The sequence below is a fragment of the Cladosporium halotolerans genome (genome assembly GCF_011745625.1).
Source record: "Cladosporium halotolerans strain TM138-S3 chromosome Unknown Sca32, whole genome shotgun sequence".
NCBI classification, from domain to species: domain Eukaryota; kingdom Fungi; phylum Ascomycota; class Dothideomycetes; order Cladosporiales; family Cladosporiaceae; genus Cladosporium; species Cladosporium halotolerans.
The window spans coordinates 1-62,634 of NW_027191483.1; the positions used below are offsets into that span (position 1 = coordinate 1).

The window sequence follows — 62,634 nt, forward strand, 5'->3', positions numbered from 1 at the left end:
CCCTCCCCCTCCCACTACCCTACATCTACCCCCCCGACGACCCCTTCAACCCCTTCGCGCCCGCCCTCCCGCCCGCTCAAGACCTCAAACCTCCCTCCTCGCCCCTCACGGCCTTCCAAGACGACGACTTCCCCTGGAATGAGGAGATGTAAGTCCGCCCCTCGGCCCTCTGCCGGACATCGCCTGCCCCGCCCCCCAAAATCCAAGCAGGGCACGTTCACTGACGGCAGCGAAATAGCGATGGACCGGCGTACGCCTCCAGCACCGCTTCCAGCGACTCAGACGACGAAGAAGGCGGCGGCGGCAGGAGGAGGGCGACGGCGTGTCTGGACCGGTTCAACGAGGACCCGTGGCATGCGCTTGTTGTGCTGGGGCTGAGGGTTTATTCGAAGGGGGAGGTGGGCGTTGTGGTCAGGAGGGATGATGGGGACGGGGTGGGATCTGAGGTGGAAGGAGAGGGGGAGGGGGAGGAGGTGTGAAGGGATGGCGCGGGAGCCGGATGGCGGGACGCTGGACGCGTAACGGGGGTGGATTGTGGACTTGGAGGCGATTGATGAGTTGCGTGATGATTCTGGGAGAGGATCTCGGCTCAGTTCGTTTTGGGAGACACAGCGATGAAGGGATACGGCATCTACACTCAAAGACTGACTGACGAGAGGGGAAAAAATTCTATACTTTCATTTTGGAGCGGTCTGTAATGCCGATACATAACACAGCGCGACAAAGGTAACCTATCAAACATATGAACACAAAGTAAATGCATGCCGCTCAAAAGCGTTTGACCAAGATAACAAAACACACACAAAAAAAAAAAAAAGACGCAAATGACCCCACCGACGCCGTACATGATGATGATGGTTACGATGACGCTTTCCAACGAATAAACAGATAGCACGTCGATCGAGTTAAGACAAGAAAGACATATGTTCACATTCTCCCCCGTTCTCGTATCGCTGCCGTCGCTGTGCAATGCTAAACGCTATCTTACTTCGCCTGGCCGTAGCCGTAGACGTCGGGCAGCCTGGGCTGCCTGTCCGACGACTGGTCCCTGTAGCCCATGTCGGCGGCGCTGTGGACGAGAGCATCTGCGCTGTGGTCGCGGTAGTGCTCCGTCGGGCGGCTGAGGCTGCGGCCGTAGTAGCTGTCTCCGCCAGGGGATTCCGGCCGGGGCGGCACGGGGTCGTAGTGGCCCTTCTGGTCGCGGGTGGCGCCGAAGGGCGAGTCGGAGACGATGGGGGCTTTGTAGGCGGTGCCCTTCTGGGACATGGGCTCCATGAGGAGGGAGTTGCGGGCGTCGAGCGGGGTGAGGTTGTCGAAGTCGCGGGCGAGCTCCTTCTCTTTCTCGGCTTCCTTGCGGCGTTGGCGGTGGGGGTTCTTCTTGATGCAGAAGATGAGGGCGTTGACTGCGATGAGGATGGCGAGGACGCCGGTCAGGACGCTTTGGACGACGATGAGGACGACGCCGGTGACGGTCTTGGTGGTGGAGCTGATGCCGAGCTCTTCGACGAAAACCAAGATGCAAATGACGGAAAGCACGCGGACGGTCTGGATAACGCAGTTGATGATGTTGCTGCTCTTCAAGCTGAATGGGCGAGTCCACAAGAGCAGGCAGAGCATGAGTGCCTCGACAATGAGCTGGCCAGCGGTCTGGACGAGGCCATTGCTCTGCGCGCCAGCGATAACACAAGCGCGGACGAACATGTAGACGATGACGGGAATGAAGATCCACCAGTAAGACTTCTTGTAGTTGTCGTAGAAGAGGGAGTAGCGGACCCAGACTTCCTTGTCTTCATAGAGATTGCTGGCGTCGCCGAGTTGCTTCTTGGCCTCCCGAGCTTTCGACCAGATTTGGAAAGTGAACCATCCCAGGATTGCGGTGAAGAGACCGAGAGTGACACCAGCCAGAGTTTTGGCAGCCCAAGAGTCGCCGTTCGTAAATTGATAGATACAGTAAAGGACCCAGATACCGTAGAGAAGCATGATCAAGTTAGTGATAGCCTTAGCGAGACGCCACCAATAGCGCTTGCGCCATGATTCCATCGAGTGAGGGAGCGGCTTCATCATCGACCAGGCTTCAAGAATGAGCTTGAAGAGGAGAATGAGGACGATGATGGCGGCGACGACGATGGCGAAACTCAAGAGCAATGTCATAAAGGTGTTCGGTGCGGGAATCCTCAGCTGCTCAACATAGCCCTGAATGTCCTTGACAAATTTCTGGTTCTTAGATTCAGGCTCAGCAGTGTCGTCGCTGGAGCTGCCATCGCCGCCAACAGTTGACGTTTCACCGTCAACGCTGACCTCAGTACCGTCTCTGAGGAACAGGAATGCGCCTTCGATGGCACGCCTCTTTAGGCTGCCAGCTTCCGAGCTGTTGGCGCCGCTAGCGAAGACCAGTGTTGCGTTCTTGAGGTAGTCGTAGTTGTTTTCTGTCAGGTTGCCTCCAGTAGCTCCGCGGAAGTTGTCGATCGTTTTCTGCATGCTATCCCACGAGACCAGACCAGTACTGAAACCGAAATTGCTGCTGAAACTTTGGTAGACCGTGGGGTATTTGACGCTCATCATTCCGCTCAGCGCCATGCTTTGGAACCAGCCAAAGACTTCGCCGAACGTAGGGGATGGAGCAGCCGCACCGGGCGTGCCGGCAGCCGACAGCGCGGACAGACCAGTCAGGGCGAGAGATCCTGCGGCGATGCCGGCGGCGACATATTTAACGGCAGGCATTTCCAAAGATTTTCCGTTTCCAACAGTCGACTCCACACAAGCCAGCTGTGTATTGTCGGCGTCACGTGTGAGGTACATTTTGACCAGGCCATCCAAGTCGGGAACAGAGAACGCGATCGCGGGAATCTGTTTGGCGAATTCTTCGGGGACTGTTTGTTCACCTGAAGACGAGAACTTTGCGGCAGGGACTATTCGGATGTGAGCTTCCGTGCAATCATACATTTCAATGACATGTTCCACCTACCTGGACACATTTCTGTCATGCCCTGTTCGCAAGGGCTGAACTCCTTCTCATATACTTGTTTGCCGTAGGCAGTCACGACCAACCTGGCGGTCACATTTTGCTCGCTCTTACTCTCGCCGGCGACGTCGAAGATCAGTTTCCTGGTGTTCTTGTTGTAGGAGACGTCCAGTTTGTTGACTTCGATCGCGCTGTTGTCCAGACATGTCGTGAAGCTGTTGGTGCTCAAGACGTCTGCACCGAAGACGCCGGTGGGTATCGTGAAGAAGCAGGCCGCAGCGGCCAGAGCCCGCATGCCCGCGGATGGGCGCATCGTTGTGTGTGCTCGCAGGCTTGACGCCTTCCACGCGGTGACGGTTCGAAGATTTCCGAGCTCTCAGACAAGCACGTCCGTGTTGAAGTGTGTTACAGAGGGTGTCGGGCGGTGAAGTGGGCTGCAAAGAGGAGAGGCGACGAGCTCCACAAGTTGCGTTTCAGGTGTGCGCCAGAATATGCGTAGCGAGCGAAGGGGTAGGATGGAAAGACTGGTCCAGGGAGAAAACGACAGGCCAAAAGGGGGAAAAGACAGGCGAGATGAGGGACGAAAGATGGATAAGGGAACAAGTACAGATGTGTATGCAACAGAGTATGCAGAAATGGTAGGGAAAACGAGCGTAAGTCGTGCTGCGGACAGCACATGCAATAGCAGGCCAGGGTGCAGGGCTGGAATACGAGATGAAGGTGGTTTGATGACTAGGAGCACTTGACCGGGGTTGAGTGGCTGCGCCGTGTGGGCGGCGTGCGATAGGGTGCTTGCGCAGCCGCACCGTTGCGGCCCCTTGCCCTAACAGGTATGGCAGAAGCGGCTATTTTGAGCGTGCTTCCGATGGACCTCGCGGGCGAGGTCTCGCCCGTGGGGAGCGAGGAGCAAGAGCGTGAGGGAGCCGCGCGCGAGGGGTCTCGCTCAGCGCGCTGCCAGTCGAGATCTTGTCTTCTCATCTCTCCCGGGCCGGGGGAACAGCTCTCTTCCTGAGTCGATGGACCTACGCCGCCGGGTGCACAAGGCGCGATCGTCAGGCACGCATCGCCCGCCACCGAAGCCTGCCAGCAGCGTCCTCACGCGAGCGACAGGCGCCAGCAAGGCCGGTGGGTGCCACGCGTGCTCTCGCGGTGGCGTCCTATCGCGCGCACTCCGTGCAGCTGATGGCGTTTTGGAGGCGTGTGGGCGTGATGCCAGTGGATGGCTAAGCGGCGAAGGAAGAGCGGTACGTGCCGAGACGTTGTGTCGGGCGTCTCGTCCGGCAGGGTTGCGCGTCTGCAGGCGCTGGGGAAGCCCAAGCAAGTCGAAGCAAAAGGATGCCGCGGAAGCTGGAAGGCAGACCCTCTGGCGGTGCTGCCGTCCACCCAAGCAGCCAAGCTTCCAGTCTCTCCTCTCCTGTGGCGTCGTGTGTTTCATCCATGAACTGCCTGTCCTGATTGTGTGTCGGACACCGCTCTGCGCGGGCGACGTCGGCAGCAGTAAACGCCGACGGCCGGGCACAGCAGTGATGTGCGCGCACGCTAACAGCGAGCGCGAAACCAACGCTCCCAAGCCCCAACACACCTCCCGTCTGCCTGTGCTGACCTACATGACGTCCGCCGCTGAGACTGCTCGTGGAAAGTTCTGACCCGCCACGCGTCTGACAGTGTCATTGTGAACATACGCGCCGTGTTCCCGACTGCCCAATACTTGGTTACCTTGCTGCTGCTATGCTGTGCTAGCCCGAGTTCTTACCAAATCCGACCTTCTGCCACTCAATCTATCTCAATCCCGCGCTGCCCGCCGCCCTAAACGCCCCTCGTGAAGCTTGCCGGCTCACCCCATCCGACAACCGAGCCATGTCTCTCTGGGCCATTGCCGACATTCACATTTCCTACAAGAGTAACCGCGAGGCTATCCAGAATCTAAAGCCGCGGCCCGAGGACGGCCTCATCCTGGCTGGCGACAGTAAGCTTGCAGCTTGCCAAACAGCCTCATGGCGACTCCCTAACCGTTGTACATAGTTGGTGAAACCATCGAACAGCTCAATGAAGTCTTCGACATTGCGACAAGATATTTCAAGCAGGTCTACTGGGTGCCCGGTAACCATGAGCTCTATTCGTCCAGCCACGCCAAGGAGCATGAGATGCACTTGAGGGGCGAGAGCAAATACATGGCATGCATCCTAGCTGCCAAAAAGTGGGGCGTACTCACTCCGGAGGATGAGTTCACCACGTGGGAGTACACCGATGCAGATGGTGTACCGCAATGCGCCCTCGTGTGCCCCATCTTCACCCTCTACGACTATTCCTTCCGGCCAAAGGATGTCTCGCGTGAGAAGTGCATCGACTGGGCACTCGAACACGGCATCAACGCCACCGACGAACACCTGCTGCACCCGGATCCGTATGGCTCAAGAGACGAATGGTGCCACCGCCACATCCAACAGGCCGAAATCAAACTTGGAGCTGCCGCCGCCACTGGACTTCCCCTCATCATCATCAACCACTGGCCATTGCGCGAGGACCTTGTCTATATCCCTCTGGTTCCACGTTTCAGTCCGTGGTGTGGAACCAAGATGACCGAAGACTGGCACCTCCGATTCAACGCGAAAGTCGTCGTGACCGGCCACCTGCACGTGCGAAGGACCGACTGGATCGACAGCGTCAGGTTTGAGGAGTGCAGTCTGGGCTACCCCAAGCAATGGCAGGAGGCCAAGGACGCGGGTAACGACGTCAACACGATGATGAGAGAGATCCTGCCTGGACCTCCTACACCCGAGAAGGGCAAGGAGCCTCCCACTAACTGGAGACGATACGGGATACCCACCGCGACGCAAAACGGAGGTGCTTGCTGCACTTAGCACTGTTTCTCGCCAGCTGGGCTGGCGTCGATTTTCCATTGCAAATATCCAAATTATATACGAGATCTCATGCGACTCTACGGCCTGTCACTGCCTCCCGCGTATACACCCGCGCCGTTCTCAGACGTGTTCAGCGTCCACATAAACAGCAATTCTCATCAAATTGGTACATGACCAGCCGAAATGATACCTTAAACTGGGGCCCAAACGTGTGCTCACGGCAACTGAATCTGTTTCGCGGACTACTTTCACAGACATTCATTGGCTTGCTTCAATTATTTTGAGGCTCGCATGAGATATTGTGAAATCGCACCTACCATTTCGACTATTCACGAGCGACACGAAATCTTACCTGCACGCTTCTCGAAGAAAAGAAGGCCCACTTCGGGCACCGGAGTCAGTTGGAACACTAGGGCTTGCATAGATTCTACCTAGACAATCGCTGGTACAAAGCCCAAAGCCCGTTAAGCGCTGCCCTATGCTTCAAAGTTTGCGATTGTCTCTAAGAGTCTATTCACGATGCAACTGCACTACCCTCAACGACTATGACTCAGCCGGTCTACATCCAACATTCTATCCACCATTCCTCAATCACAACGTCGTACAAACGCTCGCTTCCACTCCCACCATATCCGGCCTCTGCAACCCCTGCTTCCCCCAGCTTTCCATCGCAAGCTCAAAAAACTCCGCCTGCTTCTCCTCCCCAGCCATCAAACCAACCTTCCCGCGCCGCCTCCGACTCTCCCCCGTCTCCACCAACCTCGCCTCACAATCCTCGTCCCCCATCAGATCTCCCTCAAAGACAAACTCCCTCACCTCACAATTCAACCACCCCGTCCCCGCCCCCTCCCACGCCCCCTCCCAGTCCCCCGTGAAATAATGCATCCACCCCCCATGCGCAACCAGCACAACCCGCGCCTCCCGATCCCCACCCCTAACCAACTCCCTCACCCTCTCCCTCACAAAAACCCTCGCGTCCCGCGCCCGCGCCCCCACAGCCTCGCTGCGCGCACTGTACCGCCCGCCCGGCGCTTTATCATTCCACCCCTCGCGCACGAGCGCCAGATCGACCGCCCACCCTTCCTCCTCAACAATCTCGCGCAGAACGCCAGGATCCGAGCCCACGTCGCACGGGTCGTCGGAGATTTCCTGCGCGTCGGGCAGCGCCAGGATGCGCGGGGCGCATTTCCCGCCGCGCGCTCTCAGCGCGGGTCCGAAGACGAGGGATGCGGTTTGCAGGGTGCGGCGGAGCGGGGAGGCGAGGACGAGGGAGATGCGGGATTGCGAGGGCGCGGGGAAGGAGGTTTGGCGGAGCAGGTGGCATTGCTGTTCGCCGTGGGGGGTTAGGGAGGGGTCGCGGAGCGTGTAGGTGCCGGTGCCGGGGGGGGAGGTTGTGGTGGCCTTGGGCGTGGCGGAGGAGGTGGATCGTTGGGGGCATGGCGATGTGGTTCGGGCGTTAGTGATGGGCTTGTGGAGGAAGTGGAATGGATGGATTGATTTGAGGTGCTTATTGGGGTTCGTGAAGATATGTTTTTGTTTTTGTGGAAGCAAAGCCGTGACGCTGTTGCTCGACGCGATTAATGAGAGTTGGAGAGCTTACAAAGCAGACTGAACCTATGATTCCAAACCGATAGTCCCCTTCTGCAAGAGGCAGCCAAGGCCCAATGCTTTGGTAATCTTCATCACTTCTTGCGACTATTGAGCTCGTGGTTGATGAACTGCGCTAAACCGCATTAGGAAGCCAAGACGCAAGCGCGGAGTTTCTTTCGTAAGTGAGGTTCTGGCGTGCGCGCATGCTGTGTAACCGGCGAGATTTCAACCCACACTTTGCACGGCTAGACCAACGCAGGGGCTTTTCGATACGTAGGTTGAGAGCTATCAAACAGTGGTCGGTCCCGCGGCCTGCGGGTCGGTTGGCGGACTCGTCGTCATGGGCCTGCTGGGTTATTAAGCAGGTTCTTTGCCGAGATGAGAGGAGACACCGTAAAGCCTTTATAAAACTCCTCTCTCTTCGACAGAAATCTTCTGAGTGCCAATTTGGAATCTCAATGCATTGTGTCGGATTGAAATTGTCCAGTCATGTCACCATCAGTACCAACCTCGCTCACATCAACTCCAGTCCCAGAAGACGATCCTAAAACAGAACCCAAAGTTTTGAAAGAATCACCGGTCGATGAGTCTCTACGAGCCCGCATCGAGCGACTGGGCCGCGAACGTCCAGCGGTCTTTAACAGCGCTTGGCGCGAGATCAGCTTCGTTTTCAGCATCTCCATGTCGCAGCTCCTTACGGACTTTTTCGTCTCGGGATTCACTGTCATCTTGCCAACCCTCATAACTGAGCTGGACATTCCACAGGCAGCGAGCGTATGGCCAGCGACCGCATTTTCGCTCGTCATCGCCAGCACTCTCCTAGTGTTCGGACGTATTGGTGATATGGTCGGAGGATATCCTGTCTTCATGGGAGGTCTGACTTGGCTGGTAATATGGAGCATCGTCGCAGGCTTCAGCATCAATCCGGTCATGTTGAACATCTGTCGAGCTCTGCAAGGGTTTGGGCCAGCCGCCTCCCTGCCTACTGGCGTTATGCTCATGGGCTCCATCTACCGACCTGGACCGCGGAAGAATCTTGTCTTCGCGATTTACGGCACTTCAGCCGTATTCGGATTCTTCGGCGGTATCGTTGTCGCAGGGATTGTCGGCCAATTTCTGCGCTGGGGATATTTCTTCTGGATCGGTGCCATCCTCACAGCCGTCACCCTCACAACCTCCTACTTTTCCATCCCACACGCTCGACCTGAAAAAGCCGCGAACAGCGCCATGAAAATGGACTACCCCGGCGCCGTCACCGTCATCGTCGGCCTAACCCTCACCGTCTTCGCCATAACCCAATCCGCCCACGCCCCCTCCGGCTGGCGCACGCCCTACATCCCCGTCTGCTTCTCCCTCGGCATCCTCTCCCTCCTCGCCGCGACCTACATCGAAACGAAGATCTCCCCGCAACCCCTCCTCCCCGCCTCCATCTTCTCCACCCCAGCCATGACGCCGCTCCTCCTCGCCCTCTTCCTCCTCTACGGCACCTGGGGCATCTTCTCCGTCTACGGCACGCAGTACTTCCAGCGCATCATGAGCGCGACGCCGCTGCAGGTCGTGGCGTGGTACGTGCCGCTGGGCGTCGCGGGCCTGCTGCTCAGCGTGCTCGAGGGCTTCATCCTGCACGTCGTGCCCGGCCGCGTCCTGCTGCTGGCGTCCGGGCTCGGGGCGCTGGGGTCGCAGCTGCTGCTGGCGCTGATTCCGCTGGAGGGTGGGAATTACTGGGCTTGGATCTTTCCGGCGACGGTTTTGAGTACGGTGGGCATTGACTTGTCGACGATTTATATGACGGTGTTTGTGACGACTGTGCTGCCGGTTTCGCAGCAGGGGTTGGCGGGCGGGTTGGTGAATTCGACGCTGCATCTTGGGGTGGGGATTGTGTTGGGGCTGACGGATATTGTTCAGGCGATGACGGTTGAGGAGCAGGGGTTGGGGATGAGCTATAAGAATACGTTTTGGTTTGGTGTAGCGGCTGGAGGCGTGAGTTTGGTATTGATGGTTATTTGGGGCAAGCTGCCTGCGGCGAAGAGCGATTTGACGGCGGATGAGAAAGAAGAGCTCGAGCGGGAGGCTGAAGGGCAAGAGAGAGGATGAGGTGCGAGCCAGGCTTCTGGTCGTGAGCATAAATGTGTTAAGCGTCATAGAGAAATTGTATAGAGGCTTCGCTGATCTCAAATGATAAGCCAATCAACGCCCCTGCCCCGTAGATCTCTGATCCAGTCGCTGCTTTCACTCCTGCCATTGATAGTGTCGTTGCCTCGCGCAGATGCCTCGCGGCTTGACCTCTCTGCCCATATGTTCTCCAGCACCCCAAGAGCGCCCCTAATCGTACCCCAAGGCTCCACTTTCCACAACTCGTGAAACCTCCGCACAACCCAGCGCTGTGCCGCCGGATCTGCCGTCTCTGCTCCTGCGATGAACGAGGGCCAGGTCGTTGCTGTGAACAAAGCGTCGTTTGGGCGAATGTAGGATGCGTGACGGATGACTTCTGCTCCGAGCGATTCCAATTCCTGAGAGTTGCCAGCGCTCTTGTCAAGAGAATTGCAAAGGCGAGAAAGATAAATGCAGACCGCGGCGCGGTGGGCGGAAGCAACGTGTGTGCGATGCTCGAGGTCTGATGCGGGCGAGCGTGGCTGAATTGCCGAAGCCCAGCCAAGTGGATCGAAGGATATGGCGGTCTGCAGGAGCTGGTGGGCTTGCTGAGCTTTCCCGGCGTGCGACGTGTTCTCAGTCGAGCAAGTGTTGTCAGATTGGTACAGTTGAGCACCACTTTGCATCAGCTGGAGCAATGTTACTGGAAATGAAGAGCAGTGATTGCCTTCGGCATCTTGCAACAATGACAGACCGCCCGGAGGAAGCGCATTGTTGGTACCGAGGCCAGGTGAGCTGGCTAACGATGATCCTAGGATGTCAAACCTGTTTTCGATCAGTGATGCACGTGCTGAGTGTAGCAAGTCATAGGCAGATCTTACACCAAGCAATTGGAAATGAGACATCGGCGAAGAGTGCTCGTACTCGTCTGCGTCCAGATCTCGGGCCCACAGAGTCTCTCGATAATGCGTCGCGCGCCGCTAATGTGGTGCGTCCAATTGCCTTGCCCAGATTCAACGAGCTCGAGTTCAATGAACAGGAGTACAACGGCCATGGTCACGTCGACATCTAGAGCAATGGTGCCAGTGAGCGCCAATTGCAATAAGTGCAGAGCCTGTCGTTTCGCTGCGAGTGCATCATATTGAGGCTTTGATTGAGCTATCATAGACGACTCTTGGTCCTCGAGGTGGACTGAACATTTCCCATCTGGATGGCCTGTGTTTGGTGTCGTGATGCTTGTTGATGCATTGTGAATCCACGAAGCTGAGTTGGCGACAATAATGTGAAGCAGTATAGGGTGCTTTTGCGTCAAAGGGATCAATTCACGAAATGGGTTGAGCTGGGTATTATCGTACGATACGAGGTTGCGACAGAAATCGTTGGCAACTATATGAAGATAACTTGGTGAGTGCCATGAGTGAGACGGATGCCAGAATAGCTTACAATGATGAAGGTAATTCCGCGTCGAAGCGTCCAGATCTTGTGTCAGAGGATCCGTCGGAAGTGAGTGCACGACGACTTGATGATTGCCCTGCCTCTCATAACGTTTGCCGACCTCATGATACGAAACACCTGCCAGTTTACCACGGCTTGCAACACCAGTTTCCCAGCGCATTAAGCGTTGATAGCCTAGACATTGTTGGCCATTCTTGATGCATTTCAGACATTGCGGTAGGGCTCTATCGCACTTCAGGCGACGCCGGCGACAGTTGTGGCAGGCTTTGCGGGACTCTTCTGACAGATCATTCGCCATACCATTGTCATATCAGCTCATGGTTTGCGACAGATTCGAGGTGGGTAACAGCTTCGCCAAATCTTCCCGAGGCCCTTGACTTGCGAATTTGAGGGCGCGAGAGAGTTGAGCAACGACATCACGTGCACGCTGACGTCATATGAATAGAACGACTGGACAGAACCTCATAATTGAACTCTTCGTTCTGAGCACAATTCGGATGACAGGCCGTGAGTCGTGAAGACTCGTGTATGACAGGAGGTACCTTCCTAAAGTGCGATGCCCGTGTCTTGCCTCTGAGCAACGGAAGCAGCACTTCTCAGAGGCGACATCGCAGCCAACGCCACGCCAAATTCGTCGCGGGAGCGATCTCGGAGCCGCTTTGATCGCCTTCGTCTAAGAATTTTCGACAGGCGTTAGTGTTTTGGGGCGTGAGCTTATTTCTGCAGCTAGAGTAGTATGTAGATCACGACGTAGGAGCTCTGCTTACCCTTCGACATCACCTTGTTGCGAAGACTGCACAATTGGAGGCCTCCGGCGTCATCGCGTTTTCTAAACGCTTCCTTCCATTCGCGATGGCCAGAAAATGGCAAGCATCGACCAACGTGACGCAACAGACCATGGCTCAACCACGCTTGCCGGGAATCCCGGGCCCGCCAAGTGCAGTTCTTTGGTCAACATGAGCCTTTCCCCATGAAAATTTATGTAACAGAACTGTTCTCTAGCGAACTAGTCTGCCAAGGCCACCTGGCCGTGGGTAGCCGTGCTCACCTTGACGATTCTTGAGTTATTACTCTGGCAGCTGCAGCATAGTCATATCTCTTCGAGCAGGAATCGCGCGACAGCAGGACCATGGGCCACGCAAAGAGCCTGAACGACCACGAGCCGGAGGAGGAAGTCTTCGTGGAGCCGGCTCTAGCGCATCACTCTCCCGAAGCTTCTCAGGCTGGCGAGGTGACCGATGCAGTTTTTGGTGAAGTGGGCGCGGATGGCCCGAACTACCGCAGCGTGAGTACGCCCTACGCGCCTGAGCTAGTCCTCACTACACGCCCATGGACGCTGACAACGACTGCAGGTCGGCTGGGTCGCCGCCATCGTTCTATTATTGAAGTCCCAAATAGGTCTTGGTGTACTTTCGGTTCCTTCGGCGTTTAACACCCTGGGCATGGCCCCGGGGATTATCATCCTCATCGTCGTCGCCGCTATCACGACATGGACGGGTTATGTTATTGGCACCTTCAAGCTTAACCACCCAGAGGTGTACGGTATCGACGATGCTGGTGGAATAATGTTCGGCCGCGCTGGCCGCGAGTTCCTCGCCATTGCCTTTTGCCTTTACTGGTTATTCGTCTCTGGCTCTGCTATGCTCGGCGTGTCGATTGGCCTGAACGCAGTCTCGGCACATGGTACTTGCACAGCTGTATTTGTTGCGGTAGCAGCAGCAATCGGCTTAATCTTTGCGAGTATCCGAACTCTCGGACGTGTCAGTTGGCTTGCATGGGTTGGGACAATCTGCGTGCTTGTCTCCAGTGAGTAAATGTGGCAAGGTATTCGACGACTTCTTAAGCTGACTCGCCCAACAGTCTTTACTCTCACCATTGCCACCGGTGTCCAGGATCGTCCAGCCGATGCTCCTCGCGAGGGCCCATGGGCTTCCGACTGGAAAGTGGTCGGTAACCCGACCTTTGCAGAGGCTATGTCAGCTGTTGCATCCCTTGTCCTCGCATATGGTGGTCTGCCAGCGTACTTCTCCATCGCCTCGGAGATGAAGGATCCTCGCTACTACACTCGGTCCGTGCTGTTCTGCCAGGGCACTGCCACCGTCGTATATATCATTATCGGCGTGGTAGTTTATTACTATTGCGGATCTTATGTCGCATCGCCCGCTCTGGGCTCTGCGGGCGTTCTTCTGAAGAAGATCTGCTATGGCTTGGTCCTGCCTGGCCTTCTGGTTACGGAGATTCTCTATATCCACGTGAGTAACATCGCTTGTCGGACTTCATCGAAGCGTCACGCTGACCAACGGAACAGTTGACCGCCAAGTATGTTTTTGTTCGAGCTCTCAGGAACTCGAAGCATCTCACCTCCAACTCCTGGGTTCACTGGACTTCTTGGCTGTGTTGCACTCTGGCGGTGACTATCATTTCCTACTGCATTGCAAGCGGCGTCCCCGTTTTCGGCGAGCTTGTCTCTCTGATCGGTGCCCTGTTCGGAACCTTGATGTGTTTTCACCCAATGGCTTGCATGTGGCTGTTCGACAACTGGAAGCCAAAGACCCGCACTCTAAAGTGGTACTTCCTTGTTAGCTGCAACCTTTTCATCCTCATCGGTGGATCCTACCTCCTTGTCTCTGGAACGTACGGCGCGGTCGTCGGCATCGAGAAAGCTTACACCGAATCCGGTGGATCCGCGGCGTGGTCTTGTGAGGATAATTCCAACTCTGTTTGAGCTTTTGGTCCGATGATTGAATAATCCTGATGGGCCATTCCGCATCACTCGTTGGTATCCTGGACTCGCGCATTTGGCCCTTTGCTCTACCTTGCTCCGCCGATAATAATCGCTGGATCAGCCGCTATGGTCATAGCAGTCAAGGCTGTTACGACCTCCAACAAAGACGAAGGAATAAGTGCTATTCGAATCGCCTCTGACGCGATCAGCCTGCACCGAACCCTTGTTTCCAGAAATGGTTCTTGATCGGAGGTAGTTGCGCTTCTGCGCGGGGTTCAGCGAAACCACCAATAAAAGTCTCGCTTCCATGACCTCGAAATGATTTGAGGTCTGGTGATCGCGTGGTGTGCCGTCTGATGAGATGATTCGAGAAAAGACCATCTTGAAGAATCCTCGGACGCTCCAGCAGTGGGTAGAGAATGAGTCTACGAATGGGAAAGTCTGGTTGAGATTGGGAGTGGTTTATGTATTCATCAACGACCTGAGCATTGAATCGCAATTTTATCTCCAACGTCTGTTACAATACGTGAATGAGTTGGTTGCCATGAGTTTCGTAACGTCCATGTCTCCCGGCTTCGGAGTGATGCCCTGTATGAGTTCGTCCAGGAATGCGCTAACCCAAAACGGACACAGCGGGTGAATCTCCAGCGAGCGCCCGCATACAACAATAAACACTCACTTAGCAACGCTCTCAATCCACTCCACCCTTCGTAGGAGATCGAACGCCGACCGAGCCCTTCGGCTCACACACTACCAGCGCCATGTCGCGGTACCAGCAGGCGTCAGCCTACGACATCATAACCGGCGGCGACCCATCACCACGCCCCGCCGCCCGCCAACGCCAACCCCTCGCAGAATCCACCGCGACATTCCGCCAATCGACGATGTCCTCGCGACCCGACCACGGGAACGAAGACTTGCGTGCGCAGTTGCGCACGCTCCAGTATGAGCTCGACAGCCTCAAACAGGAGCGCGAACTTTCGTCGCTCGAAACGCAACAGGAACTGCGCGACGCGCAGGCGCGCGCGGAAGAGGACTTCAAGCGCGCGCAGACGGCGGAGCGCGAGCGGGATACGGCTGTGAGAAAGCTCGAGAGCGCGGCGCGAGAGGCGGCCGAGGAGCGCGATCGAGCTGTCAATGAGAGGATGGCGCTGGAGAAGAAGAATCGCGGTTTGCAAGAGGATGCGAGGCAGTTAAGAGAGGAGGTTGAGGAGGCGAGGTCTGAGGGTGAGGAGAGGGCTCGAGGGGCTGAGAGGATGGTTGGGGAGCTTGAAGCGAGGTGTGAAAGCTTGAGGATTGCTAGTGACGAAATGAGAAGAGATTTGGAAGGCAGAGTTGAGGCGGTTGCTGCTTTGCAAAAGAGGGTTGTGGAGGGTGAAGAGAAGATCGGAGAGCTTGAGGGCGAAGTCGTACGATTGAAGGCCAAGGGTGGAAATGAAGAAACTCTTGCTGTTGTGAGGAAGGAATTGGGCCAGCAGGTGGAATACATTCGCAAGCTCGAGGGCACAAGTCGTGATCAGGGCAATGAGTTGAAGAACTTGAGGAAGACGGCAAGAAGCGTCGAAGTGGTTGAAGAGGAGAAAAGGGCTTTGGAGGCGAAGGTCGGCATGATGGAGGATTTGAGGCGGGAGCTGTCTGAAGCTCAGCTGCAACGGAGAATACTTGAAGACGAGAAGAAGAGCTGGACCAGCTACCTTGAGAACGAGGGGCCAGAAGGTGAAGCTGCATTCGAAACACCCGAACAGATGGCAAAGGCTTTCTTGCAGGAACGACTTGAGAGACTGAGTCTTGTGGACAAATTGGGTACCATCCAGCCGGAAATGACTGTTAAGGACGAAAACATCCGGGAGCTCGAAGACGAGAAATCTAAGCTTCAAGCTGAAATCGAAACACTACGGACGACTGCTGCAACGGTGCCAGCCATCGCTGCGCCTTCGGACGCCAAAGCGCGTGCGAGACTCGAGCGACAAAAGAACCTCGCCGTCAAAGAGGTCGAATACTTGCGTGCACAGATGAAGACATTTGAAGCAGAAGAGGCAGAATTCAACGCCGAGCAAATCGATGATGAACACAACAAGCGCGTGCAGGAACTGGAGGGCATGTTGGAGAAATACCGCTCGGAACTGCAGACTCTCCACGCCGACCTCACGAAACTCGAAGCTCAACCACCAGCGACGCCATCCCAGCCGATTCTTTCCTCTCCCAAGAAGCGTTCTCGTGAGGAAGAGGAAGAGTTCGATGAGCGGCTTGGTGCTCTACGTCGCAAGCTTCGCACAGCCCAAGATAGCCTTGCACAGTCGCAAAAGCAAACATCTATTCTTGAAGCAGAGCTCAAAGCAAACGCCAGCCAGCTTTCCTCACTGAAAGAGAATTCTCGCACACGCATTCTCGAACTGCGTTCAAATCCCACGGCCGACGCCGAAGCCATCAAGCTATCCACACTGAGGACATTGCGCGAGGAGAACGCCGCCCTCCTCGCCCAAGTGGAAGGCAACCCGAACGGCGGGGGCAAAGTCGTGCCCGTGTCGACACTTGCCGCTGCACGCCTGACGCTCGACGAGCTTAAGACGACGCTTCAGCAAACAGAGAAGAAATCGCTTCGACTTAAGCAGATTTTCACCACAAAGTCTCTTGAGTTCCGTGAAGCCGTCGCTTCTATCCTTGGTTGGAAGCTGGACTTCATGCCCAACGGGCGGGTGAAAGCAACTTCAATCTTGTACCCCAGCCATTTCAATAGCGAGGGCGAAGAGGAGGAGAACAGTATCACTTTCGACGGTGAAAATGGCACTATGAAAGTCAGTGGCGGTCCACGGAGTGTCTTTGCTGGCGAAATAAGACAGGCTGTCGAATTTTGGGTGGAAGGCAGGAAGGAGATTCCATGCTTTCTAGCGGCTTTGACGCTGGAATTTTACGAGAGGACGACGAGAGCTCAGGGATGATTGCTTTCTTGACCGGCTCGCATCCTCTCATCCAGGTCTTCAAACGTGACGCCGCCTCCCGTATATCCAGCTTCCAACAAGTTGGCGAGTCGAATTCTCCATCTCTCTTCGTACACCTCGTATTTCTTCAAGAATGCCTCATCGCTGAAGTCAAGAAGATCATTCTCCAGGGAGTCTAAAACGTGGTCGCCACTGTCCATCAAACTGTCCTTCATTTGTTCGAAGTCTTGGCAGTCCTCGCGCCAGCGGCCTGGCATCTTGGCGTCATCAAACGAGGCGTTGTTCATCGCACGTTTTCTTGTCAGAATGCTCTCCGCCATGTGGTTAAGGACGGGTTCGCCGGCCACCCATTGCCAGAAGTGCCTAGCATAGGTCTCACAGGGGTTCCACGGAGAAACGTGCCAATCTTCCGGGTGCGGTCCGACAGACAGAGTGAAAGTCGGGCCACCGTTCCACCAGACATTGGCATATGAGCGCAAGTATTCGCAAATGTTTTGTACCTCTCTCTCAGCGTACTTGACAAGGTCGGTGCCAAGGGATTGGACGGTAGATACCCAGCATTGCAGCCTTTCGTTAAAGAAACGAGCACAATTTTTCGGTGGTGCCCAAAACTGATATTTCGTAGCATATAGGGTCAACCAATATAGGCAAAGTGCACCTAATGGTGTACTCTTCGTGGATCTGCTTAACATATCTCCGTGGAAAGAGTTTTCGAAAATCACGATTTCTCGCCAAAATGAAGGCAGTTCGTTAGCTGTCTGGTGCAAGTTGAGTCCCGCTCGTACTGCCAAAGCGAAAGCGCTAGCGATGAGTTGCTCTGTCTCAGGAGCGATTTGATGTGCGTGGATCCATGATATGGCATGAAGCACCCACTTATATTCAGAAGGGCGGGATTCAATTTCCTGAAGGACCGCGTTGTCGCACAGAACCTGTGTGAAATAAGGGTAAAAGTTGCATGAGGACGTGAAGTCAGCTCCCGGAGTGTCGTCGAATATAAATTTGAACTTCAGGCGGGACCTCAAGAAGCCATCAAGTTGATCCAGTTTCTCTGTGGCAGATTGTAAACCCGTGTGCCTGAGTGCGATAAGGTGAGCATAGGTCATGCTATCCTTTTCCCACCGTTCTGAAAACCAATCCTCGTCATCATTCTCTGGTGGAGTAATGGAGCGAAACAACAGCTTTTCTGCCTCTATGGGACCGTCTGAAAACACTGTCAACCTCATAAGGGGGCTCCAGAGGTCTTCGTGCTGTAAACGTGTGAAGATGCCCTCTCTCCGTAGCAGAGTACAGATATCCAATCGTCGGCCCCGAATTGCCCAAGTTAATGCTGTGTCGCTTTTTTCATCGCGATCGTATATTGACGCTTGGCCATTCGAAAGGAGTTTCTTCACTTCATCAATGTTGCCTGCAAAACATGCGATAAAGAAGGGCGAGTCCCTTGGGACGATCCTGCAGACTCCTAGTGAATAGGTCCATCCAGAACTTGCGCAATGCAGCTGCAGGTCGTACTGCTGTTGAGAGAACCATTTGGGCAGTCGTACGGTGAACACCACTCTTTTTCGCTTCTTTGTCGCAATCTGTGTCTGCTCTGTCGTAGTAGTCTGCTCGATTGTGAAGCCCAGCGGCAGGAGGTGGAAGGAAAAGGTCGTGCGCTTTGTTGTACTAAATGCGAAGTATCTCGAGACATCGCTATGTCCCCCGAGGATGTTGCCGAAATGAGCGTTGAGCTGGTGGATGCTGCGATCGGCATCTGCCACCGCTGCAGCAATGCAAGAGTACTGCTGGTTGTGATTGTGGACATTTGAAGATATGTCTCTACACTGTTGACCCAGATCGGAGAGTGTGTTACAGATCTTTTCGCTACCAAGGTGTTAACCGCGTTGGTGCAACGGACCTACTCTGACACGGCGGGAGCCACATGCCTAGTTTCGCTTTGCAATGCCTTGATGCTGTGACTTTCATGAACCAATCTTGTTGTCGAATCGCTGAGGTCTTGAGAGAGTCTCGTAAAACCTTGTATTTGTTCTTTCTCGGTGGTTGCACTATCAGAATCAGCAACTTTGCATCAGCTTCAACAGGCATAGGTTTTTCGCACGTCGTTACTTCTATGCGAGCGCACTGTTGGGCAAGCTGGAGTTGTTGAGCTGAAAGAGTGCTTTGGCCCTGTGTGGACAGATTGTGGCGATGTGCTACCTGGCCCCTTCGAGAGTCAGCGTCCCCTATCCCCGTCTATACGTGAATGTAGTGATCACTTACGATTCGAAGATTTGCAGAGCAAGTAACAGAGAGGTCTTTCCTCGCTCCACCCCCAGAATCATCTCTTCGATCTCATTCTTCTTGAAGGGAGCCTTCAATGCTGAAAGCTTACTTTTCTCCAGGCCGAAGTTCACTTTCTGTAGAACTGCAACGGTCTGATACCTTGTCTTCTCGAGGTTAGTGAAAATACTCTTGAGGCATTTGTCGTCCACGTTGATTTGATCAGCCGATTGTATTCGTGCGCCAGCTTGCTCCAGAAGATCCCGCAGCATGTCCATCTCATCACTCAACTCTTTGACTTGGCCCGGAATATTCTTGACTGTAATGTATATCTCTCTCAGTTTGATCGCGCCCTCGGTCATCTGAGCTGTGAGAGAAATGAACCCAGCAGTCGCTGCGGCGATGCTAACAGGATCAGACATGACTGTTTCTCGTAGAAGTTGGCCTGAATGGTATCCGATAGCAACCTGGGAGCTTCCAGTAAAGCTTGTTACCACCAGGCGACAAGATGATGTTCGATGTAGCTTTGATGAGTCGAAACCATAATATGAATGCGTTATGCGTCTGATGGTAAAGGAGAGGGAGAGATGCTTCAGCTTGGACAGATACCGCTTTTCGACGGCGAGGCTGACATGGCTGGGCGAAGCTGGGCTGAGTCTGATGCATGCACTGCCAGCACCTCTTGAGCCGATCTCCCGTCCAATTAGATGTGCAGCTTTGAGGATCGTTCGTGTACCACACTGCCTCAATGAATTACTGCGCCTCATTACACGCGGAAAACAGTGTGTGCCATGTATTTTCCGTCCATTGCCTTTTCGAAGAGCCGAGAGACTGTCATGCAGTGGAACAGTAGCCGATCAACGTTCGTCAAAGTGATGGTCTGGACATGCTGCTCATACATGGTGGAGTTTTGGAAAATCATGTGACATTAAGACGAAATGCCCAAGTGAACGGAGACTCACAAAACGTACAAAGCGATCGATAAAGGATCGATTCAAGTAATATGAAACTTGCCATCGCCGTAGCCATGAGAAATTCATAGATCAGAAGAATCTCTATGTTCCAGGACGACTGGCAGAACAGGAAATGAAAATAATGCCCAGCCATAACTCTTCTTTATTTCGTCGAAGATCTCGTGATCTGTCCATCCGCAAGTGATATGTGAAGCTAATTCCATCATGGTTTGGTGTTTGATCCAGAAATAAACACAAAATCATGCCCGCATTTACGCCGCATGCTCAGGCAATGTCGGCACGCCAGTAGGACCGGCAACGCCAGTGGGAGCAGCATTTCCACCAACGGGGCCGCCAAACGGCGGGCCTCCAGAGCCGGTAGGGAACGGAGCGCCTGTGGCGAAAGGAGGCTGCTGCGGAGCGTCGACTGGCGGCGTGGGCTTCTCATGCTTGGGCTTGTATGCCTGCCACGGCTTCCTGGGGCCACGGCCACGAGGACCTTCGAAACGCTTGTCGTGTTCGAAATAATGCACGCTCTCGGCGGCGCGCCAAGCGAAGTCGGCGGGTCCACTGGAAGGAGCGGCAGTACCTGATGGAATAAGGCCGGTGGGGAAGGCTCCGGTGGGGATGGCGCCAGTTGGAATGAAAGGGCCGCCGTTCACGCCAGTTGAGTCAGCAGGGATGGTGTCGAAAGGTGGTTGTGGTGAGGGAGGTCCCTTGGGGCCACCGGGTTGGGAGTGAGGACCTTTCCATGGGCCATGGTTGCCTTTGGAAAACCAAGGCGGAGCAGCGACGCTCGATGCGACGAGGAGAGACAGGGTCGCAAGGGATGTAAAGCTGAGAGACGGCATGTCTGTAGTAGATATCGCTTGCGAATGGGATAAGGGAACAGAAAACCTAGTTGCGTGGTTCTGGCCTGATGGATATATAGTATCGCGGATTGCGCAACCTCGGACTTGGGGACTGATTGGACGGACTATGCTGTCAGGCCAAGAAGAGTGAGCAATATGAGTACGCAAGCGAGCTGAAGCTTTTAGGGGAGATTAACAGAGGTGACTTCTCCGAAATCTGCTGTGCCACCTAGATGAGGCGTAAAGGTACCTGCGAGGCAATCAACCAGCGACGCACAACGACCCACGAGAGCTTTTCCATGGCCGTATCGGCTCCCAGATGCATTGCGGCCTCGACGAGGCTTGGCCCTGCTACAATTGTGTTGAGAAGAGAGCGCCGTCGAAGACAAGCCCTTTTCACACCGGAAATTAAGCACCCCACCTAGCCTCGATAATTGCTCATGCTCGTCCCTGTACCACACCCTGGCACCTGAGCACCGGGACATTCTCCAGAACACACCAAAGCCCTTGGTCGAGAAGATCACGACAGAAGTCTCGCTCTCCAAGAGCGTCCAGCCCGAAGCATGTGTGTCTTCGTAGCCTTCTTGACAAACGCATTCAGCATGTGTTTGGTGAGCACCATCGGACCAAGCGTGACGCCCCGCGCCGTATTGATTTTCGTGGACATCCTGGCCCGTCTGAGGTGCCTGAATGTGAAAGGAGCAGAGTCCGGAGGGCTGCGCGTCGCGTCCGCAAACCAGGGCACGCCGTAGGACCATCACTGGCATCGGGAATAGATAGTCGGTACCATAAGAAGAGCCGCCGTGGCGTCAGGTGATGACACGCACACCATCAGCCAGATAAGACGACGCCGCGACTGCAGATGAGGTGTCGTCGAAGAGGACGTTGCGAGATCGTCAGGTTGAGCGCTAGCGCGAATTCAATCCGAAGCACGGAGAGCCAACCTGCATCCTTGTTGATGATGTTCTGAAACAATGTCCTTAAGTAGCGACCATCTAGGCAACGTCGCTGGTAGACGAGGTGGAGACTGCTGGAGGGCGCAATCTAGGTCACGCAAAGCTGATGCGTTCGATGATGCAGCCGTCGAGGCGTCTTCACGTGGCTCGTTACGCAAGAGCTATTTTCGCAAGCCGTGTTACCGATTACCAGGCATCACCGGAAATCGTCATGCAAGCCATCTGCACCGCAACCGTCTGGACATGTGAAGATGACCACGCAGCGGTGATGCTCATACGCAATTCCCCTGCAGCTTGCATGCTTGTGCTTGCCGCTCTATCACACGTGTGCTGAAGGCGCAGGACCTGGCCTTACTGCAAGACGCGAATTGGCTGTACCTGCAGACGCGGACTTCGTATCACCGCGCATATCTTGCCTTTTGCCACGTTTTTGGGCCTTTGAAAACGCTCAATCTGTTGCCGTCAAGTGTTCTCGCGTTCTCAGCAATCACGTCACTCGACTTCGGTCGAGCCAAGCTTCTTATCTTCGCTGACGCTTAACCCAGCACTCATTCAAGCCGCGGAATCGGAAACGCTTCAGTGTCTTTATATGATTGAGATTAGTCTTCATAAACGCCTACGAACGCCAAAAACCCCCAGCCCGAGCCTGCTAGAGAGCAATCTTGAAGGAGAGTGATGCATAGATCCGGAAGACCAAATCGCCGCCAGCGTGCCCGCACGCCACCAAACCAACGCTGCTAAGGAGCGTGAGGACTATTACAAAAGAGATGCCACCCCTGCGCCGGAACGCTTTCGTCGAGCTGCCAGCGCTCGGGATCGTTTCATGTCGTCAGTGGAACAAATGAGCGTGATTAATGAGTGTGATGAGTAGTTGAATAACTCCGTACGCCGTGGCACTCCCGTCAATGAGAGACTGTGGTGAGATTATGTTCATGTGAAATCCCGCTCCATGTATGATGAGAACCATGCTTAAAGGAATGTGTGTCATGCTGATATCTTAGATTGGGGTAGCCGATGCATTATCATCGATGCTGCGGGTGGAAGACTTGGCTTTCTTGCCTTTCTGACCCTTTGTCTTTGTTGAGGAGGGTGTTGAGGTAGTGGTGGGCGGAGCCAGAGCAGTCTCGATCGTGATCGTGATGGTTTGGCTGGGCGTGATAGTCTCCGTCGCGATCGTGGTGATGGTCAGTGTCGTGGTATCATCCGAGCCGGTTATAGGAGATGAGCGACTGTCATCTCCGCCCCTCCTGGGATTATCTTCCACACCAGTAGGCGAGGCAACGTTGGCAGTGATGGTAGACGAGGAAGACTTGCTGGCGTCGTCCTTGCCCTTGTCAGGCTGAGCATAACGTCGAGCGAGCCCAGTCCCGGAGGGCATGATTCCAATGGTGCCAGTGCCGAATACTGTGCCTGTGGCAAAGCCCGTGGCAAATCCTGCGTCTGTGGGATCTCCAGTAGGGTATGGAGCGCTGGTAGAGCAGTCTTTGTCTAATCGCCCAGGCTTGTGCGGCAGACGGGCCTTGTCGCCGTCGTGGCCATGTTTGGTCTTGTCGCCCACCTTATCTTTGGGCAAAGCTAGGGCAGAAGCGAGAGCGAAACAGGCCGTCGCTGCGGTGAGAATGCTCTTTCCAACCATGTTGGAAAGTGTGAGCGGAAGCGGGAGAAATAAGAGACAGTTGAGAAGCGAGCGTAGAGAAACAAACAAGCTGAAGCGAGCGTGGATGGGTGTGAGTGCTTGATGCTGTCGGGGAGTTTGCTGAGTTGCCGGAATCCTGAATGTCTTATATGCTGCTTTGAGCTCCCGTCGGACAGCATCACTCAGGTCCCGACTTCAGTGTCTTAGAGTTTGAGCCGCCCAAGTACCACGTGGTTCTCGAAACTTACCACCGTCCGCTCTGTTGGAAGTCTGAAGAACGCCACACCCACGGAGAGTCCCAGACGGTTCCGCACATGGCGAGAAATCTAGAATTCCCAAGAGGGTAACGGCTAGAATGGCGCTTAGGTCTTTGACGAATCGAGCATTCTAATCGAAAGTGGAGACGGCGACTCACCAACAAGGAAAGCTCACTCGGCGAACGATGGAGGATAGAGGACACATGAAGACGATTGAAGAGACTTTGAAACAGAGCCGATCGCACCTTTGAATGAAGGTGAGAACCTGATGACGCGAGTTCGGCGCGTCGATTTTGCGTACTGTTGCGTTACCCAGCCGTTGTTGACAGCCGACTGTCGTGAATCCTCTCTACGTCTCCCAATAGAGACCTTACTCACAGAACGTTCGAGGTAGAGGTTTTGGTATAGCGCCACTCAGATGGCTAGAACTTTGCGGTAGAAGCAATGTACGAGCGCAAGAAGCGAACATCGAACGCTTGTTACAGGCTTTTCGAACGCCACAAGCTTTGCGAGCACATGCCGCAGCGAAATCAACTCTGATGTCGAACGATGTCTCCGCAAACACGGTGGTCGAGACTTCGAGTCGCCCTGATGTGCAGTAAAGTTTAACACTAGGGTGGATCTAGTCGTGCGCGACGAGCCGGATCGCCTGAAGAGGCAATCAACTCTTCTGGCATTGGGAGGTATTCTCCGACGGCAATACTTGAACTGAGGCAATGTTCCGGATCCATCATCCCGGTGAATAATCCGTACCTCCGCCGTACCCATTCCCGTGTTTCAGAGCGGCACGATGCGATGGGGCCGTGGCGCAAGAAAAGGCTGGCCTCGAAGAACGTGGGCAAAACGTGGGGAAATCCCGACCCAGTGGATCGCCCTGAGACCGTTCTTTTGCGAACCACACTCCGCCTTCACACTCGCCTGGATAAACTCTCCGTGTCCATGTTTCTCGAGTGCCGACCCAGCACCTGGGATTTGAGATGCGATGCAATACATCGCAAGGCGACCCATGTCTCACCCCGCCACGCAGGGCCTCCAGATGCTTTACCGTAGCTGTACCCTGACTATACACGGCACGGTGACTCGACCGCAGGTGGCTCGCTTGAGGCCTTGTCCACACGTCATGAGCTGCAGTCCGCAGAGAGACTAGACACATGTGAGTAGTCCGAACATTCTGCTTGACCATTCGCCCAGAAGCGAAATCTGGAATCTCTGCGGGGACTAATGGCCAGGTCTTACAGCCACCTTAGCACCTTGGCGTCTCACGTCAAGCTCACCCAGGGACCCGTCTTAAGATCTTCCAGATGTGCGCCTCCAAGGCGGCGGGGAGGTTCCCGGCCGTCTGAAACATCTTCTGGGTTGACGATTCGCGCAGGCGCACGTGGTCGCCATGGATAGGGCGTCTGCCTTGTGCCATCGGCGTTCGCCAGCGGCATGATGCGAGAGGGGCCTCACGCATTGTGCACTTGTCCTGGAGATCCACGCGTTAAGCCTCTGAGGAGACTGCGGCGCAATCTTCTGGCGGTTGACTGCATCTGTGTCAAGCATTTGTCGGCATTTGGTGCTCCCGTTTTCCGGTCGCGAGCATTCTCTGCAATAATGACATGGGGCGTGACGGCTGCGTCTTGCAAGCCGTGAATACTGTTTGCGTCTGGCTGGAGGGCGGAGGGGTTGTCAGGAGTCCGATTTCTTGCACGGCACGCTGTCAAGAGTCAGACAACATGGCTGGTCTTTTAGAGCGTCTCGATGACCAGGCGCTGCTCCCAAACTTTCTATTGGTCTGATCTGCCGCTCTGCAATGGTTAAATCCGCAGTCGTGACTTAACCATGGCTCTGCATTAGCCACATCAGGCAGTGAAGATCGGTGATAGTGGTCCACGTTCTCCGTGTCTCAGCCGCGTACCATGCTCAGGTTTCTCAGGATGTGAGCAGGCTATGGCGCCATAAAGAAAGCCTCTTTAACCGCGAAGACCTGAGGCGCACGCCTCAAGACGTGTTAACACCCACAAACGCCGCTGCCAAGATGGCTGGACCATGTGCGCCTGATCTGCTTCATCCGTTAGTTATGGCTGGAAGGCGTACATTACGCGGCGATAAGCAAGAGCGAAATGACTGCCAGAAGTTCTGTGCGCATCTCATCGCTATGGCTGCTCCAGCATTACGCAGTGAACGCAGCCGGCAAGGTAATACTCTTGGGCCATCAAGGTATAAAAGTCACGTGACGAATAATCGGTGCCCTCAATGCTGCGGAGCGTGCAAAAATCTGTAGTTTCAGCATGATCAGCAATGGATCTCTGCCAGACTCATGGCAGTCATGGCTTGATCACGACGTATAGCCCTGTAGAGTGCGTCCACCTGTTCGGTGGGTCGGAAAGAAAAATAGAAGGCAAAGCAGGAGAAAGCAGCAAGATTGACCTGAGCCCCGAGGCCCGAAAGGCAGGACTCAGGTACAGCGGTATTCACAAACGCAGCCAGAAAGCTGGAGCGATATGGCTTCGAGAATAACGAGTCGTTGCCATGTGATGATTTCTGACACTTGTGAAAGGGAAGCGAGTGGCGGACGCTGGTGTGTGCCGCGAGACGAACTTGCACTGTGTTGCAAATCTCCCGAGAGCCGCTGTCCGCACACGCGAGTGGCCTCGCACGATCCGATCGTTATGTACTTTGAAACCAATAGACATCCTTCACCAACGTTTCACGCAGCCATCATTTCAGACAGGTCTAAGGCACAACAAGCCCGCTGAACATTGACCTTTAGCTCATGCCCGCACCTTGCGACCTGGGTGCGGCTAACAGCTGGGCGGAGGGACAGGCTTGGGGTTCAGGCAAAGGCGTAGGTATGATCGCTAACGCACTCCGACAAACGGTTGCAAGTTCAATTCGCAGTCGCCGAGAACCAAACGATAGGTCTTCCGGCGTGGCAGAGGCGCAGCCTTGCACCTATAAGACCGAGATAACAGTAAGGTCCTGTAGGTCTGCCTTAGCATCGTCAGCTGATCGTTCGATGAGGTCGAAGGCAACCTGCGAGATTTGTCTTTTGATTGAACTTTACTAATCCAATTAGGAAAGAGTCATCTGCTTCGTTACAAGCGACCAGATCCCACCACTAGACTGTCCAAAGTCGCTGCGCCTTTATTGTTGCAGTGCCGCCCCGGTCTAAGCCCCAAATCCTTCAGCTCCGTGCCTGTCCCCGTGATGTTCGCGTCAGCCTCCTTTATAATATGTACCCTGGCATCAACAAAGTTTCTCCAAGGAAGCGTCTGAAGTTATCGAAAAGTCTCAATTACGGCAACGCTGCGCCCTGATGACCGAATTCACTGACAAAGAATTCATCGAACGCGTGAGAGCAGCTGCGGTCACCTGCGGAAGCCTAGAAAATCTGCCATCACCTCATCAAACTTACACAGGAAGTCCGATCGCCTCTTGGTTCAACGGCACTTCCAAGGAAATCCTCGATATCGAGCAGGTCCTCGCCCAAGCTCAACGGGACGAAGAAAGTGCGAGGCGGGCAGTCTGCGTCGTTGAGAACATCGACTGGCGCTGGATATGCGCAATCGGAAACGCATGGGCTGTTGAGCCTATATTCTTCGCCGAACATGGCGTCAGTCCACAAGGCGAAGACGCGTGGTCGACTTTGTTTCCCAAGCACCGCGATATAGCCATTAAGAAGGGTCCTTCCAAGCACAAGTATGTCGACGGCGTGTTTGAGCACCATCACCTGGCCAATGACCCAGCAGCATACGACAAGCTGAGCCGTGAGCTTGCGTCCTCCTCCTACCAACGCAGATGTTGGATACCACCATTTCGCTACTCGCCGTCCTGCTGCACGCGCCTGTCATATTGTCGCGTCAACGCCAATTTGTGTATGTGGACAACCAAAAGACTGATTTCCAGCATGATAAGCTAACAGATGCAGACCTTTTTCTCGTCGATCCACCTCCACAGCTCTCACATCATGACGTACATTTCTATACAATGAAGACAACACCTAGCATGCAATTGACCCGCATGAAGACGACATTGCGCGTTCAATGTGCTACAAGCCGTGGCGGTATCACGCTCCCTCAAGTACTGAAGCGACGTGTGTACAGCTTCCGTCAGACCATGTACGACGTGTTCAAGCACAGCTGGCACCTCAATGTCCTGTTCGACCAAGGTCTTGTTCGAGAACTGGCTATCAACCGTGGCGAACTGCTCCATCTCATGGCTGCATCTTTGCACCAGACAAATCTTAAAGCCATCGACCGAGAAATCAAAACTGTCAGTTTCCAGGAGCTCCGACGCCCCGACATGGCCACGAACGCAAAACTGCTAGACCTTCGGGAAGTCCTCTCAGAGCTTGCTACAGGAACGGCGGAGACAAGCAGATACGTTCCGAGACACGTGAAGCTGTTCTACGAAACTCTCTACGATCGCCAATCCGGCCTCAAAGATCATCTTGGCGTTCAGTCCCCGGTCGAGAAGTTGGCTGCCATCAAGCAAGAGGCCAGCGAACTCGAGAGATTCCTCATGGATAGTTTCCAGCTCTTGATGAGTTCTCTGAGCGCCATGGAGACGCAGACAGGAGCCGAGCGAACGCGAATCAGTATGGAGCAAGCGGCGCGGACTGCAAGGCTGACGCAGCTGGCCTTCATCTACGTCCCACTCACCTTCGTGACCGGCATATTCGGCATGAACATCAAGGAAATAGCGAACCAGAACCTTCCGTCTGGGTATGTTTCGTGACATTGGTTATAGTGGCCGCTGCGACTGCGGTGACTTTTGGTTGGTATGAGCTCTTAAACATGATGAAGCAACGACAGAGCTCGAGCGTTCAACACAAGACGAGAAAAATACATCAGCCCGTGCGTGGGAAACGCTGATGAGGAGAAGGCAGTTAATGAGACGGCCCTTGACCCAGTCGGGCCGGTGGCACATGGGGTTTCCTGGCCACGTTAATCGCATCAGGTCTTCATCTTTGTCCAGATTTGTTCTATGTTTTCGTATCTTCGTGAGATTGAGTGACCTTGCTTCGAACCACAATACTGTTGTCTGTCTCTCGAAGCGGAGTGTCTTTCTGTGGAAATGTCGTCGGATTTTGCTGTGTGCATGTGTCGCCGCCAGTTGCATTCCGACTTCACAGGTTGTCGACCCGCAGTGCAGTTTACGTGACGGATTTGCCATCTAGTCCCAGAGAAGACAATGTTAAATTGATACACAACGTGGTTATGCTGCTGGAGATTAAAGCCGCAAGGAAGTCGAGGGTCGCGCTAGCAACCGATGTTTGTTTTGCCGCCAAGCACTGGAGTCAACAACCAGACTTTCAAGTCAGCGCGACAGTGCAGTCTCGTCTTTGCGACGACCAGCGACCAACGATACCCCTCACGAACTCACGACAAAATGGCTGGATCCGGCGACCTTATCGACTTCAATGTCATCGAAGGTCACAAGGAAAACATCCAGGCTTTGCCCAGCGGCCGCTCCGCGAAAGCACTCGCGCAACTGTACTCCCCACCGCTCCTTGGGGCTAACCCCTCACCCTCATTAATCCAAGACGCAAACTCGAAAGAACGCCAGGCCTTCGAGAAAGAGCTTGGGCAAATTGACGAAGCCGACGACCCGCTGGATGTTTACGACCGCTACGTGAAATGGACTCTCGACGCATACCCTACGGCGCAAGCGACGCCGCAATCAGGCCTGCTGCCCCTGCTTGAGCGCGCAACAAAGACGTTCCAGTCGTCGACACATTACAAGAATGACCCTAGATATCTCAAGATCTGGCTACATTACATCAGACTCTTCTCAGATGCGCCTCGCGAAGTCTTCATCTTCCTGTCGCGCAACAACATCGGCGAGTCCCTCGCGCTTTACTACGAGGAATTCGCAGCATGGTTGGAGAACGCTGGAAGATGGAATCAGGCGGAAGAGGTGTATAAGATGGGGATGGAGAAGGAAGCCAGGCCAGTGGAGCGCCTGATCCGCAAATTCGGCGAGTTCGAGCGAAGAAAAGAGGCCAGACCAGAGGACTCGAACGAGCCCTCGAGTCCTGCTCTTCCCACAGTAAGGCCAGCTTTGGCCGCGAAGACCGACCCCTTCGCTTCTGCATCTCCGGCGCAGCCACAGCAAGCGAAGTCGACTGCCCCTAAGAAGGGCAAGTCGTCCAAGATGCAGATTTTCGCCGACGGAGACGACTCAGACAGGCCTAGTTCGGGCGCCAGCTCAAGAGGCTGGGACAACATTGGCTCTCTCGCCGAGCGCAAGAAGGAGAACACGCACGCGGCAAAGCCGATGGCGGGCGAGAAGCTGAAAGTCGGCAAGACCAACGGTGGTATGCAGAAGATGATGGTGTTTAAGGATGCAGTAAGTTGAACCTCCCCATCGCCGCACCTAGCGCGCATTTTATTTACAAACGCAGGACTAAGTTATCCCTCGTGTATGCAGTCATCAAAGAAATCGTTCCTACCCAAACATCTTGCAAAATCCACTACCGGTGAGATTGACAACTATCAATGCGTGAAGAATCCAAAGAACGGAAGACTCGAATGTGTGTTTGTGAACTTGGAGGCCGTATATCCCAGAGGATCGTCGTCTGAATATTCGTTTGAAGAGCTGCGAGCGAAACACAGGGGATGGACGGACAAGCAATGGTCGAGACAACGGGAAGAGACAGCACATAAATCGCAGCCCGAAGCGGCTCTCGACGTTGCGCTTGACAACGATTTAGAACAAAACGAGCCATCCGAGGCTCCCAGCAAAGGCTTTAAGATTCATCGAGACGAGCCCGAGCCTGAACCCGCGCCTAAGCAAAAGCAACGCGGCTTCAAGATTTTCGAAGATACTCCCACGGATGCTGGACCATCTGAGAAGTCACCACAGCAAGACGAGGTTTTCGTCGAAACATCATCCAAGACGCTTGCGCTGAATGACGAGAACGACGAAAACGCACCGCCATCTCAGCCGTCGGAAGCCGAGATCCGAAAGAAGATGCGACGAGAGGAGCGTGCAAACAGGACCCGGAAGATCCAGGTTATGGACGTCAAGCACATCAAGGGTGAGACGAAGACCATTCAACTCAACCTCGATTCACCGACAGGTCAGAAGCCCAAGCGGAAGAAGAATACCGACAAGGCCGAGCCGACTATGACAATCAACACGAAGGAGGCCATGGACGAGATTTATGGCATCTTCAACGCTCCTTTGCCTTCGCAAGGTAGCCAGTCGGAGAGTGAGTCAGAATCTTCCGATGACGACGACGAAGATGACTATACCACGGGCGACGAAAGCACGGCTACTGGCAAGCTCTCTGCTGCACACAGCGACTACGGAGACGAGACACGTAACGAGCTGCTTTCGCAGGCCCAAGCAGACGAGCCGGAAGACGATCGTACTGAGAACACTGGATGGTCTGATTTCACCACTAGCAAGCATGTGCCGAAGGAAGCCGAAGACCGCGACGACACAGCTGGATCTACAGCAGGCTTGGATTGGGAGCCACAGCAGGAAGACAAGAATCAGCCTGAGCTTCCTGACGAAGAGATGATCACGCCTGAAGAGGAGAACGTCCAGACACGAAGCATTCCTATCGCCTCGGAAGACTATGAGCCGCCTTCAGCTCAATTCCAGCAGATGTCGATGTTACCGAATCATCGCCTTCCGTTCATGACACCAATTGCAGAGCAGACAGAGTCGTCTTTGGGCACCATCACCGCAAGAGCTCAGAAAGATTACTTCAATGCGAAGACGCCTAGTAGGCAGGCTTCGGGTGCGGTTCCAGAGTCTGATGACGAAGACGACGAGCCTCCCAGCAGCCCTTTCCAGGAGGTGACTGTTGACCTGGCCGATGACAAGTTCAAAGTTCTGCAGCCCATTCGTACCAAGTCGACGAAGGGCAACATCTCGCTCGGAAAGGGAACAGCAGTTGCTCAGACCGAGGCGAAGACGGCAGAGCCATCTGCACAGGACGCCGTACAAAAGGGCCCGATTGTGCTGGAGCAGCAGTGCAATCCTATGGATCCGAATTTGCGCCAGACAATCTTGAGCCAGATGAAGCCGTCCCTGTCTACATTTGAGGGCTATCATGAGCACTCGGGTGTTGCATCTGGCCGAACATCTGAAATCAAGAAGTATATCAAGACTCTGTCGAAGACAGGCAAGAACAGCATGAATCCTGAAAAGACAGGACAGACTCTTGGACTGCCTCCAATGCTCCAATTTGAAGGCTCGAACGCGACTTACACTATTCAAAGGGAGCTCGGCGCAGGTACCTTTGCGCCCGTATACCTCGTTGAAAATAGCGAAGTCGTTCAGGCAATGAAGGAGGAAAACGAGGAGAACAGCCCTGCCGCTCGTGGTGTCGGCAAGCTTGCCCATCGAAAGCCATTCGAAGCCATCAAGATGGAGGAGCCGCTGTCCGCCTGGGAGTTCTTCATCCTACAGCAGTCACACCGCCGTCTCGGTGTCTCTCGCGCCGCAGAGAGCATCGTCCGCGCGCACGAAATGCACATGTTCCGCGACGAGTGCTTCCTCATTGAAGAGTACCGCAATCAAGGCACCCTGCTGGACCTCGTCAACATCGCCCGCGCTGACACCGCCAACTCCTCCGGCGGCGGCATGGACGAAGTGATGGCAATGTGGCTGACCGTCGAGCTCTTCCGCACCGTCGAAGCCCTGCACGCCAAGCAGATCATCCACGGCGACCTGAAGGGCGACAACGTGCTCGTCCGCTTCGACGACCCTGGCATGGAAACGGACTGGAACTCGACCTACTTCCCCAGCGGCGCGCACGGCTGGGCCAGCAAGGGCATCTGCCTCATCGACTTCGGCCGCGGCATCGACATGAAGCACTTCGTGCCGAATGTTGCCTTCATCGCGGACTGGAAGACGACGGAGGCGGATTGCGCGGAGATGCGCGAGCTGCGCCCTTGGACTTACCAGGTCGACTACCACGGCATGGCGGGCATCGTGCACAGCATGCTGTTCGGCAAATACATGGAGACGATCGCGGACCGCGGCGCCTCGCTTGGCCAGGGCGCGACGAAGACGTATCGCATTCGCGAGAACCTCAAGCGGTACTGGCAGGTGGAGATTTGGCAGGAGGTGTTTTCGTTGCTGCTAAATCCTCTCATGCACCTGGCTGGCGAGGAGGGAAAGAAGATGCCAGTGCTCAATGGTATGAGGGGTCTGAGGTTGAAGATGGAGGGCTGGCTGGAGGAGAACTGTGAGAGAGGTATGGGCCTCAAGGGCATGATCGGAAGGATGGAAGCTATCACTAGGGAAAAGAGGAAACGCGGTGGGAGAGCCTGATCCGCGTGGTTGAAGGGCATTTCGTACAGTCTGACTCTTGGAAGATTTGATGGCGTTCTGGATTGTTTATAATGGTAATACCCACTACGGACTCAGGTTGACGGAGGTAGTCAATTTCACAACTTAACAATGCATACCTTTAGTGCAACGCCTGTGATGCAAGCCAGCCCCACTTCTGCGATCCATGTCGATGTCACTCAGCTTCGAATCTAGACCGGATCATCCTCAACAACTGTCGATTGCCATAGATTTGAATTCAGGACCAGACAAAAGCAGACCAGCGAGGTTTTCCTTCACGAAGGCTCTTTAATCACAAAATAAGCAAGACAATGCCTACCACTATTCGCATCGCCCTGGACTGGACGCCCAACACAATCCACACCGGACTCTTCCTCGCAAAAGCACAGGGGCTCTACGAAGCAGCCGGTCTCGACGTGCAGCTGCTGGCCCCAGATGCCTCTTACACCAAGACACCAGCCAAACGGGTCGAAGCCGGCGAAGTAGACCTCGCCATCTGCCCTTCGGAGTCATGCATCGCGTACGCCGAGAACGGCAAGATGCAATTGCAAGCGATCTATGCCGTTCTCCAGCGTGATGCTTCCGCGATTGTTTCTACTAAACTTAGCCGCGCTGCTGAGCTGGGTGAGGGCAAGGTCTATGGGAGCTACAATGCTAGATATGAGGATGCGATCGTGAAGGAAATGGTGGCGAGAGATGGTGGTAAAGGAGACGGCGTCAAGATTGAAAGACAGCAAGGGAAGCTGAGCTTGTTTGATGCCGTTAAGCAGGGTGATGTTGATGCCACATGGGTGTTTGTGCCGTGGGAGGGCGTTGAGGCGGAGCTGGAGGGCACGCAGGCGAAGTACTTCCGCTTGGAAGACTACCAGATTCCGTACGGCTATTCACCTGTCATTGCGAGAAAGGCTGGCCCTGGCGGTTTGGATGAGAAGGCCCTGACAGCTTTCGTAACCGCGACACGAAAGGCTTATGCTTTGGCCGCTAAGGACGTGGATGCTGCCGTGCAAGCATTGAGGCCACATTGCCACCCTGAAAGGTCGGAGGAGTTCTTGAAGAAGAGCCAGTCAAGCATCAACGAGTACTATGGTGATGGAGATCAGATTGGTGCCATGAGCGAGCAGAAGTGGAAGACCTGGATTGGTTGGCTAGAGGAGCAAAAGATGCTGGCAAAGGGAACCGTTGAGACAACGGATCTCTTTACAAACGAGTTCCACGCCTGAGCCATTGATATCCGGGCTTTCTATGATCAATCGAAAATCGTCTTCCCAGTTTACCAAGGGTATTTCTTACGTTCTTCTTCTTCCAAGACTCCCCAGCGGGCCAAGGTCTCCACATCGGGCGAGTGCCCCATCGGCTCTCCCGCTTCTCCAACCTCTCTGCCCCCGCTCACTCCGCTCACTCCGCTCTTGTCACCTCCCACGCGTGCCACGAGAGCCGCAAGGGCGGCCGTCGCACGGACAATGCATTGTGAGTGCAGATCGTGACGATCTGCTTGGGTGGTTGGCGTACCTGATATAAGTGTCCCTTCTTCCCGCCTTTCCTTCAGTCTGGTCAGATTCCGTCTTATTGCAGTTCTGGTTCGGTGTCCATCCTGTCCCTCCGTAATCATGTATCTCTCCCTTCTTGGTCTGTTGACGCTTTGCACGGGTATATTGCCGTTGACTTTTGCGCAAAATTATTCAACTACCTTCACGAACCCGGTCCTTAACTCAGTCGGAGCCGATCCTTTCATTGTCAAAGATGGCGGATTCTACTACCTTACCTACACTACCGCTACTAACATTACGATTCTGAAGAGCACGAGCTTGACAGATTGGGACAATGCTGAAGTCAAGCTTGCCATTCGACCCTCCGGTGTGTCTTGAATCAAAATTGGATCGCATTGATCGTCGACTGATAAGAGCGACAGCGCAGCCAGCCATACTCTACGGACTTGTGGTATGTCCTTGCATCGACGTGATGGACTGAGACTTTTCCGAGCTAATGATCATTGAACAGGGCCCCAGAACTCCACAAGATCGATGATAAATGGTACATCATTTTCACCGGCGACCCAAACAATGGTACGCAATATTTGCCAGCGCACATCCATCGAGTGACGGAAGCTGACAGCAAATCAGACACGCCGCCACCTGAGATCGATGCCTTCTGCCCTTTCAACTGCCCAGCTGTGTATCACCGCATGTTCGTCCTGGAGGGAAGCACTAGCGATCCCTGGACCAGCAACTACACCATGAAAGCAGAGCTCGACACGTATGATCAGTTTGCGATTGACGGAACATACTTCCGCCACAGCACTGGGCTCTACCACGTTTATTCCTGCTGGTTCGTAACGACTTTGGTCATTTTACCATTTTCATCGCTGACTTATCCTTCCCAGGTACCACGCCTTCTCCTCTTGGCCAGCCAACCTGTGCATCACCAAGATGAGCGACCCCTGGACCGTGTCCTCCAACCTGACCGACAGACAAATCGTAAGCAGCACCTGACTCAACCCACAACCACACAACACTAACACCAGTCCGTAGATCTCCGCCCCTGAAAACGCCTGGGAACAAACTCCCTACGGCCGGCGCGAGAACTACCGCCTCGCCTCCAACGAAGGCCCGCAACAGCTCACCAACCCGCACACCGGCCAAGAATTCATCATCTACAGCGCCGCCCGCAGCGACAACAGGAACTACTGCCTCGGCCAACTCGAGCTCGTCGGCTCGGACCCGATGAACGCGCAGGACTGGAAGAAGCACAACGACGGCTGCGTCTTCTACCAGAACGCGCAGGAGGAGGCGTACGGCGTCGGCCACGCGAGCTTCACGACCAGCCCGGACGGCAGCGAGGACTGGATCGTCTACCACGGCATGAGGAATTACATGAGCGGGTGGGGCGCGCGGACGGTGCGCGCGCAGAAGTTCACGTGGAATGAGGACGGGTCGCCGAATTTCCCGCGTCCCGGGTATGGGCCGTACGAGGTGCCGAGTGGGCAGAATGCGAGCATGAAGATGTTTTGAGGAATTGGGTGAGGGAGGCTTTTTGATTCCGTGATAAGGGGCGCGGCGAAAGCGCGGAGACTTTGGTGTCTTCTAGCAACAAAAGCAGAGTATTTATCCATTCAATGATTCAGCATTCAGAAGGACAATTGGTCCACGTGCCGTCGAAGATCGAATGCCATCGTGCACCAAGCCAAGACACAGACAGGCCCACGTAGCCAGATGTTCGAAAAGGGTATCATGATAGAACATATTTGAGCTGCCCTAACTTTACTCACTAGGGACTGCCGAGACGAACTTCAAGGGAAATCTGGCCAAAGGGGCCACAGGTGACATGCCTGCCAGGACGTATGAGCCACGCAAACGCCAAAACATACCAACCTGCCATGCACCGCCGCTCTGAGAATATGTGTAGGGAATCGTAAAAGCGTACTTGGTCTGTGATCACGTCCGGGAAGATCCCGGCTGACCCTAGCTCAGAGTTGTGTTGAACTGCCAGTTCTCTGTATATAATTCAGTAATTGTTCCGGTGAGCTTAGAAAGATGAAAGACTTACCCTCTTTGAGGTTCTTTGCAGTATCGTCGAGCAAAATGATATGGCGCTGGTTGCAGTAGGCGGTCTTGTCCATCATTTGAACCTTGAGGCCAGCCAGCTGGTCCGGTTGCTTCTCGAACATCTGTCCACAAAGTCAGCATTGGGTACTTGCAGTCCGATTGCTACCGAGGCTGAAAGGTAAACATACCTCACTCAAGTTCTCGACAGCCATCTCCAGATCTTTCTGGTTGTCCTCAAAGATCTCTGTTTGGTTGTTGCGGGCGAGGTAGTAGGCAAAGGCGTAGGTCCACTTCAGCGTCTGGCGACATTGCTGCAGTGCTTTGCTCGCGCTTTCAAGGAATTGCACTTCAATCCAAGACATGTTTGAGGAGCTCTGCAGCAGGGTCATTTTTTTCTCCGTCTTATGGAAAATGTCCTTATCCAGCTTGGCACTCTGCTCGTGGTTGGCGTATCGGTTGTAGTAGTGCAAGTACCGCTCCAAGGACTGCCTAGATTTGGCCTGCGAGTCGCGAGCTTCGGTTCCTGACTTCTCTTCGTAGCGGTTACAGTTGTACCACGAAGTGCCGTGCTCAGACCATAGGCCCATACACTAAGGCTCAGATGTCAGCTAGGTTCACTACTTGAAGTGTGTTAGCGGACTTACCATCCAACAGAACTCGTTCCTGCACTTGCGGCACGTCATGTGGTTACAGCCACCATTCTTCTCAATTGTCGAACCGCACTTCGGGCACTCTTTTGTGTTCGCCGAAATCCAGTTGGCAGTCTCCGAATCATCCTCACACTTCTTGAGCCACTTCTTGACCAAGCTGCAGGGACACGGCTGGTGATCGGCCAGAGTACAGCCGAAGCAAAAGCCGTGTTTAGCGTCGCAAGTCACAGTCGGGACGATGCGATTGAGGTCGCGCTTCTTGACACCGCACTCCACAGCGTACACGCAGTTCGGCGCAGGACACCACTTAAGACTTTCCTTGTCGTCCACGTAGGTCCGCATGAGGAGTTCATGGTAACGGTCGGTCAAGTCGGGGGTGACCATGAGATCGAGCGACTTGGAATCCACGATGGAGTTGCAGCCATCGCCCGGGCACTTTATTCGCGCCGCTTCGCCCTCTTCTTTGATCTTTTGTGCCAGGTATTGTCGGTAGCAGTCTGTACAAAACCTATGCTCGCATTTCATCGCGAACGTCTCGAGCCCCGGGCCATCCTCGCAGCAGATGTCACACATGAAGTCGTCCTTGATTTCTATGCGGGGAGGGCTGGTTGTCATGTCCTGTCCAAGGCCTGCTTTACTCAACACTTCCTCCTGGTTGTCCATATACTGCTCAATCAAGCGTTCCTTGTTCCATCTGAAGTACCGCAGCAATATGGCAGTCGACTCTTTCGGCTGTTCAAGCAACCCCGCCACCTCATCCACCTGCTTATCCTGCTGATCCTGGATGTCCTGCGGGCTGTACACCGAAAAGTCGACCTCGAAATGCTTCTTCTTAGCCTTCAGGTCTTTCTCCTGTGTCTCAAACGCCGCATCGTCGCCGAAATCGTCGTCGATCTGAACATCAGAGTCGTCTGGGCCCGTGTTAGTCAGCCTGCTACCCCGCCACACGACACCCTTTCTCTGCCCCCAAGCAAGAACTCACCTCCTCCAAAACTGCTCCCGCCATCTTCGACGAAGCCGTCGCTACTAGCGACGCTGTTGAAGTCTTCGATGTCCGAGTCCATCTTGCCCTCGGTGCTGAGAGGCGTGGCCGGCAGGGCGGCTGCCTCGACCTGGTGGAGAGTCTTGCTGGCTTTGCGCTTGGGCTGACCGTCAGCCACCGGTGTAGTAGAGGATGCGGCGGACTGGGAATCCGCGGGCTCGCTGTGTTTGCGCTTCGGTGCGGCGCGTGGAGGCGTGGTGGGCGTGGGCGGCCTCCGCCTGCTGTGACGAAGGCGACAAGGGCTTGGGGGATCGGCGGTGGAGGATGCAGGCTTGGTGAGCAAGCCGTTTGGGACTGTCGGGAGTAGTTGGTCGTAGTAAGCAAGAATGGCGGTGTCCGAATCGTGGAGAGAGTCTTGTGATCGGTTCGGTCAGAAGTGCAAGGCTGGTCAGGGCCCTCGGGCGTCGCTGGCTGATGATGCAGGCCGCAGCATCATCGGCCGGGGTGGAGAGCGACGCCGGATCGGGTAAGACGGGCCCGTGCGCTCTGTTTTCACTTGCATGTGCCCAACTTTATCAAGCATGCGTAAGAACGAGATGAAACACTTGATTGGGTTTGGAAAATTGTCGTGGGAGCGACATATGTTCTATTTAGTAATTCAACTACTCATCATCGTCGTCGTTACTGTCGTCCTCTTCTTCGCTGCTTTCCTCTTCGCTATCGCCGCCCATGATCTCTTCCGTCTCCCGCTTGACCTCCACCAGCTCCGGGTTCGCTCCACTTCTCTCGTCTTCCAACCACTGTTCAAGCGCCTCGCTTTCAAACAGTTCCAGGCTGACCAGCGCATTGCAAACGTACAGAAGCACTTTACCGCCCTGCGGTCTGTGAACTAGATCTGCCTGGACGTAGAGCAGGAATTCGACGGACTCGGGGTTGTCCTCCTGATCTCTGTCCAGCACGGCACGCTCCACCAGAAGGCGATTAGGTCCAATGGTCTGAGAGACGGCCTTCTGTGGCGTGGCGCCAGACTCCACGAGTGAGGCGATGCGTTTCATGAGTGCCACACCGACCGCACGCCTCACTTGCTTGCCATCAGCGTTGCTGCTGAGAGTAAGGGCCTTGAGCTCCAGCTGGATACTATCCGGGCTATCGCCACGTTGTAGAGAGTCGAATATGCTGCCAGCGGCTTCGTGATGGAAATCTGCGGCGCTGCGGCGTGCTTCGGCTTCACCTGCGCTCTCTTCTGAGTTGATCGAGCCGAAGCTCTCAGTGCGGTGCGAACGGGGCTGAGAGTCGGTCTCAAAGTCAGAGTCGTCCTCGTCTTCCGAGTTGAGGGTAGAGATAGAGGCAGCATCGTCGTCGTCGCGGAGCTTGAGCTGAGGGATGAGCGTTTCGAAATCCTCCTCGTCGTCTGAGTCAGGCTCTTGGTTGAAGCCCTCGCCCCCCTTGCCGACAACCTTCGGATCCGCTGCACCCCTGACCAGCTCGTCATGCTCGTAGCCGCGCTTGCGCTTGAAGCGCGTGATTCTTCCAGTCCCTTGTACCGTAGTGTCATTCGCGATGACGGTGCCGAAAGATACAAGGGCACCCGGAGACACCTTGCAGTTCTTCCCAATAGATGCCTCGTTCGCCACAACCGCCCGCTCTATCACTGTGTCGTCGCCAATTCGAGCATCGTCCCAGATGTATGCGCCGTCGATCTTCACCCTTCTACCAATCACACATCGCCTTCCAATAACGCTGTTGGTCACCACGCTGCCGTCTCCAATGCTAGTCGCTTTGCCCAAAACCGTCTTCTTTTTAACGACAGCACTCCTCGCCAGAACGACACCTTCTTCGCGATACACTCCACTTTTGCCAACAGCATAGCTTTGCTGCCTGAGGAGGTTCGCGTCCGGGCTCAGCGGGTAAGACCACCTGCCGACAACATCTTTGCTCACTGCATCGTACATCTGTAAGCTCTTAACTCGCGCCGCGTAGCCCTCCGTCGCCACATGCGTGTGGATCGTCATGCCGTTCAGCTCGTGATCCTTCAGCGTGCCGTACAAGAAACCTCTGCGAGGCTGCTGCCAGTCGAAATTGTCGCTCCATTGGCTCAGCACTTCCGGAGAGCAGATATCAATACCACAGTCGATCAGATCCGCCCGGACCTCGAGCTCAGGGCAATCAGCCAGGATCTCGCCGTCAATGTTGAGCCTGGGGTGCGTCTGCCCAGGACGCATCTGCTCGTAATGCAGACACCTGTCTTTAGTCGGATCCACAACAAACACCGGACGGGTACCGTGCGCTTTCGTGCGGTGCTGGTCGCCCGCCTCGCGCAAGACCATTGTCATGATGGCGTTCTTGCTTTTCTCCCTGCGCTGCTTGTGCGCGCGGATCGCGTTCTCGATGCCCACGCTCGCGACGACATCGCCGTAGACGCAGACGAAATCGCCCGTCAGCATGCCCTTCTGGTCCATGTCGCGCATGGCGTCGCCGATGGAGTTGGAGGCGGAGGAGCGCACAATCTCGACGCTGAAAGGTGACGTGTCGCGTGTCCATTTGCTGGAGGCGACGTATTCCTCGACTTGCTCAGTGTGGTTGCCGGAGCAGATAAACACCTCCTCGACGCCGGCATTGGCTAGGAATTCGAGCGTATACTCGATGAGAGGCGTGTTGGCGAGCGGCAGCAGGCATCGTGGCTTTTCTAGCGTGAAAGGCTCGAACTTGGGCTCGAAGGAATCGGCTAGAACCTTTATAGGGAAGCGTGTTAGATCGGATGCATGTTGGGAGGCGTGGCTATATTGTTATGACGCATGACTCGATACTTTTTTTGCGCCTGGACGGAGGAAATGACATACAAGTGCCTGAAGAGGATCAGGGCGCTCTTCTTCACCAGAATTCTTGCCCTTGTCGGCGCCACCGCCCTTCTTGCCGGATTTGGGGGGCATCTTCGTGTATAAGTGGCGTGTGGTGTTGTTTGCCCGTACGGCTTTGGAGGGGAGATTTTGAGGGTGGCGGCGTGTGAGTCGAGCCCCCCGCGCTGATTGGGACGAGTCATGTGATTTCACTCCCACTCGCAAGTGCAGACACAGAGGCCGATACCTTTGTCGCTTGATTCACTATATTGCCAATCTCGAAAGGCTCCATCGTCGCTTTATGTGACGATCAAGTCACTATTCTGGCGATGATATCGTAGTGTTGGCGGCCGCGACAAAAGCCCTTGTTGTGCGTGACTTGTCAAGCTGCATGCATGGCTCGCGAAAACGGGACGACCGTGCCTTACATATACTGATGAAATACGGGTACGGTCATGCAGTTACGGAGCGATCATGTCTCCTCTGCATGGCTGGTAAGGATATCATCGTGGCCGGATACGGACGCGAACACGACAACCTGGTGACCTTAGCGGGCGCCGAACCATGGATCTTTGCCGATGGAATCTGTCATCTCCGAGCTCATGCATGCATCGGGTTGACAGCCACCACCGTGACACGACACATGGTACGCCGATGCTGCGGGGCATCAGGTATTTTCGCGTTGCCCGCTATGCACAGCAACCAACTCGGAGTGTCTCGAGCGTCTGGGCCAGGCACCCAACACGCTCGCCTAAAAGAACAATTTCCCCAGCCTGGACGATAATTCGCCTCTGCCTCTGCGGGGGAGTTGCATAGCCGGGGACGCCGCCCTACACAGGCGAGCCGATGGCGGCAGAAGACCCCCCCTGCCGACCTCGTTCCTCCAATGGCCAACCAGACCCTGTGAGCCTGAAGGCTGCCAGTTAATATCGACTGCTGGCCTCGGGGCCCCGGTGGCACACCTCTCCCAAATCTACCATCTTCCGTGGCGGCCAGGCGCATGGACTGATCTAAGGGCCAAAGCCGTGGTGGGCGCCGCATCCTGCCTTAAGAGAACGCAATAGTCCTTCCGGCGAGGCTCTAGTCGTTCGAGACTTACCTCGTTATTGCTACAGCCCCCACTTGGACTCGATTATGGATCCCATGTCCGCTGACGAGGACTCTCGCAACGGGCTGTCAGACTCCGCATCTGCTGTCAACGCCGTGCGACCCGGCGTGAAGAGGTCGCGTTCCTCCTACGACAGGCCTCTCAACCGTGCCGACACGATGGAAGACATTGTAGCGAGCGAGTTGAAGTCAGCTGATGCTGCTGACGGCAAAGTCGCCAGATTCCCAGCCGACCCGCTGGACTACCCTCGTCGCAGAGCCACGATCGCCTGCGAGGTCTGTCGAAGTCGAAAGTCCAGATGTGACGGTGCTCGTCCGAAATGCAGACTTTGTACAGAGCTGCAAGCCGAATGTGTCTACCGTGAGCCAGGCGTCAAGCTGGATGCTGGGGACAAGATGATTCTAGAGCGACTGGCTCACATCGAGGGTCTTCTGAAGGCGGGTATGCAGTCCGGTATGCACGGCTCTTCAATGAGCTTGAATGCGCCGAGTGGCCCCATATCTCCGGCAACTAGTAACCCGGCATCAGAGGAAATGACAGGAAAACGCATGAGCACCACAAGCGCGCCGGCCGCGATACCGCAGGTCAACGGTCTGGGTTCCTGGCAGGCCAACATCTCTACAATGCCCAAAACACACACAACACCAGCCTTAAACCTCTTGCAATGGCCGATCATTCGAGAGCTGGTGTCGCTGCCATGCGATCCACAAACGCTCCTACAGCTGGAAATGGCTCGTCCTCCCTTGGAGATGGGGAGGTACTCCTTGGACTTCTCTGCGGCTCATGCGTACGCGCAAGCTTTCTTCCAAAGAGTCAACGTCTGGTATGCTTGCGTGGATCCTGCTACATGGCACGTTCACTACCACAGCGCTATGGCTTCGGGCTGCCGGTCCCTTCCCGACAGCTGCATGGTTCTGTTGGTACTCGCTCTAGGCCAAGCAGCGCATTCTGGTTTGAGCATTTCCCGCGTCCCGGGAGACCAGCTACCGCCTGGTCTGCCATACTTTGCAGCGGCCTGGAATCTCCTCCCGAGTCTGCTGACTCGAAATGATATTCTTAGCACGCAGTGTCACATATTGGCAGCAGCATATCTGCTCTATCTGGTACGACCCCTGGAAGCGTGGAATCTTCTTCACAACACCAGCATGAAGATCCAGCTCCTACTGTCTTCTCAACAATCGATTCCACCTCAGCTTCGCGAGCTCAGCGAGCGCCTCTACTGGAACACGCTAATGATCGAATCTGACCTCTTGGCCGAGATGGACCTACCGCACTCCGGCATCGTACAATTCGAAGAAAGCATGCGACTTCCCCGGCCATTCCCCTACGACGCTTCAAACGTCACCCCAGAAGAGCCCCCCGGTTCAGACGAGCTGTGGTACTTCCTCGCCGAAATCGCCCTCCGCCGCCTCCTAAACCGCGTCTCCCACCTCATCTACACAACCGAGCGCAGTACCCGCGGCGCGAACGGCCTCACCTCCTCCCTCGATCCCGTCACCACCGAGCTCGACTACCAACTAACCCAATGGTACGAAAGCCTGCCCGCGCCCGTCAAATTCCCTCGCGAGCGCCTCCCCGCCCGCAACCAAGTCCAAACGGTCCTCCGCCTGCGCTACTTCGCCTGCCGCACAATCATCTACCGCCCCTACATCCTCGCGGTCCTCGCCGACGAGTCCTGCGCGCAAGAGCCCGGTGTGCAAGACGCTTGCCGCAAGTGCCTGGAGGCCTGCATCCGGCAGCTGGAGTACATCACGGCGCACCACGACGGGCACATCCCGTACCTGTGGCAGGGGGCGCTGAGCATCGTGTCGCAGGCGCTGCTGATCATGGGCGCGACGCTGAGCGGCTCGCTGGCCGCCCTGCTGCCGCCGGCGCACCAGATGAACGTCATCGTCGCCGAGGTCGTCGCGGAAGTCGAGCGCATGGCGCACCTTGCGCCCAGTATCCGGCTGTGCGCGGAGCTCATGCGCGAGGCGGAGGACAGGCGGCAGGCGCTGCTTGCGACGCAGCCGGCGCAGCCGCTGAGGGGCTGATGATGGGAGGTCCGTTTTCCTGTCGGCTCAGGGCGCGAGCCGGAGGAGCGCGTGGGTGGCGCGATTTTTGGGCCTTCTCGCTCCCTTCTGTTGCATGCCAAGGGAGGCGCTGGGAGGCGGTAGGCGCGCGAGGCGGTGTTCGACGATGTTCTTCGCCGCTTCTCGCGTGGCGCTGGCGGCGCGTCCGGACTTCGGCCCTCCGTGCCGGCTGTGAACCGATGCTGGGAAACCCGAGAGCTATTTTATCCGGGCGATCCTTCCGGAATATCCTCTGCCCTACTCCTCTTCAGCTGCGCGGTTGAGATATTGTGGTTGGACGCTGTGCAACATCACTACATGCGAGCAGCGAAGAGATGAACGAAAGGGCTTGCTTGGCGACCTGGTATTGGTGCGCTTCGAGGAGTCGCGGCGAACAGACTGATGATGACGATGTCCTCGACGAAAATCTGCATTGCGCTATGCAGGCGAGGTCACCACCATACGTTGAGATCGGAATAAGTGACCGATCAAGAAAGAGGCCTTGGGCTTCCAGCACGAATCTCAAGGGGCTGTTGCCCAACTCCCAACGTTATATTTCCAGGAGATCAACCACTCAGGCTCAGGCGGCGGTCGCCTACCGGCAGATATCAAATCTGTGACCGCTTGAAAAAATGGAGGAAAGGATTTGTATTGCACAGCAGGCGCACAAGTAAAATCAAGAATAAACCAAGGGCGCCCGCCTGTAATCTTTCAATTGACGAACATTTCTTTGATCGTGCTACGTAATTTACACAAATGTCGCTGCGAAGCGATGACACTCAGCGAAGCCACAGACCCATCGCTGTATGCGAGTTCCAGTTTCTACACCCTCCATGAGCCTGTCATCTGGATCCTAATCATTCTATTCGTTTCGTTGTCATCACATTTGCTCATCTCACAAACAGGCTATCGGAGTCCTGGTTGTAAAGCTTGATGATGCCCGCCAACTTGTTCGCTTCGGCGGCGAAATTGAGCGGGTTGGCGTATTGAACCTGATAGCGGACTCTGTTTCATTCGTCAATAAATCTCCTTTAATAGACCGCGCAGATTGGCGGAAGAATTGAACATACCTCTGCTGATCCTGGAACGTATCCATCTTGGCCTTGCACCTGAAGACGAAGGTCTTGCAGTTCGCCTCGCTGAAAAGAATCTCCTCCTGCCTCGACTCGCCCTCCTCACGCATCGCCATGAGGTCATTGGCCGGCACGCCCATGATCGCCAGGCCGACTTCGTTGAAGCACGACAGCCACAACTGGCCGGTGTGGTCGCCGACGTTGACGGACATGATGTAGCGGTAGTCCGGCTTGTCCCACGTCTTGTCGCACTTCTCGCAGCGCCACTCGCCGGGGTTGATTTCGACGACCTTCTTGTTGCAGCTGTCGGTCTGGCAGGCCGGGTACGCCACGTTGTCCTTCTTGACGTACAGGATGGTGGCTTTGATGTTGAACCAGTCGGTGCTCTCGCCCATGCCCAGGTTCTCTTCCGACACTTGGGCGACAGACTTGTACTCATCGCGCTTGCCTCCAGACGTGGCGGAGACGGCACCCATGGTGTTGGCGTGAGACTGGAAATTCTCGGTGCTGCCACCAGCATCGTACCAGCCCTTGAGCTTGTGCGCCTCGTCGATGTCAGGATCCACAGTCATGCTGCCCGAAGACAGCAGCGAGAGTGAACGGCCGCCGAAGTCAGAGACCTTGACGCCCTTGAATGCAATCACGCTCTGAGGCTGCGCGTCGAAGTTCTGCGCGCTGTTGCCCCAAATCGTCAAGCGAACATTGAAGCCAGTGTTGTCGATTAAAGTGAGCTCGCGCTTGTTGTATGGTTTGCTGGTGGTCTTGGAGACAATCTCGCTGACCTCGCCGACCTCCGAAAGAACACCGATGCAGTCGATCGTGGTGTCCTTTTCAATGGACTGCAGGTCCGCAAGCGTCGTGAAGTTATAACGGACTTGCGGCACGCCAGAGTCATCTTCAGCTTTCTCGATCTGGGTGTCCTTCTCGAATGTGAGCTCGTAGTCGTTGTTGACGTTCGAGAACTGCTTCTTCGCAAGCTGGACTCGACAGGGCGCGGAGACATAGTAGGTGTTGCCTTCCACCAGCGTATCGTACCACTGGTCAACTGCGTCGTTGAACCCCGTTGCTCTGATCTCGCCCGACTCGTCCAAGAAGTTGACGCTGAAAAGCTTGCCTTCACCGTTCTTGTTGTGCCACGTCTTGACCTCTCCCTTGTGCGAGCATCTTGCCTTGATTGTCCACTTGTGTGCGTAGGGCGATAGCGCTTCGATGGGGAAAATGTTCGCGTGGCTTCCGCCGCCGTTTGCTCTCGAGGGCAGACTGCGCTGCGGTTGTTGTTGCTGCTGTGGCCTTTGAGGTTGCTGCTGCTGCTGTCCGTAGAAGTTGTTCCCACCAATGTTCTCCGGCTGGCCCTGCGGTTTCGTCTCGTCCGCCTGGCCCTCCTGCTTCGGTCCGTCAAGAGCCACGGGCTGACCAAGCTTGTCCGGCTCGCCATACTCCTCCAGCACTTCCAAGTCAATCACGACCAGGATGAGCCTCTCTTTGACCATGTTCGCCTGAAACTGCTTCAGCTTGCAGACGCTGCCCTTCTTCAGCTTGCCCTCGGTGACGATCCAGTTGGCCTGCTGCGTGATCATGCTCTGAATGAAGTTGAGCGTGTCATTCCACACGACTCTGTAGCGCTCCTGGCCGTTCGCGCCCGGCGCCATAGGCTTGATCTGCACGCACTGCACGATGGGCTCGATGACTTCCTCATTCTCCGAGATGCGACGCAGCGCGCCGTGCGTGAGGGCGCCGTGTGCGTCCATGATGGTGGCGTCTGGAAGCTCCGATCCGTAGTCTGAGTATGACAAAGAGATATGAAGACCGGGAGGAGGATTGGCGGTGGTGCTGGTGGTTGCGTTGCTGACGGTGGCGGTGTTTGGAGAGTTTTGGAAGTTCGCGGGGCAGACGCGCTCACCGCGTGAGCGCGTCGAAGTGGAAGCTTGGACCATGTCGCCTTCTGGCCTACGACGAGATGATTGCAAATCAGGTTGGGGCAGGACGAGGCAGGCGGCAGGAAAAGCTATTATTTATCCCATATCACACGCGTGGCTAGACCGTTCACACGGGTCTATGTCGCGCAGTCCCGTGACTCAATAAAGTCGACCCTCACTGAAAGTAGAAGGCAACAGCATCGCTGGCCGCCAATCAACAGAGACGACACGCCATCCTCAACACGAGCGCATTTGTTCAAACCATAAGTGCTTTTCATACAGTCGCACGCTCAAAGTAATGATATCACATATGCATCCTCCTGCGCGCCCAAATCTAGGCAGCAGTCCACAACGCTTGCTCCCAAACCCAACCATAAACGCCATTTCAATAATGCTGTCAATCGATTACCACCCCCTCCTCTTCCCTCTCTCCTCAGCACCCTTCTCCTTCATCCTCGCCTTCTTCGCGTCAAACTTTTTCTTCTTCTCCTTCGCCCACTTCTCCGGCTCGCTGACCGCCTCGATGCGCCTCTTGCGCCTGCGCTCGTCGCGCTTCTCCATCGATGCCTTCTTCGCCTTGCCCATCTCCGCGACGAAAGCCTCCGAGCCGAGCTTCTTCTGGATGAGGTCGAGCGTCTCGCGGGCAAGGTTGGAGAGAGCGACGTAGGCTTCGCCGGGCGGCTGCACGATGGACGGGTCGGTCAGGTTGTACAGCGGGCGGATGAGGGTGGCGATGTTGGGGAGCGGCGCGGAGAGGTGGTTGAGCAGCGCGGTTTGAGACTGAAGTGCTGCTGTACGCGTGAAGACCGGAGTGTTTTCGCGGCGCACGATGGCAGAGAGGCGTGAGAGCAGGTAGCCGATAGCAGTGGTGTCTTGGCCATCCTTCTTGTCCTCTTCTTCGACGTCGTCTTCCTCCGCATCTTCCTCCGTAGACCGCTCTTTCCACTGCATTCCGTTCGCGGAGAAGGCGCGGCCGAGGAAGACGAGGTTGCGTACCGTGTAGTTCACGGCCTCGGTTGCATCGGCCGAGCTGGTGCGTAGAACGCGCAGGTTGACGGCGCATGCGGACTTAAGCTCCTTCACACCAAGTTCCAGTCCACCCGAAGCGCGAAGAGGAAGACTAGCCAGACCAGACTCTGTCTTGGAAGAGGTGCTCGCGGCATCGTTAAAGAGCATACCCTGGAGTTTGGCAGCAACCTCTTGAGCGTCGAAAGCAGGTACAGTCGAGCGCTGCTGAACGCTCGCCCAAAGAGTGGATCGCTTCTTAGCGAAAGCCCTTTCGGGATGCATTTCGCAGATGGCAGTGAGAAGGCCGAGAGCAGCGACCAGATGCAAGCGCTCGCCAACAGACTCGACGTCAATCTCAGTTGCCAAGATAGTGTCAAGCTCGTCCAAAAGACCGTCTGCAAACTTGTCAGTTGGCTTGCTAGACCGGACGAAGATGGCCCAGCACTGCAGAGCCGCCTTTCGGATTGCGATCTTCTTGTCAGCGCCCATCCACTTCTTGATGGTCTCTCTCAGCGTCTTCTCCCTGTCCTCATCTGCGCTCTCGAAGACTCTGCCGATGAGCACACCAGCCATGTCCCTGCAAGATTTGTCTGTGTCAGAGCCGAGTCTAGGCACGAGACCGACAAAGAAAGTCAAGAGCAAAGGCTGCAAGGTCTCCTCTCCAACTTTACCGAGCAAACCGTGCAAAACTTCCATCACGCTGTGGCGGCCAGCAACATGCTCGTAATCCAAGTTCTTGATCAAAAATCCAGTTTGCTTGGTCCAGCGATCCTTGCCCTGGGGGTAGTCCAGCACAAACTGCAAGTACGCGCTGCGAGCACTCTGTCTCACAGACGCGTCAGGGTTGGTGATCATCATGCGGGCGACTTCGTCCATGACCTCGTAGACTTCCGTGATGACGATCTTGCGGCCAACGACGGCACGCAAGAAACGGAAGAGGATGCCCTGCCTGTCAGGTTCATCCAGATCCTGCTTGAGAGTCTTGAGCAGAATTGCAATGTCATGCTCTTTGACCTTGACGGATCTCTTCTCGCGCAGGATCGCGGTGACGAGGTCCAGGCCAGCCTTGGCGGCGTCGGTAGTGGTACTAGGAGACGCCTTGATCATGCCCACAGCTTCCTTGAGATACACAGGAGCGTTTGCCTCGATGGCCGGGAGAGGCACTCGGATAATTGTCGTGACGAGCTTGGCGGCAGCAATCTTGACCTCTTCTTGCCCGCCAACAATCGCGTCACCTACGATGGGAAGGTAGCCAGCCATATTGGCAGGCGTCTGAAGGTCTTCGTGACGGCGAACAACTTTGCGCACCAAATTGAGTGCAAAGCTCGACAGCTTGAAAAGGTACGAGGTTGTGGCTCCCTTGCGGTTGGCCTTCTGCTCCGAGGCGATCAGGTACCTGCTAACCCTGTAGTCTTCCTCAGCAGCCTGAGCGGCAGGTTTGGCTTCTTGCGCGTAGACCTGTCGGACCATTTCGTGGCAGAAGATGAGCATGTCTCTCGAGTCAGCCGCCGGGTTCTGATCGACACCTTTCCTGACTCGCACGAGCAGGTCATCGATCTTCTTGACCATCTTATTGTCTAGTCTCTCGGACAACATGGCTCGGATCGGCAGCATCAGCTGGCCAAGGTGGGTGATCGAAGCGGATCGGGCGAGGATCTCTGTGGTGTCGTAGCTCTTGCTGCTCTTGATTTCTTTCATGCTGGTGGTGTACTCTTCAGCTTCTTTCTCTTGGCCAGTCACGCCGAAAATGTCGTCCATGACAACAGCCATCATGTCAGGCAAGCAAGAGTCAAGGTCGCCCGGTTGGAACTGATCAGCGTTGGTGACCAGCAGGTAGTGTACCGTGAAAGACAAGACGTGCAGCTGGTAACCACGCTGCAGGGCGCTACGCAGCTCCTTGAGCATGAAGTTGAGATAGGTCGGTCCCACGAGTCGCAAGATAGTAGAGAAGGTGCGGCGTGTCTGTTCTCGGGCTTCGAGGTCGCGACTCTTCAAGATGTGAGAGATGTCGGTGAGCGTAGGTGCGAGTCTGCCGACGAACTCGTTCTCAGGTAGCAGAAGCAGAAGCTTGACGATGGAAACGGCAACAGTGACACGCCTATCCACCGTTGACTCGTCTTTGCGGTGCAAATACTCAGACAGCGGTGGAAGGAACTCTTCCATGATCACTCGCTGCCTGTTCGTGCGTGAGGCTTCTTGCTCGTCCGTGTTCATTGCGGTCTCTTGCTGGTTGTTCATGCGCGCAGTCAATCCGTCGACCAACGCACTGATCAGCCTCAAGACCACCTTCTCTTGGTCAGGGTTCTTCTTCAGTTCTCCGAAGTAGCGCTTCATGACGGACCGGTAGTCGGACCATTTCAGGTTCTTCGCCAATGAGCCAATTGTGACCACGGTCTGGTCAGATAGCGTTCGGCCAGCATCGCCTTCAGCTTGGTCGAAGATGAACTGTTCCAGCAGGGGGAGGAAGATACGGCTCACGTTGTGAGACTTGAGCTTCGGTTCCTCGGTGAGTCGGCGCAGAGCACGTAGACGGCGATGTTGCTGAATGTGCAGAACATTGGTGAAGAAAGAGGCTTCCTCATCTCCGTCAACCCCAAGAGCTGCCATATCGGTGACCTCAGTCCATTCCGTGCAGTGTTCCACTACACGTCCGAGCAGGCGCAGGTATTCCGCACGAACGAGCTCTGAGGGCTCTTTCATGCCGCGCTGGATAGCCGGGAAGAGATCGCTCTTGATCAAGTCAAGGTTACCACTCTTGCCCGACGCCACGATGAGCAGTTCGAGCGCGCGTGTTGCGCTGGCACGATTGACCGTGTCATCTTCGTCACGAATGAACAGCATGCAGTTGTGCATCAGAGGAAGCCACTGATCGTTCGAGAACTTCTCGGCGTTCTCATAGATGCGGGCAAAGCCCTGCTCCTTGCGATCATGATCCGGTTCGTTAAGGCGAGTCGGATCAAGCGCGTTGATCTCCTCGCAAATGTCGGCGCTCTCTGCGAGTGCTCCATCTCCTTTACAAAGCTTGACGAGTGCAGTAGAGAAAAGCTTACGGCTCTCGAGGTCACGCAGACGGGAAAACAGTCCCGAGATAGACTGGTAGACAGTCTTAGGAGGCGCAGCTGTGCCCATCGTATCAAGCAGAGGCATCATAGTGCGCACCAAACCAGCCTTGACAGATGGGTGTACGAAGTTACCGGGTTGACGCAAGAGGTTTGCGCAGACTTGTATGATCTCTTCAGCCTGCTTCGGATCGGTGATGCGCTCAGCGAGCTGGATAGTACTCTTGACGCATACTGAGAGGACATCGCTGGCGGGTTGCTGTTGGCTCAAGATGCTGGAGATGCTTGCTACAAATGCTGAAACGTATGGCTGGAAGGAATCAGTGATGGCGGCATTCGAAACCAGACGATCGAGGATGTCTCTCAAGATATAGATCTTGACTTGGTTCTGAGCTCCTGAATGCTCAAGCAACTCAGCTAGGCCAGTGAGGATGCGGCGGTCCTCGAATAGATGTGCAGTGTAAGATGTAGACTTGCTCCATGCCGCAAATAACCGCAGCATTGCAGAGATACCCTGCAAGTTCTCGGAGGCAAAGTTATCCAGACGAGGCGACACCAGCTCAGAGACTATGGCCTTTCCTTGGCTAGAAAGATCGAGATCTTCGGTGTCCGCGAACACCTTAACGAGACACTGGAGTCCAGTCTGACGAATAGCTTTATTCAGAGAAGCATCCTCAACAGTCTCCTTCTCCTGGTTATCCAGTCGCTTAGCGGCAGAGACTGTACAAAGGAGTGCAGTATCCGCCAACTTGATTGCATAAGGTTCCAAGTTCGATCCCAGGGTCTCGAGCATATCGTTGACCATGTTGAGCATACCGACCTGTTGGCGCAGGGGCATCGTCAGGTTCGCGGCACTGACAACGCCGTCTTCCGTACGTGTCTTTGCGACTGCAATGTCAATAAAATCCGCCAGCACCTTCGTGTCATACTGCGACAACGCAACGAAAATGGCCTTACGGCGAGCGTTTTGGTTGTCTTTCGCACCGCCCACAGCCCTTCCATACAGTAGCCTGAGTAGTACAGGCATGACAGCAGCTTGGTCCGCGGGCTTCAAAGCGTCGTCTCCCTCACCTTGAAGGAACACAGACAGCTCTTCGCGGAATCGTGCATCGTCCAAAAAGTTCATGAGACGCTCTTGGTTGCGCTTGAGGGCTGGCTCTTTCCAGGCCAGGATAGCCTTCAGCGCCGAGGTCTGGATCTCTACATCACCGTTTGCGCAAAGGTTCAGGAGGGCATCGTGAACCTCGGAAGCTTTGTAGAGTACTCTAGGGTTGTTGAATTTCGCAACCACTGCAAGCATGGCCTTTTGGTCTTTTCGCGCCCATCTTTCGGTATCTGAGGACTGCTCTTCCTCATCGCTTGCGCCCGCCCACTGCAGAAGTATGGGAACGAGCAGGCGCGATCTCTTCTCCGCGAGATGGGGGCTCCTATCTAACACCTTCAAAGCCTGTGTCCTGGAGCTCTCGGTGTTGGTGGACAAACGCTGATGTTCGAGTCGGAACGCGTGCTCCGGTTGAGCATAGCCTCCATAAGGCTCATTGAACACCTGGTCAGATATGGAGCTCACTTTCGCGAGGTTGGAGCACTCGAAATCGGAAGCGACATGTGCTGCTTCAGATTCGAGACTGATAGGCTGTGGTTGAGGACCATCTTGATCACGCTTGTCCTTCTGACCTTTCAGCCAAGTCTGAATCAGCGCAACGATCGTCTCCTCGCCGCTTTGGTCGTTGCACATCGACGCCAGCGCTTCGATCGCGTCTGTCCACGCTTGCGCAAGCCTGACATGGAGCAGGCCGAAGCAGAATGTTGGGATCGCTTTCTTCAGAGTAATGTCGGACTCGATGTTCTTGAATGCTGCCGCCAATCGGCGGATGTTCATGGAGACACTGCGGCTGGTCTCAATGTTAAGCGGCGTCGATTCTAAAAGGATAGCAATGCTCAGGACTTCAGGTGTTTCCTGGCCTCTTCGTTTGTAAATCGCTTCGAGAATGTCAAGGCTCTCCGATCTGAGATGATGGGATGGAAGTGCCAAAGATCGAACCAAAGAATCAAGCAAAACGTCCATGTGAGGTCCAGTTACATCAAGCTCCTCCTTGCTCTTGATAAGTTTGCGCATGCTCGACCAGAAAGGAGCAAGGCCAAAAGCGTGAGCGCTTGAAGAGCAAAGAGATGGCCAAAATGCGGCCACCGGTGATGAAACGTTCACAGCAGCCGACAGAGCATTTCCCAGGCTGAAGTCAGTGAGCAACTCGTTTGCCGATGTTTCTGAAGCGTCCAATCCAGACTTCACAAGACGGGCCAGGATGGTTCTTAGGCGCTCTTGATTTTGCGTCTCGAGCTTGACAAGTCGTATCGTCTGCAGGACCAAATTTGCAGATGCAATACTTGAGACATCGACATCCGATTTCGAAGGATCCATTGCTTCCAGTTGCTCCAGCATGTACTTTTGCATCTCCTTTGGGCACTGCATCTTAGAATCTGAGCCCGAGGCAGCCAACCGGGGCAACTGCTGCAATAACGCTGTCGGGTCGTGTTTCCACGATGCGACAATGAATTTCTGCAGATGGGGTACCACAAATTGCTGGTATCTCTCGTCGCCTAGCCGGGCGAATAGGTCGCAGAACTGCAAGAAATGCGGGATCCATTCAGGCTGCCGGATCAAATCCAGAAGACCGAGTGCAGGAAGGACAGCTTCGACTGTAGCTGATTGCATGACAACTGCGAGTGCCGACAGTACACTGTGCTTTGTCGTTGGGCTGAGCAGCGGCTGCTTCGTTCCTGCTTTCACAAGGGTTGACACGATCTTGACGATCCCGCTCCATTCCTGTATCCTTGCAGCTTTCCTGACAGATACTATCGTGAAAATTGTCCGGCCGGTAAAAGAGGCCATCGATTCGTTCACATCTTCTTCTGTAACTTCCAGTTCGCTCACCACGAGCTTTGCAACAGGCTGGAAAGTCTCAGGTGTGGTGTAGTGAATTATACTGGTGAGTGAACCAGCCACAATCTCCATGCTCGTATCATTGAACGTCTTGCGCACATTTCTCATCAGACTCTTGATGACCGCCAGACCACTAGTGTGGATGCCGTGCTGGATGCCCTTGACAGCTTCCGTTAGCAGGGTCATCACACCCTGTCGGTGCAGATTCGCTGATCGGGCAGATTCTGAAGCAGTGCAATCCTCCAGGATGTGGCCCAAGATACGATCGAGAGGCTCCTGGTCTCTGTCGTACACAGTTGCCGCCTTCCTAACCAGAAAGCTCATGGACTCAGCGGCGAAGCGGACAATGAAGGGCTTTTGGGGTTCCTTCCCCATGTACACGGACATGAGGTCATATACGGGACGCAAATCCGGAGTCAAGAGTCGCGACAGATACTTGAACAGCCAGGCCAAGCACGTAAAGCTCCATTCGACAACTGCAGGATCGGGGTGCTTGGAAGCGACGCTAGCCACGGTGCTCACGGCTCGCGCGAAGTGCTTCTCAAAGCGGGTATCCATATCGTGCGCAAAGCGAGAAAGCAAGCTGAGGAGAGCCTCCATAGCAAGCCCATCTGCCTTTGCAATGTACTCCACCAGAAGGTCCATGATCTTCTCTTCATTGTACAGAACCGAAGGCAGGTTGTCACACAGCGGCGCAACCTCTTTCGCAAAGTTGCCAAAGGTCTCCGACAAGTTCAGGTCCCTCCATTCTGTAAGAGATCTTCCAAAATATGTGTCAGATTCGTTCGACAGGGCCTCGGAGTCGACTTGGTTTCTCTTTCGTCTGATCGGGTCGATTCTAAGATTTGCGATGCGCTGGGAAAACGGCTGGAAGCGGTGATTTTTCGTTGTGACGGTGGTGCGCTTGGTGTCTTTTTTCGGTTTGACCACCGCAGATGGCTTAGCCACCTTTCCCTTTGAAATGGCCATTTTCACATCCTCCGCCTGCGTGATGTGAACTCAGCAAGCCGCGGCTTGAAGATCTCGAAGACAAAAAGTTCCAAAGCCAAAGCCCGTGCCTCGTCTGGGGGCGGGTGCAGCCGAGCGCCACTTGAGGCTTGTGAACGCGCATGTGAGAACTTCAGATCGGCTTGAGCTCGCAGCTCACTTACCTTCTGTTCACGTGATCGGCTTTGCGTCTACTTAATCAACTAATTTTGCCTTGCTTCTCTTCTAAGCCAGGAGCTTCAATTATTTGCCAAACAACCCTTCCTCTCAACCTGCTGCGAACGATCTCACTCGCACACAGGATACAACGGTCAACATCAGCCAAACCGCGCTGAGGCGCTGAACTCAATCCACAACCACAACCATGGCGCAAAAGATTGTTGTGACCGGAGATATCAATGGTCAACTGAACCAATTCTTCACAAAACTGTCAACCCTTCAAGCGAGACAACAATTCGCATTCGCCGTCATTGCCGGCAATCTCTTCGCAGACCCCGAAAACACTTCACCACAAGAAGCCGAGGATCTGGCAAAACTCGTCAAGGGCGAGATTGAAGTACCGGTCACGACCTACTTCTCTATCGGCCACCGTGCCCTGCCCAGTATCGTCATCGAAAAGCTCCAAAGTAACGACGGCGAGCTCTGCACAAACCTGATCGCGCTCGGACGCAAAGGACGCGTCAAGACTTCAGAAGGCTTCAACATCGTCGCCATTGGAGGCAAGCATCAGTCAGGCGACGAGCCCGCAAATGCCTACGACGCATCCTTTAGCGACAAAGATGCCAACACCGCCAAGGGCTACAACGACGCCGACATCCTAATCACAAGCGAATGGCCAGCTGGCGTAGCCGACGGCTCAAAAGCCCCTCCCACATCCCCAGCACCCGCCAGCTCCGAGTCCCTCTCGGACCTCTGCACAGCCCTCAAACCCCGCTACCACTTCTCCTCCTCTCCAGCCTTCTGGGAACGCGAGCCCTTCTTCCACGCCACAGACCCCCCTCGCCCAATCACCCGCTTCCTCTCCCTGGCCCCCTTCGGCAACCCCTCCAAATCAAAATGGATCTACGCCTTCACCCTCGAGCCCTCCGCCGAACCAACCCAGCACCTCCCACCCGACACAACTGCCTCCCCCTTCCTCCAAACCCGCAAACGCAAAGCCCTCTCCAGCCAACAAGACTCCTACAACGCCCTGCGCTTCTCCACAGACGACAACCCGCGCTCCCACGGCGGCGGTCGCGGCCGCGGCAAACGCCACAAAGCCGGCCCGCCAGACCCCGCCGAGTGCTACTTCTGCCTCTCAAACCCGCAGTGCGAGTCGCACATGATCGCCTCCATCGGCGAAGAGTCCTACCTCACGACCGCCAAAGGGCCCCTCCCCCTGCCCAACACCTTCCCAGCTCTCGGCGGCGCCCTCCCAGGCCACGTGCTGATCATCCCCGTCTCGCACGTGCCGACCCTCGACGCCCTCGAAGACTCCGCAACCCGCGAGCGCGTCCGCGCCGAAATGCAAAAGTACCGCGCGAGCCTGCACGCGATGCTCCGCGCGCGCGGCGACGGGAGCCTCGGCGCCGTGACGTGGGAGATCGCGCGCGCGGGCGGCGTGCACGCGCACTGGCAGCTGCTGCCCGTGCCCTCGGACCTGGTATCCAAGGGCCTCGTGGAGGCGGGCTTCCGCGTCGAAGCGGAGAAAGCCGCCTACCCGACGTCGTTCCTCACGGAGCGCTCCGAGGTCGCGGCCGCGGAAGCCGAGGGGGACTACTTCAAGGTGCGGATGTGGAGTGCGGAGGGTGGGGAGAGGGAGATGGTGCTGCCGCTGGACGCGACGTTCAGGTTTGACTTGCAGTTTGGGCGGCGCGTGCTGGGGAAGTTGCTAGGGTTGGAGAAGAGGGCGCATTGGAAGGATTGTGGGCAGAGTCGGGCGGAGGAGGAGAGGGAGTGTGAGGTGTTGAAGGGGGTGTTTGCGGAGTTTGATTTTACGGCGGCGTGAGGGGCCTTGAGGCGAGAGGGAGTTGAGGGGGAGGATTGAGTCGTGAGCGGATGCATGAAGTTAAAGAAGCTGTATAGTATGATTACGACCGGAAAGCCGGCCTCCTGGCCCAGATGGCCGAATGCCCGTAATGCACCTATTCCAACCCATGAGCCTCGCTCGCTTGCACACCATTCATTACCATACGCCAGACGTGAAGATACCGAAATGCCACAAAACACCCATGTAGACCAAACCCCTTCTTTCCAAAACAATCAAACTAATCCATCACCTCAACTCGGTGAAAACCCCCTCATCCAACCCCTTAGCAACAAGCTCATCCTGTCGGACACTCTGCCTCTGCCGCCAATCTCTCTCGTGCTGCCCATACAGCGCCTGCACCGTCGGGCTCATGCCGCTCATGGTCGCCTGGCTCGCGCGCTTGCCGGTGTCCGGACCCTGGCGCGAAGCCTGCGACAGGAGCGACGCGTGGCTCATGTTCTGCGGGTTCGTGAAGCGCTGGTGCGGGTGCTGCTGCTGTTGCTGTTGGTGGTGGGGCAGGATGAGGGATTGGCGGGAGACGTTGGAGGAGGGTGTGGGTTGGGAGAATGATTGACGGGCGGAGGACGGGGGTTGGGCGAGCGATTGGCGGGAGGCGTTGAGGCTGGGAGGGTATGATTCGAGCGGGGATACGCGGTGCGCGCGCGTGTTGGCTGTGTGGTAGGTTGCGGGCGTAGAGACGCCGGAGCTGGAGCCTGTGGAGGGTTTGTAGATGGCTGGCGTGACGGTGCCGGGTGGGGAGAGGGTTTGGGGGGATGGGTTTCGAGAGAAGTTGATCGATTGTCGTCGTGAGGGGTTTGCGCTGTCTGTGACGATACTGGGAGTGCCAGTGCTGTTACCGCTGCCATTGGCGTTGCCATTGACGTTGCCGTTGCCGTTGCCGTTGCGGCCCTGGGGACTCAAGGCACGGGCAACATCAGGACCGACGGTGCGGATCGTACTGGTGTATGGATTTGGATAGACGGAGTATTTCGACAGGCGCTTGTTTCGTATGGCTGTGTCCGCTTCGGGTCCGTGTCGAACGGTAGGAGATGGTGCTGCGAGAGGGTCGTCTTCGTAAGTCGTCGGGCCCGTAATAACTTCATGTGCGTCGTCTGCTTCCCAGCTATGAGCGCTGCCGCCACTCGGCGCGCTGCGGTCACCGCCATTCGGTGCACTTTCGGCAGGGGCTAAGTTGCTGGTCTTTAATTTGATGTTGTTTGGAGGAAGTGGTTCTGTGCTCGTCTTCGGCGGCTGTGATTGTCAGGCAGATGGACTATGCATTTGTGTTGCTTTGCGCGAGGCCTGTTGGCTTACTGGTGAGTCGCGAACCCGTGATCGGCTGCAGGAGAGTTAGCTTACGGTTTCTTGTGAGCAACACTGTGTGCTGTCGCTCACCTCTTTCGTCTTGCAACCGAGCTGAACAGCTTTCTGATGCCTCTCGGTTGCTCCTCCTGTTGTGGTGATGAGTTCTGTGGTTGTTGCGGTTGTTGCGGTTGGGGAGCTTGTGATTGCTGCCCCTGCTGCTATCTCGTTAGCGACTGTTTTACATGGTTGCAATGCAATTGACACCGCAACTTACACTCGAGACTGCGGATCGAGGTGTGACCGATCGTTGTGTCTGCGGCCGCCGCGATTCGCGCTCCGGTTCACGGTACGGATACGTTGCTACCCTCGCGACCTCCTCCTGCTCCTCGAGTTCGCTAGTGGTAGGAGCCCACCGCTCTTCATCCCCACAGACAACAATATACCAAGCAACCTTCTCTTCCGGTGCCAGCTTGTCCCTCAGCTCCATCATCGAAGCCCACTGATCGTTCGGCACGCCTTTTCCTCGAATCTCATCCACATCCACGCCCAGCTTGACCTCCTCCACGACGTCGGCGACGTACGCATACGGCTGGCTGCCAGACCCGGCCGTCGTGTCGTTGGGGTCGTACTGCTCGACGAACCGCAGGTGCGGCAGGTGCTCCATGCTCTCCGGGTACAGCTCGTTGAAGTTGTCGAGCATCTCGCGCGTGGTGCCCGGCGCGACGAGCCATTCCGCCGCCGCGTCCTCGAGGTTGTGCAGGATGATGTGGATGCGGATCGCGGGTCGCGGCCAGCGAAAGCCGTGGATGAAGTAGACCGGCATTGTTGTTTACCTCGCGCCGGACGAGAGCTCGTCTTCGATTCGGCGCTCTTGTCGCGACTTGTTGTCGCTCGACTTCGTGCCGAGGACAATCGCCGCCAGGCTATAATCGTTCGGCGGCACAGTATAGGCTCTGCGGGCCTCAGGCGTACCAAATAATCCGGATGGCTGGCCCTACCCCACGGGTCCAAGCTAGCGCGGCAGTCGCAATGGTCAGGAACCCAATGGCGGCAGCGAATTGAAGGATGACGAGAGAAGGTCAGAGAGATAGAGAGTCACAGGAACAACAAGGCACGGCGTCACACGGAACCAGCGACCTCTACGCGTGCGTCCTGTGCCCGAGTCTGAGTCCCAAGAAGTCGCTTCGCCTGGGCCGCGGCGCTGGATCGATCGGCCGGCCTATAGAGGAGCGCGGTAATGGGCTCTGCGTCCGCCGGGCCACGCGCAGGAAATAATAAACCGTTGTGATATCGGCCGACGGTGTCCCTCGAAGCCTTGAAACGGCGTTGCTTGTTGCGCGCAGGTCACGCCGTGGGACGCGTGCGGTGAGCCCTTCGACGTGGCTGAGGTATGAATGCGCCAGCCGAGTCGCGGGCGTGCGGTGCTTTTGACTTCCGGGGAGGCGAGCAGGGACGCCTAGGTTGTCTCACTGCCGGATGGCGGAACGTGGCATGCGCTGTGATAGCAGCCAATGCGCGTGGGATAAGACAAGGTTACGTGCCGGGACGAGGCGGTAGCTTTATGCTGTGGTGGTGAGAGGGCGTGACGGCGGCAGACGACTCGCTGAAGGAGCGCAGCAAACGCGCAAGCGCATTGTTGTTATCCTCGAAGGCGAGCGAGCGCGTCGTCGCCAGCGCACCGGAGGTGTAAAAGGCTAATCCCATCTCACGCAGCACAGCGCAGCGCAGCAAGCACAGCGCGAAGCCGCCGCCTTCTGGCTGGAGAGCCGAAGCCCTGCACTGATTGCACGGTTGCATCGCCGAATCAACGCATCCAGAGGCGCCGGGCGCAGGGACGCACACGACAGATCCCCGATGCGCTATCCCCAAAGCACGCCGTCTCGTCTTCTTTAAGAACCCGACTCGACAGGCACCTACCCTACCTCACCACACCTGCCACTCGCCCCGCGGGGCCTCCGCCTCCAGCCATGCCCCTCCACCTCCTCGGCAAGAAGTCATGGAACGTGTACAACGAAGACAATGTCTCGCGCGTGCGGCGCGATGAGGCCGACGCAAGGGCGCGCGAGGAGGCCGCCGAGCAGCGCATGCAGGAGCAGGATGCCGCGCGACGCATGGCGCTGCTGCGAGGCGAGGAGCCGCCGCCCGCACTACCGGAGCCGGACGAGGATCATCTCGATCGCAGGCGTGGAGACGATGTGGGAGGTGCATCGCGTGGACACAAGCGGCGACGGTTGAAGGGCGAAGATGATACGGATAGGGAGGTGCGGTACGCGCGGGAGGATGCTGAGGCCGGAGAGAGGATGCGTGAAGGGATGCGGGAGAGGAGTGGGAAGGGCGATGATAGGCCTCTGCAGGATGGTGCGGGTCACATCCAGCTTTTCTCTGCGCCTGAGGAGCGAGGGAAGGGGAGGACGAAGGAAAGCAAGGAGGAGAGAGAACAAAGACGGAAGAAAGAGCAAGAGGAACAGCAGCAACAGGGCATGCGCTTTACCGATGCTGCTGGGTATCGCTCAGGTGCGAGCAAACCCTGGTACACTGCGTCTGACGTCCGACATGATGAAAGTAGAACAGCGAACGAGCTTATGCTTGCCGATATTCAAGGTAAGGATGTCTGGGGCAACGAGGACCCTCGGCGAAAAGAAAGAGAACAGAACAGGATCGTCAGTAACGATCCCTTTGCTATGATGCAGCGAGCGCAAAAGCAATTGAAACAGAGCGAAGGCGACAGAGAGAAGTGGAAACGAGAGCGCGATCGAGAGCTACAGGAGCTCAAGTGGGAAGATGAGAGGAAGCAAAGGCGCGAAAGAAAGCAGGAGAGACGCAGTAGACGGCGAGATGACGATGAAGATGAAGGCCTCGAAGGTTTCAGTCTCGACAGCCCAGCAAAGGAACTGAGAAGTCGTCGCAACGACCATGACAGGCATAGGAGGCACCACCATCATCGCTCTCACCGACACCGTAGCGATCGAAGTAGAAGTCGATCAAGAGATCGTGAGCGGAGGTAGTGGTGGTGAACCGAGACGAAGCTACGAACTCATGAGACCGGAGTTATGAACCTACGAAACAATGTATAGGTAGATGTACCCTATGTAGATGCACACACGGCCCCATGGCAGCCGCGTGCAAATGAATCTGCAAGCTTCACGGAGCAATCCCACGTGTTTGATGTGAGCTCAATACCTTGCACGTATGCATGTTCGACGAAAAGTACGGTAGCCGGGATGAGAGACGATTGGAGGGTGACGTTTGTTTACTGGCAGGTTGATGCAACCCCCATGCATCGGGTTCCTGGTACATGGCTACAGAGTCGTTTGACATCGGGCGTCCGTTCCCTTGCATGCATTTCCAAACAAGCGGATGTTCCGACCACGTCGAGCGGAATACCGGAAATGTACACCGGAACAATTTTGTAGCTACGGCATTGCTGCAGACCGCCGACAACGAACAGAGTTCGAGGCACAATAGCAGAACTGAGGAGCTTTCGGCAAATAAGGAAACACCAGACTCCCATATGCTTCGTCCTTTTGCCGGTGTCGTCGGCTTCTATCAATCCCAACAATTTATGTCGGGCTGCGACCCGGTGGAGGGAAGCATGGCTGGCTTTTCAGCCGCCGACGAAACAGCCAAATTGTGCTGGCGAAGTCCAAATCGCCGTCCCAACTCCAGCCAAGACAAGTCCTCGGCCATCGGACATTCTTGCCCTTTCCGCCGGCGGCGTGGCTCGCCTTCGCCCTACGAGAATTGCGCGAGCAGCGAGGCACCTCAGACAGCCAGCAGCACAGCAGACGCCCGGACATGGTGGGATGATGACAGCAGGCTCGCGCCGTTGCAGGGCCGCCACTCAGCCCCGCGGATAAAGGCAAACGGTTGCTACGCCTGCGGAAAAACCAAACAGCGTCATGCCCGCCGTCTCATCTCCCGGCAGCGGAGATGCAGTGCGAACAGTGCTTGGCTAGCACGCGGCGAAATGGCATAGGGCGAATGGCCGCCTGTCGACCCGATAAGGGAGGGCGGCGTGGGCAGGGCAGCGTGGGCAGCCAGACGGACGGGTGTGACAGCGTGCTACACCGCATTACAGTAATAGTAGCTCCGGGCGACGAAACGCGGCCGTACTGCGGTTTCGCGCTCGCCGTCGACGGCATGACGATCGATGCGTGTCAGTGCTGGTGAGAGGTGGCTCAAGTGGGAGGGCTGGTGGGCCTGCTCGGCAACGGAAGCAGCGCGCTCTGGCTCGACTTTGTCCTGGTGGGCGAGGGAGGGCGCGGAGGGCGCGCAGAGCCGCGGCAAACAGCAGAGCGTGGGCAGACCAGACAGAGAGGGAGGGCAAACACTCGCGCG

General features: G+C 55.7%; 22 protein-coding genes across 22 annotated transcripts; 11 read left to right on the top strand and 11 right to left on the bottom strand.

Annotated features, from left to right (window-relative positions):
* Positions 1–984: 984 nt before the first annotated feature.
* On the bottom strand, positions 985–3,604 carry WHR41_07445 (uncharacterized protein; the record flags this gene model as incomplete). The annotated part of the gene is made up of 2 exons (XM_069376050.1): positions 2,966–3,604; positions 985–2,909 (listed from the first exon to the last, which is right to left on the bottom strand). Exons 1-2 carry the CDS (start codon positions 3,273–3,275, stop codon positions 985–987), a joined length of 2,235 nt encoding a protein of 744 aa, XP_069226868.1. The 5' UTR covers positions 3,276–3,604.
* Positions 3,605–4,610: 1,006 nt separating this feature from the next.
* WHR41_07446 (uncharacterized protein) lies at positions 4,611–6,297 on the top strand. The gene is made up of 2 exons (XM_069376051.1): positions 4,611–4,928; positions 4,985–6,297. The coding sequence occupies exons 1-2, from the start codon at positions 4,820–4,822 to the stop codon at positions 5,821–5,823; spliced, it is 948 nt and encodes a 315-aa protein (XP_069226867.1). The 5' UTR covers positions 4,611–4,819; the 3' UTR covers positions 5,824–6,297.
* Positions 6,298–6,414: 117 nt separating this feature from the next.
* WHR41_07447 (uncharacterized protein) lies at positions 6,415–7,618 on the bottom strand (the record flags this gene model as incomplete). The annotated part of the gene is made up of 2 exons (XM_069376052.1): positions 6,415–7,329; positions 7,553–7,618. The coding sequence occupies 2 exons, from the start codon at positions 7,616–7,618 to the stop codon at positions 6,415–6,417; spliced, it is 981 nt and encodes a 326-aa protein (XP_069226866.1).
* Positions 7,619–7,902: 284 nt separating this feature from the next.
* Positions 7,903–9,507, top strand: WHR41_07448 (uncharacterized protein; the record flags this gene model as incomplete). The annotated part of the gene is made up of 1 exon (XM_069376053.1): positions 7,903–9,507. The coding sequence occupies one exon, from the start codon at positions 7,903–7,905 to the stop codon at positions 9,505–9,507; it is 1,605 nt and encodes a 534-aa protein (XP_069226870.1).
* WHR41_07449 (uncharacterized protein) lies at positions 9,386–11,422 on the bottom strand. The gene is made up of 3 exons (XM_069376054.1): positions 10,948–11,422; positions 10,386–10,890; positions 9,386–10,329 (listed from the first exon to the last, which is right to left on the bottom strand). Exons 1-3 carry the CDS (start codon positions 11,255–11,257, stop codon positions 9,585–9,587), a joined length of 1,560 nt encoding a protein of 519 aa, XP_069226869.1. The 5' UTR covers positions 11,258–11,422; the 3' UTR covers positions 9,386–9,584.
* Positions 11,423–12,030: 608 nt separating this feature from the next.
* On the top strand, positions 12,031–14,195 carry WHR41_07450 (uncharacterized protein). Its single transcript, XM_069376055.1, has 4 exons — positions 12,031–12,244; positions 12,312–12,765; positions 12,820–13,211; positions 13,268–14,195. Exons 1-4 carry the CDS (start codon positions 12,089–12,091, stop codon positions 13,682–13,684), a joined length of 1,419 nt encoding a protein of 472 aa, XP_069226814.1. The 5' UTR covers positions 12,031–12,088; the 3' UTR covers positions 13,685–14,195.
* Positions 14,196–14,445: 250 nt separating this feature from the next.
* Positions 14,446–16,623, top strand: WHR41_07451 (uncharacterized protein; the record flags this gene model as incomplete). Its single annotated transcript, XM_069376056.1, has 1 exon — positions 14,446–16,623. One exon carries the CDS (start codon positions 14,446–14,448, stop codon positions 16,621–16,623), a length of 2,178 nt encoding a protein of 725 aa, XP_069226815.1.
* Positions 16,624–18,517: 1,894 nt separating this feature from the next.
* Positions 18,518–19,301, bottom strand: WHR41_07452 (uncharacterized protein; the record flags this gene model as incomplete). Its single annotated transcript, XM_069376057.1, has 3 exons — positions 18,518–18,665; positions 18,719–18,823; positions 18,880–19,301. 3 exons carry the CDS (start codon positions 19,299–19,301, stop codon positions 18,518–18,520), a joined length of 675 nt encoding a protein of 224 aa, XP_069226816.1.
* Positions 19,302–20,104: 803 nt separating this feature from the next.
* On the bottom strand, positions 20,105–20,683 carry WHR41_07453 (uncharacterized protein; the record flags this gene model as incomplete). The annotated part of the gene is made up of 1 exon (XM_069376058.1): positions 20,105–20,683. The coding sequence occupies one exon, from the start codon at positions 20,681–20,683 to the stop codon at positions 20,105–20,107; it is 579 nt and encodes a 192-aa protein (XP_069226817.1).
* A 1,953-nt stretch (positions 20,684–22,636) lies between these two features.
* On the bottom strand, positions 22,637–23,934 carry WHR41_07454 (uncharacterized protein; the record flags this gene model as incomplete). Its single annotated transcript, XM_069376059.1, has 3 exons — positions 23,691–23,934; positions 23,524–23,625; positions 22,637–23,468 (listed from the first exon to the last, which is right to left on the bottom strand). Exons 1-3 carry the CDS (start codon positions 23,735–23,737, stop codon positions 22,637–22,639), a joined length of 981 nt encoding a protein of 326 aa, XP_069226818.1. The 5' UTR covers positions 23,738–23,934.
* A 2,844-nt stretch (positions 23,935–26,778) lies between these two features.
* Positions 26,779–28,391, top strand: WHR41_07455 (uncharacterized protein; the record flags this gene model as incomplete). Its single annotated transcript, XM_069376060.1, has 3 exons — positions 26,779–27,392; positions 27,446–28,241; positions 28,358–28,391. The coding sequence occupies exons 1-3, from the start codon at positions 26,834–26,836 to the stop codon at positions 28,389–28,391; spliced, it is 1,389 nt and encodes a 462-aa protein (XP_069226819.1). The 5' UTR covers positions 26,779–26,833.
* Positions 28,392–28,833: 442 nt separating this feature from the next.
* WHR41_07456 (uncharacterized protein) lies at positions 28,834–32,811 on the top strand (the record flags this gene model as incomplete). The annotated part of the gene is made up of 2 exons (XM_069376061.1): positions 28,834–29,868; positions 29,950–32,811. Exons 1-2 carry the CDS (start codon positions 28,909–28,911, stop codon positions 32,809–32,811), a joined length of 3,822 nt encoding a protein of 1,273 aa, XP_069226820.1. The 5' UTR covers positions 28,834–28,908.
* Positions 32,812–33,140: 329 nt separating this feature from the next.
* Positions 33,141–34,049, top strand: WHR41_07457 (uncharacterized protein; the record flags this gene model as incomplete). The annotated part of the gene is made up of 1 exon (XM_069376062.1): positions 33,141–34,049. The coding sequence occupies one exon, from the start codon at positions 33,141–33,143 to the stop codon at positions 34,047–34,049; it is 909 nt and encodes a 302-aa protein (XP_069226821.1).
* An 80-nt stretch (positions 34,050–34,129) lies between these two features.
* Positions 34,130–35,965, top strand: WHR41_07458 (uncharacterized protein). Its single transcript, XM_069376063.1, has 6 exons — positions 34,130–34,683; positions 34,739–34,767; positions 34,828–34,892; positions 34,950–35,154; positions 35,210–35,303; positions 35,358–35,965. The coding sequence occupies exons 1-6, from the start codon at positions 34,651–34,653 to the stop codon at positions 35,835–35,837; spliced, it is 906 nt and encodes a 301-aa protein (XP_069226822.1). The 5' UTR covers positions 34,130–34,650; the 3' UTR covers positions 35,838–35,965.
* A 74-nt stretch (positions 35,966–36,039) lies between these two features.
* WHR41_07459 (uncharacterized protein) lies at positions 36,040–38,440 on the bottom strand. Its single transcript, XM_069376064.1, has 6 exons — positions 38,004–38,440; positions 37,016–37,932; positions 36,560–36,961; positions 36,373–36,493; positions 36,250–36,319; positions 36,040–36,154 (listed from the first exon to the last, which is right to left on the bottom strand). The coding sequence occupies exons 1-5, from the start codon at positions 38,083–38,085 to the stop codon at positions 36,288–36,290; spliced, it is 1,554 nt and encodes a 517-aa protein (XP_069226823.1). The 5' UTR covers positions 38,086–38,440; the 3' UTR covers positions 36,040–36,154; positions 36,250–36,287.
* Positions 38,441–38,608: 168 nt separating this feature from the next.
* Positions 38,609–41,148, bottom strand: WHR41_07460 (uncharacterized protein). Its single transcript, XM_069376065.1, has 2 exons — positions 40,844–41,148; positions 38,609–40,735 (listed from the first exon to the last, which is right to left on the bottom strand). The coding sequence occupies exons 1-2, from the start codon at positions 40,931–40,933 to the stop codon at positions 38,666–38,668; spliced, it is 2,160 nt and encodes a 719-aa protein (XP_069226876.1). The 5' UTR covers positions 40,934–41,148; the 3' UTR covers positions 38,609–38,665.
* Positions 41,149–41,974: 826 nt separating this feature from the next.
* Positions 41,975–43,981, top strand: WHR41_07461 (uncharacterized protein; the record flags this gene model as incomplete). The annotated part of the gene is made up of 1 exon (XM_069376066.1): positions 41,975–43,981. One exon carries the CDS (start codon positions 41,975–41,977, stop codon positions 43,979–43,981), a length of 2,007 nt encoding a protein of 668 aa, XP_069226875.1.
* A 668-nt stretch (positions 43,982–44,649) lies between these two features.
* Positions 44,650–47,113, bottom strand: WHR41_07462 (uncharacterized protein). Its single transcript, XM_069376067.1, has 2 exons — positions 45,070–47,113; positions 44,650–45,004 (listed from the first exon to the last, which is right to left on the bottom strand). The coding sequence occupies exons 1-2, from the start codon at positions 47,004–47,006 to the stop codon at positions 44,890–44,892; spliced, it is 2,052 nt and encodes a 683-aa protein (XP_069226878.1). The 5' UTR covers positions 47,007–47,113; the 3' UTR covers positions 44,650–44,889.
* A 280-nt stretch (positions 47,114–47,393) lies between these two features.
* On the bottom strand, positions 47,394–54,965 carry WHR41_07463 (uncharacterized protein; the record flags this gene model as incomplete). The annotated part of the gene is made up of 1 exon (XM_069376068.1): positions 47,394–54,965. The coding sequence occupies one exon, from the start codon at positions 54,963–54,965 to the stop codon at positions 47,394–47,396; it is 7,572 nt and encodes a 2,523-aa protein (XP_069226877.1).
* Positions 54,966–55,347: 382 nt separating this feature from the next.
* WHR41_07464 (uncharacterized protein) lies at positions 55,348–56,970 on the top strand (the record flags this gene model as incomplete). The annotated part of the gene is made up of 1 exon (XM_069376069.1): positions 55,348–56,970. The coding sequence occupies one exon, from the start codon at positions 55,348–55,350 to the stop codon at positions 56,968–56,970; it is 1,623 nt and encodes a 540-aa protein (XP_069226872.1).
* Positions 56,971–57,010: 40 nt separating this feature from the next.
* On the bottom strand, positions 57,011–59,949 carry WHR41_07465 (uncharacterized protein). Its single transcript, XM_069376070.1, has 4 exons — positions 58,571–59,949; positions 58,387–58,511; positions 58,306–58,330; positions 57,011–58,242 (listed from the first exon to the last, which is right to left on the bottom strand). The coding sequence occupies exons 1-4, from the start codon at positions 59,117–59,119 to the stop codon at positions 57,238–57,240; spliced, it is 1,704 nt and encodes a 567-aa protein (XP_069226871.1). The 5' UTR covers positions 59,120–59,949; the 3' UTR covers positions 57,011–57,237.
* A 314-nt stretch (positions 59,950–60,263) lies between these two features.
* WHR41_07466 (uncharacterized protein) lies at positions 60,264–61,301 on the top strand (the record flags this gene model as incomplete). Its single annotated transcript, XM_069376071.1, has 1 exon — positions 60,264–61,301. The coding sequence occupies one exon, from the start codon at positions 60,264–60,266 to the stop codon at positions 61,299–61,301; it is 1,038 nt and encodes a 345-aa protein (XP_069226874.1).
* Between the last annotated feature and the right edge of the window lie 1,333 nt (positions 61,302–62,634).

Coding starts and splice junctions, on each gene's coding strand:
- WHR41_07446 (XM_069376051.1), top strand. CDS start 4,820: ATGTCTCTCTGGGCCATTGCCGACATTCACATTTCCTACAAGAGTAAC. Junction 4,929..4,984: donor CCTCATCCTGGCTGGCGACA/GTAAGCTTGCAG, acceptor CGTTGTACATAG/TTGGTGAAACCATCGAACAG.
- WHR41_07449 (XM_069376054.1), bottom strand. CDS start 11,257: ATGGCGAATGATCTGTCAGAAGAGTCCCGCAAAGCCTGCCACAACTGT. Junction 10,891..10,947: donor GCGGAATTACCTTCATCATT/GTAAGCTATTCT, acceptor ATCTTCATATAG/TTGCCAACGATTTCTGTCGC. Junction 10,330..10,385: donor CTCATTTCCAATTGCTTGGT/GTAAGATCTGCC, acceptor GATCGAAAACAG/GTTTGACATCCTAGGATCAT.
- WHR41_07450 (XM_069376055.1), top strand. CDS start 12,089: ATGGGCCACGCAAAGAGCCTGAACGACCACGAGCCGGAGGAGGAAGTC. Junction 12,245..12,311: donor ATGGCCCGAACTACCGCAGC/GTGAGTACGCCC, acceptor CAACGACTGCAG/GTCGGCTGGGTCGCCGCCAT. Junction 13,212..13,267: donor CGGAGATTCTCTATATCCAC/GTGAGTAACATC, acceptor CCAACGGAACAG/TTGACCGCCAAGTATGTTTT.
- WHR41_07458 (XM_069376063.1), top strand. CDS start 34,651: ATGCTGAAGTCAAGCTTGCCATTCGACCCTCCG. Junction 34,768..34,827: donor CCATACTCTACGGACTTGTG/GTATGTCCTTGC, acceptor ATCATTGAACAG/GGCCCCAGAACTCCACAAGA. Junction 34,893..34,949: donor CACCGGCGACCCAAACAATG/GTACGCAATATT, acceptor ACAGCAAATCAG/ACACGCCGCCACCTGAGATC.
- WHR41_07459 (XM_069376064.1), bottom strand. CDS start 38,085: ATGGACTCGGACATCGAAGACTTCAACAGCGTCGCTAGTAGCGACGGC. Junction 37,933..38,003: donor CGGGAGCAGTTTTGGAGGAG/GTGAGTTCTTGC, acceptor ACACGGGCCCAG/ACGACTCTGATGTTCAGATC. Junction 36,962..37,015: donor GGAACGAGTTCTGTTGGATG/GTAAGTCCGCTA, acceptor TCTGAGCCTTAG/TGTATGGGCCTATGGTCTGA.
- WHR41_07460 (XM_069376065.1), bottom strand. CDS start 40,933: ATGCCCCCCAAATCCGGCAAGAAGGGCGGTGGCGCCGACAAGGGCAAG. Junction 40,736..40,843: donor CTGATCCTCTTCAGGCACTT/GTATGTCATTTC, acceptor TTCCCTATAAAG/GTTCTAGCCGATTCCTTCGA.
- WHR41_07462 (XM_069376067.1), bottom strand. CDS start 47,006: ATGGTCCAAGCTTCCACTTCGACGCGCTCACGCGGTGAGCGCGTCTGC. Junction 45,005..45,069: donor ACGTTCCAGGATCAGCAGAG/GTATGTTCAATT, acceptor CGAATGAAACAG/AGTCCGCTATCAGGTTCAAT.
- WHR41_07465 (XM_069376070.1), bottom strand. CDS start 59,119: ATGCCGGTCTACTTCATCCACGGCTTTCGCTGGCCGCGACCCGCGATC. Junction 58,512..58,570: donor CTCGATCCGCAGTCTCGAGT/GTAAGTTGCGGT, acceptor ACGAGATAGCAG/CAGGGGCAGCAATCACAAGC. Junction 58,331..58,386: donor TCGGTTGCAAGACGAAAGAG/GTGAGCGACAGC, acceptor ACTCTCCTGCAG/CCGATCACGGGTTCGCGACT.